Source organism: Cherax quadricarinatus, chromosome 44 (genome assembly GCF_038502225.1).
Source record: "Cherax quadricarinatus isolate ZL_2023a chromosome 44, ASM3850222v1, whole genome shotgun sequence".
Lineage (NCBI taxonomy): Eukaryota > Metazoa > Arthropoda > Malacostraca > Decapoda > Parastacidae > Cherax > Cherax quadricarinatus.
The window spans coordinates 16,464,846-16,536,934 of record NC_091335.1 but is presented as its reverse complement, the minus strand read 5'-3'; the positions used below and the strand labels follow the sequence as shown (position 1 = coordinate 16,536,934).

At 41.2% G+C, this 72,089-nt stretch overlaps 1 protein-coding gene across 2 annotated transcripts; it reads right to left on the bottom strand.

Annotated features, from left to right (window-relative positions):
• Positions 1–23,357: 23,357 nt before the first annotated feature.
• Positions 23,358–61,797, bottom strand: LOC128697440 (trichoplein keratin filament-binding protein). 2 transcript variants are annotated; one of them, XM_053789103.2, is made up of 12 exons: positions 61,736–61,797; positions 59,176–59,416; positions 56,503–56,677; positions 51,981–52,100; positions 50,040–50,266; positions 36,340–36,468; positions 35,337–35,469; positions 32,661–32,761; positions 32,175–32,280; positions 30,262–30,426; positions 29,087–29,230; positions 23,358–23,699 (listed from the first exon to the last, which is right to left on the bottom strand). In XM_053789103.2, exons 1-12 carry the CDS (start codon positions 61,770–61,772, stop codon positions 23,670–23,672), a joined length of 1,608 nt encoding a protein of 535 aa, XP_053645078.1. In that variant the 5' UTR covers positions 61,773–61,797; the 3' UTR covers positions 23,358–23,669. The 2 variants fall into 2 exon arrangements, with proteins under 2 accessions (XP_053645078.1, XP_053645079.1); XM_053789104.2 differs by having other exon boundaries at positions 61,683–61,755.
• Positions 61,798–72,089: the final 10,292 nt, after the last annotated feature.

The window sequence follows — 72,089 nt, the reverse complement described above, 5'->3', positions numbered from 1 at the left end:
TGGCCCCGCTTCTTCACCGGTTGCTACTGGGTCCTCTCTCTCCCTGCTCCATGAGCTTTATCCAACCTCGTCTTAAAACTATGTATAGTTCCCGCCTCCACTACGTCACTTTCTAGGCTATTCCACTGCCTGACAACTCTATGACTGAAGAAATACTTCCTAACATCCCTTTGACTCATCTGAGTCTTCAACTTCCAATTGTGACCTCTTGTTTCTGTGTCCCATCTCTGGAACATCCCGTCTTTGTCCACCTTGTCTATTCTGCGCAGTATTTTATATGTCGTTATCATGTCTCCCCTGACCCTCCTGTCCTCCTGTGTCGTCAGGCCGATTTCCCTTAACCTTTCTTCATAGGACATTCCCCTTAGTTCTGGAACTAACCTTGTCGCAAACCTTTGCACTTTCTCTAATTTCTTGACGTGCTTGATCAAGTGCCGGTTCCAAACAGGTGTTGCATACTCCAGTATGGGCCTGACGTACACGATGTACAGTGTCTTGAACTATTCCTTGGTAAGGTATCGGAACGCTGTTCTCAGGTTTGCCAGGCGCCCATATGCTGCAGCAATTATTTGGTTGATGTGTGCTTCCGGAGACATGCTCGGTGTTATACTCACCCCAAGATCTTTCTCCTTGAGCGAGGTTTGCAGTCTTTGGCCACCTAGCCTATACTCCGTCTGCGGTCTTTTGTGCCCTTCCCCGATCTTCATGACTTTGCATTTGGCGGGGTTAAATTCGAGAAACCAGTTGCTGGACCAGGTGTCCAGCCTGTCCAGATCTCTTTGAAGTCCTGCCTGATCCTCATCTGATTTAATTTTCCTCATTAACTTCACATCATCTGTCAACAGGGACACTTCGTGTGTGTGTGTGTGTGTGTGTGTACTCACCTAATTGTACTCACCTAATTGTGGTTGCAGGGGTCGAGACTCAGCTCCTGGCCCCGCCTCTTCACTGATCGCTACTGGATCCTCTCTCTCTCTGCTTCCTGAGCTTTGTCATACCTCTTCTTAAAACTATGTATGGTTCCTGCCTCCACTACTTCACTTGCTAGGCTATTCCACTTGCTGACAACTTTATGACTGAAGAAATACTTCCTAACGTCCCTGTGACTCGTCTGAGTCTTCAGCTTCCAGTTGTGACCCCTTGTCCCTGTGTCCCCTCTCTGGAACATCCTATCTCTGTCCACCTTGTCTATTCCCCGCAGTATCTTGTATGTCGTTATCATGTCTACCCTGACCCTTCTGTCCTCCAGTGTCGTCAGTCCGTGTGTACTCACCTATTTGTACTCACCTATTTGTGGTTGCAGGGGTCGAGTCATAGCTCCTGGCCCCGCCTCTTCACTGATTGCTACTAGGTCCTCTCTCTCCCTGCTCCATGAGCTTTATCATACCTCGCCTTAAAACTATGTATGGTTCCCGCCTCCACTACTTCACTTTCTAGACTATTCCACGACTTGACTACTCTATGACTGAAGAAATACTTCCTAACATCCCTTTGATTCATCTGAGTCTTCAACTTCCAATTGTGACCTCTTGTGTATGTGTCCCATCTCTGGAACATCCTGTCTTTGTCCACCGTGTCTATTCTGTGCAGTATTTTATATGTCGTTATCATGTCTCCCCTGACCCTCCTGGCCTCCAGTGTCGTCAGGCCGATTTCCCTCAACCTTTCTTCGTACGACAATCCCCGTAGCTCTGGGACTAGTCTTGTTGCAAACCTTTGCACTTTCTCTAATTTCTTGACGTGCTTGACTAGGTGTGGATTCCAAACTGGTGCTGCATACTCCAGTATGGGCCTGACGTAAATGGTATACAGTGTCTTGAACGACTCCTTATTGAGGTATCGGAACGCTATCCGTAGGTTTGCCAGGCGCCCGTATGCTGCAGCAGTTATCTGATTTATGTGCGCCTCAGGAGATATGCTCGGTGTTATACTCACCCCCAGATCTTTTTCCTTGAGTGAGGTTTGCAGTCTTTGGCCATCTAAACTATATTGTGTCTGCGGTCTTCTTTGCCCTTCCCCAATCTTCATGACTTTGCATTTGGCAGGGTTAAACTCAAGGAGCCAGTTTCTGGACCAGGCTTGTAGCCTGTCCAGGTCTCTTTGTAGTCCTGCCTGATCCTCATCCGATTTGATTCTTCTCATTAACTTCACATCATCTGCAAACAAGGACACTTCTGAGTCTATCCCTTCCGTTATGTCGTTCACATATACCAAGAACAGCACAGGTCCTAGGACTGACCCCTGTGGAACCCCGCTTGTCACAAGCGCCCACTCTGACACCTCGTCACGTACCATGACTCGTTGTTGCCTCCCTGTCAGGTATTCTCTGATCCATTGCAGTGCCTTTCCTGTTATGTGTGCCTGATCTTCTAGCTTTTTCAGTAACCTCTTGTGAGGAACTGTGTCGAAGGCCTTTTTGCAGTCCAAAAAAATGCAGTCGATCCACCCCTCTCTCTCTTGTCTTACTTCTGTCACCTTGTCATAAAACTCTAGTAGGTTTGTGACACAGAATTTTCCTTCCCTGAAACCATGCTGGTTGTCAATTATACACTTGTTTTTTTCCAGGTGCTCCACCACTCTCCTCCTGATGATCTTCTCCATGACCTTGCATACTATACACGTTAGTGATACAGGTCTGTAGTTTAGTGCCTCATGTCTGTCTCCCTTTTTAAAAATTGGGACTACATTTGCCATCTTCCATACCTCAGGGAGTTGCCCAGTTTCAAATGATGTGTTGAAGATCTTTGTTAATGGCACACACAATATCTCTGCTCCCTCTTTAAGGACCCACGGAGAGATGTTGTCTGGTCCCACCGCCTTTGAGGTGTCAAGTTCGCATAGCAGCTTCTTCACTTCCTCCTTGGTTATATGTACCTCATCCAGCACTTGCTGGTGTACCCCCCTGTTCTGATTTCCTGGAGTCCTACTGGTTTCCACTGTAAATACTTCTTTAAATCTCGTGTTGAGCTCCTGACATACCTCTCGGTCGTTTCTTGTGAATTCCCCATCACCCTTCCTCAGTCTGATTACCTGGTCCTTGACTGTTGTTTTCCTCCTGATGTGGCTGTACAACAGCTTCGGGTCAGTCTTGACTTTCGATGCTATGTCATTTTCATATTGTCGCTGAGCCTCCCTTCTTATCTGTGCATATTCATTTCTGGCTCTTCGGCTAATCTCTTTATTTTCCTGAGTTCTCTGTCTTCTGTACCTTTTCCATTCTCTAGTACACCTAGTTTTTGCCTCCCTACACCTTTGGGTGAACCAAGGACTCGTTCTGTTCTTCCCATTATTTCTGTTTCCCTTGGGAACAAACCTCTCCTCTGCCTCCTTGCATTTTGTTGCCACATAGTCCATCATTTCTTGTACTGGTTTTCCTGTCAGTTCCCTCTCCCACTGAATGTTTTGAAGGAAGTTCCTCATGCCTGAGTAGTTCCCCCTTTTGTAGTTTGGTGTGTGTGTGTGTGTGTGTGTGTGCGCGCTCACCTACTTTTGGTTACAGGGGTCAATTCTCAGAGCCTGACCTTGCCTTTTAACTTGTTATCCTGCAAATTCACTCTTAGCCTAGTGGGCCCTATCGTACTTGCTCTTAAAACTATGTAGGGAACCTACATAGATCATTCCACCACGATCCCTGTGGCTCATCTGTGATTTTAATTTCCAGTGGTGTCCACTAGTTCAGTATCTTCTCTCTCAAACAACCTATTCTCTCCTATCTTATTAATTCTCTTGAGTATTTTGCATGTTGTTATCATGTCTTCCCTGGTTCTTCTGCCCTCCAATGTCGTTAGGTCCAATTCTATTAGTCTCTCCTCGTAGCTCGTTATTATTACTATCATTACAATCAAATCTATAGCGCTAGACCCACAAGGGTCATACAGCTCGTAGTTTATGCCTCTTAACTCAGGAACAAGCCTTAATGCATGCTTCTGCACTTTCTCATTTCTGGACATGCTTTTTCAGGTGTGGGTTCTATACTGGTGCTGCGTACCCCAAGATGGGCCTAACGAATGTTGTATGAAGGACCTGGAATGATTCCTTGTTGAGAGTCCTGAAGACTACTCTTAGATTTCCCAGACGACCATTGGCTGCAGAGGATATTCGGCTCATGTGAACCTCTGTGGAGTTATACTGGGCACTAAGCTATAATAATAATAATCTTTATTTCTACAAGTACACGTACAAAGTATACAAAACTAGCTGACATCAGTGACATACTTCTATATAGAAAGCCCCTTGTTATTCAGAATATTTCGGGCAAAGCCAATTAGATCAGTTTTGTTCCTAGGATACGTCCCTTACCAGCTGACTAACACTCGGGTACCTATCTACTGCTAGGTGAACAGGGACAGCAGGTGTCTTAAGGAAACACGCCCTGTTTCTACTCGTATGGGAGATCGAACCATAGACCTCAATGTGTGAGCTGAGTGAGCTACCAACCGAGCTACGGGACACCTATGCTCACCTCAAGGTTCTTCCTCTGAGTAAGGCGAGTACATTTATCTCTTGTATGGTAGCAGGGTTTAAGTCTTCGCTGCTGGCCCCGCCTCTCAACTTTCCGCTTACTCATAATCACTCCCGCCTAACCTCGTTGACCCTATTTTGCCTCCTCTTAAAACCTATGTATAGAGCCTGCTTGCACCTTGCCGAGGTCATTCTACTTCCTGACCACCCTGAGGCTGAAGAAATGCTTCCTCACATTTGTGTGTGTATGTTTGAAAGGCTGTGACAATATTCGTGACAAACATTAGTCAGAATGACCTGTGTCTATGAGTCAACAATAAGAATTAACAAACAGATCAATTTATGACGCTCTTTGAAGACTGTAGACTGTCGCATTATTAATATTATTATTATTAAATACTATTATCGTTACTACTAGTAGTAGTACTACCTTTGTTGAAGCTGATTGGATATGTGAAGCGCCTTTAAACTGACTGGACGAAATCTAACCCACCCCGAAGATAACTGGACGACATGTAAAGAACCTTGAAGCTGACTGGACGACATCTGAAGCACTCTGAAGCTGACTTGACAAGCTTGATCATCGTTGTAGTCGTACCATCAAAGTCTTCTGCAATGGATTCATCACTAACCACTCGTGTGATAATTCAGATTCTTCACGTTACAATGTTCATGTATAATGGAATTGTGGCGTTTTGTTTTTGTGTGCCAACGTTGTATATTGAAGAATTCTGGTTGTCTTGCCTTGTAGTGCGTATTGTAGAATTGTGGTTGTCTGATTTTGTGTGCCAACGTTACATATTGTAGAAATTGTTCTTGTACTGTTTTGAGCTAACGTTGCATATTGTAGAACGGTTCTTGTATTGTGTTGTGTGCTAACGCTGCCCACTGTAGGAATTGTGGTTATTTTGTGTTGTGTCAACGCTGCGTACTGTAAAATTATGATTGTTTTGTTTTGTATGCCAACAGTACGTATTGTAGAATTGTGCAGTTCATGTTTGGTGTGTCAACACTGCGTATTGTAGAAATGTGGTTGGAAGTTCTGTGCCTCCATAGTGTGCATAGTGTCGTAGCTCAAGGAATGTCCTGCCAAATGACTGCCAAGCATGACATATATTTTCCATTACTGTGTCCGCTATATTTATCGAGTTACCCATGACCTGCTCACGTTATTATCATGGGGGGGGATGTAAGCCCGTAGGGGGTGATACCACAGCCTGGGGAATGAGAGGCAATCAAGTTTGATTAGAGGAAAGCAAAGGGTAGATCAGATTCTTCAAGATCCCTCCAAAAAAAAATATCAAGGCTCTGCTCTCCCTGTTTTTGAATTTTTCCTGAATTCGTGCTGTATTTTTAGAGAGGGATCCATGTTGGATTCTTCAGGATTGTTCTGATTTCACCTGGAGTTTACCTGGAGAGAGTTCCGGGGGTCAACGCCCCCGCGGCCCGGTCTGTGACCAGGCCTCCTGGTGGATCAGAGCCTGATCAACCAGGCTGTTGCTGCTGGCTGCACGCAAACCAACGTACGAGCCACAGCCCGGCTGATCAGGAACTGACTTTAGGTGCTTGTCCAGTGCCAGCTTGAAGACTGCCAGGGGTCTGTTGGTAATCCCCCTTATGTGTGCTGGGAGGCAGTTGAACAGTCTCGGGCCCCTGACACTTATTGTATGGTCTCTTAACGTGCTTGTGACACCCCTGCTTTTCATTGGGGGGATGGTGCATCGTCTGCCAAGTCTTTTGCTTTCGTAGTGAGTGATTTTCGTGTGCAAGTTCGGTACTAGTCCCTCTAGGATTTTCCAGGTGTATATAATCATGTATCTCTCCCTCCTGCGTTCCAGGGAATACAGGTTTAGGAACCTCAAGCGCTCCCAGTAATTGAGGTGTTTTATCTCCGTTATGCGCGCCGTGAAAGTTCTCTGTACATTTTCTAGGTCGGCAATTTCACCTGCCTTGAAAGGTGCTGTTAGTGTGCAGCAATATTCCAGCCTAGATAGAACAAGTGACCTGAAGAGTGTCATCATGGGCTTGGCCTCCCTAGTTTTGAAGGTTCTCATTATCCATCCTGTCATTTTTCTAGCAGATGCGATTGATACAATGTTATGGCCCTTAAGGTGAGATCCTCCGACATAATCACTCCCAGGTCTTTGACGTTGGTGTTTCGCTCTATTTTGTGGCCAGAATTTGTTTTGTACTCTGATGAAGATTTAATTTCCTCATGTTTACCATATCTGAGTAATTGAAATTTCTCATCGTTGAACTTCATATTGTTTTCTGCAGCCCACTGAAAGATTTGGTTGATGTCCGCCTGGAGCCTTGCAGTGTCTGCAATGGAAGACACTGTCATGCAGATTCGGGTGTCATCTGCAAAGGAAGACACGGTGCTGTGGCTGACATCCTTGTCTATGTCGGATATGAGGATGAGGAACAAGATGGGAGCGAGTACTGTGCCTTGTGGAACAGAGCTTTTCACCGTAGCTGCCTCGGACTTTACTCTGTTGACGACTACTCTCTGTGTTCTGTTAGTGAGGAAATTATAGATCCATCGACCGACTTTTCCTGTTATTCCTTTAGCACGCATTTTGTGCGCTATTACGCCATGGTCACACTTGTCGAAGGCTTTTGCAAAGTCTGTATATATTACATCTGCATTCTTTTTGTCTTCTAGTGCATTTAGGACCTTGTCGTAGTGATCCAATAGTTGAGACAGACAGGAGCGACCTGTTCTAAACCCATGTTGCCCTGGGTTGTGTAACTGATGGGTTTCTAGATGGGTGGTGATCTTGCTTCTTAGGACCCTTTCAAAGATTTTTATGATATGGGATGTTAGTGCTATTGGTCTGTAGTTCTTTGCTGTTGCTTTACTGCCCCCTTTGTGGAGTGGGGCTATGTCTGTTGTTTTTAGTAACTGTGGGACGACCCCCGTGTCCATGCTCCCTCTCCATAGGATGGAAAAGGCTCAGGTTGGATTCGTTCTGAATTCTTCAGGATTATTCTGAATTCATGTTAAATTCGCTCAGATTTTTTTAGGTTTTTGGATTACCTTGAATTCATGCTGGATTCGTTTTTAGTTTTCTAGGATTCTTTAGGATGATTCTGAATTCATATCGAATTCATTCTGAATCCTTTAGGATTCGTCTGGATTCTTGTGAATCCATTTTGGATTTGTTTTGAATTCTTCTGGATTCAATGAATATTGTATTTAGTTTAGGAGCTGGTGTTAGTCTAGCCTAAGTTTATAATTTAAAGTTGAAAAAAAGTTGAAAAAAAAAGGCCACTTGTTTTAAATATTGTTTTAAATATTGCAGGCAACTAATGCCACTAAACGTAAGCTAACTTAACCTAACCTAAACTAACCCAATTTATATATATACAATGTCAAAGATTGTAATAACACTCTAGGTAACTAACGTAGCTCAATAATTATTCGATATTATAAGTTAATTTAAAAAGGTTGCCCAAAATACTCTGCAAAACCGGGAGCTTTCTATAAAATATAAAAGTCATGTCAATTAATCATAAATAAACTGTTTATTGTACTTTGCGGTCCCTGGACCCACTATATGACTGTAATATTTTGATTACCACCCACAGGATGGGGTATCTGGAGTTTATCTGGAGAGAGTTCCGGGGGTCAACGCCCCCGCGGCCCGGTCTGTGACCAGGCCTCCTTAGGTCAGTGTCCCAGGATGCGACCCACACCAGTCGACTAACACTCAGGTACCCATTTTACTGATGGGGAACATAGACAACAGGTGGAAAGAAACACGTCCAATGTTTCTACTCTGGCTGGGAATCGAACCCAGGCCCTCACCGTGTGAAGCGAGAGCGTTAACCACCAGGCCACCAGAGCCCAACACACTCAACATACTCATACTCAACTAATTACTGTACTTGACAGGAACAAAGTCTGTTGTTAACAGAGGTATTCACATTTAAATAAAATGGTGCGAGTTCACTCTCATCTTGTCCACTACACTATATACAGGTTCCTTATACAGGCGAAGGCATAGAATAACAGAGCGGCTGCAAGAGGCCAATGTTTCTACAATACGTAGGGAGACACTGGTCAGAGAAATAGCAAACATTGAACTAAAGCTATAGGAATATTACAGGAGTAAAGAAACGCGAGAAAAATTAAAAGCCAATAATGAAATTTAAAGAAACCCAAATTATTTCTTTTCTTATGCCAAATCAAAATCTAGAGCAACATCCGATATTGGGCAGCTACTTAAACAAGATGGGTCCTACACAGATAACAAGGAAATGAGTGAGCTACTAAAGTCCCAGTGTGACTCGGTTTTTGCGAGCCACTAACCAGACTGAGAGTCGAAGACCTAAATGAATTTTTTATTAGAGAGAGACAGAATTTGGTAGACACACACTTATCTGACATTATCCTGACGCCAAATGACTTCGAAAAGGCGATAAATGACATGCCCATTCACTCTGCCCCAGGCCCAGACTCATGGAACTCCGTGTTCATCAAGAGCTGCAAGAAGCCCCTATCACGAGCTTTTAACATCCTGTGGAGAGGGAGCATGGACACGGGGGTCGTCCCACAGTTAATAAAAACAACAGACATAGCCCCACTCCACCAAGGGGGGGGCGGCAGTAAAGCAATAGCAAAGAACTACAGACCAATAGCGCTACGTCCCATATCATAAAAATCTTTGAAAGGGTCCTAAGAAGCAAGATCGCCATCCATCTCGATACCCATCAATTACACAACCCAGGGCAACATGGGTTTAGAGCAGGTCGCTCCTGTCTGTCCCAACAGCTGGATCACTACGACAAGGTCCTGGATGCTCTAGAAGACAAAGAGAATGCAGATGTAATATACGCAGACTTTGCAAAAGCCTTTGACAAGTATGACCATGGTGTAATAGTGCTCAAAATGCGTGATAAAGGAATAACAGGAAAAGTCGGTAGATGGATCTATAATTCCCTAATAAATAGAACACAAAGAGTAGTAGTCAACAGAGTAAAGTCTGAGGCGGCTACAGTGAAAAGATCTGTTCCACAAGGCACAGTACTCGCTCCCATCCTGTCCCTCATCCTCATATCTGACATAGACAAGGATGTCAGCCACAACACCGTGTCTTCCTTTGCAGATGACACCCGAATTTGCATGACAGTGTCCTCCATTGAAGACACTGCAAGACTCCAGGCGGACATCAACCAAATGTTTAAATGGGCCTCAGAAAACAATATGAAGTTCAATGATGAGAAATTTCAATTACTCCGATATGGAAAACGTGAGGAAATTAAAACTTCATCGGAGTATAAAACAAATTCCAACCACACAATAGAGCGAAAAACTAATGTCAAAGACCTGGGAGTGATCATGTCAGAGTATCTCACCTTCAAAGACCATAACATGGTATCAATTGCATCTGCTAGAAAAATGACAGGATGGATAATGAGAACCTTCAAAACTAGGGATGCCAAGCCCATGATGACACTCTTCAGGTCGCTTGTTCTATCTAGGCTGGAATATTGCTGCACACTAACAGCACCTTTCAAGGCAGGTGAAATTGCTGACCTAGAAAATGTACAGAGAACCTTCACGGTACACATAACTACGATAAACCACCTCAGTTATTGGGAACGCTTGAAGTTCTTCAACCTGTACTCCCTAGAAGGCAGGCGGGAGAGATACATGATTATATACACCTGGAAATCCTAGAGGGACTAGTAGCAAACTTGCACACGAAAATCACTCCCTATGAAAGCAAAAGTCTCGGTAGACTGTGCAACATCCTCCCAATGAAAAGCAGGGGTGCCACTAGCACGATAAGAGACAACACAATAAGTGTCAGGGGCCCAAGACTGTTCAACTGCCTCCCAGCATACATCAGGGGGATTACCAATAAACCCTGGCTGTCTTCAAGCAGGCGCTAGACAGGCACCTAAAGTCAGTACCTGACCAGCCGGGTTGTGGTTCTTACATTGGATTACATGCGGCCAGCAGTAACAGCTTGGTTGATCAAGCCCTGATCCACCATGAGGCCTGGTCACAGACCGGGCCGCTGGGGCGTTGACCCCCGGAACTCTCTCCAGGTATACACTTGTGATGTGATGTATAGGTGAGGTCGTCGTCGTCTTCAAGATACTTGCAGTTTTAACTCTTAAGGTTATAATCATGACTGATTCCTACTGTAACTTACTACTAATTTTAAGTAATAAAATATTACAAGGACCCTAATGGAAATGTCACTTTTTTTTTGGGTGGGGGTGTCCTAGGTAATTTGCACATATGATAAACAATGAGATAATTGTACTTACGTGTACCTGCACCGAAAGAAACTTACTAAAGTCACATGAATTACCGTGGGGGAGGGAAGGAAATATGTACCTCCATGACTATCTTAGTAAAACATTGGCACCCCTGCAACCACAATTAGGTGAGTACACTGAATACTGGCTGCTGATTGGTCAGACGCGAATTTCAACCCTTACATCCTTCCTCTTATATAAGTAATAAAATGACTAATAACTCCCAAATAAACAATTTGCACAAGGAATGCTTATTTTTCCCGGGGTATGGGTAGCTTGTTTATGTTTTACAATATAAAATAAAGGCGAGTTTAGACCGATTCCTAAACAAAATATTAGCTCCAGATTCTTCAGATACAGTAACCACCTTATAATCCCTTTCTTTGGCTTAGGTCTGGCGAGCTAGACCGATATTCATAAGAGGATCAAAATGAGTGAAATAATGTTTCAAACTGCCGACCAAGACCGTTATTCTCCGACAAATCAGTAATGGTGAGATTGTGTGGTCCCAGACCAGCTGCTGTATTGATGCAGTGTGGGTCATCTGTCTTAATTTGTTGGTCCCGCTGCACCCTGGTGAAGGTGAGTCATTTTGAGGTGGTGAGGGTAACCCCTTTGTGAAGTGAAGGTGACCCCCATGTGAAGTGAAGGTGACCCCTTGTGAAGTGAAGGTGACCCCTTGTGAGGTGAAGCTGACCCCCTTGTGAAGTGAAGGTGATCCCCTTGTGAAGCGAAAGTAACCCCTTGTGAAGTGAAGGTGACCCCTTGTGAAGTGAAGGTGACCCCTTGTGAAGTGAGCGTGACCCCCTTGTGAAGCGAAAGTAACCCCTTGTGAAGTGAAGGTGACCCCTTGTGAAGTGAAGGTGACCCCCTTGTGAAGCGAAAGTAACCCCTTGTGAAGTGAAGGTGACCCATTGTGAAGTGAAGGTGATCCCCTTGTGAAGCGAAAGTAATCCCTTGTGAAGTGAAGGTGACCCCTTGTGAAGTGAAGGTGACCCCTTGTGAAGTGAAGGTGACCCCTTGTGAAGTGAGCGTGACCCCCTTGTGAAGCGAAAGTAACCCCTTGTGAAGTGAAGGTGACCCCTTGTGAAGTGAAGGTGACCCCTTGTGAAGTGAAGGTGACCCCTTGTGAAGTGAGGTGGCCCCTTGTGAAGCGAAAGTGACCCCTTGTGAAGTGAAGGTGACCCCCTTGTGAAGCGAAAGTGACCCATTGTGAAGTGAAGGTGACCCCCTATGATGTAAAGGTGACACTCTTGTGAAGATAACCTCTTGTGAAATGAAAGTGACTCCTTGTGAAGTGAAGGTGACTCCTTATGAAGTGAAAGTGACCCCTTGTGAAATGAAGGTGAACCCTTCTGAAGGTGACTCCTTGTGAAGTGAAGGTACTCCTTGTGAAGTAAAGATGACCCTTGTGACGTGAAGATGAACCCCCTGTGAAGTGAAGATGACTCCTTTTGAAGTGAAAGTGACTCCCCTTTGTGAACTTAATTAACCTGTGTGCATTTTTTAGGCTGTTATTATTGGGAAGCTCTAAACCCGTAGGAATAACACAGCTCCTTGGATTGAGAGGTGATCAGATTTGATCCTAGGAAAGGATGGGCAGTTCAAATACCTTAAATCAAGAGCCCTGACCGTCATCAAGGACCTTCCTTCAAGATCAACTAGAATGATATAACAGGCAATCTTCACTATCAAACATTTATCACATTTCTTTTTCTCATGTGTTATTTCCTTCCATTAATTTTAAGATTCACAGAAATTACTCAAGAAGGTTTTCTGGGTAAAAATTCATATATTATGGGTCTTAATTTCCAATTTTATGTTATTTATCAAACTTGTATTACACGAAGAAGAAGCTAATTACATTCTATTGAAATGTGGGAGATAAAATAAAGAGAAATGGTATATTATAGTCACAGGAAGTGCAAAATGAAAAATAAATAAAGGTATATTAACAATAAGTTGCAGGAGCCGCGTGTTACCTTACCGTATGTGGGAAGGTAATTATAAGAATGTGTTGCTGCAACCAGTGTCTGGGCTCCCCAGTAATACACAAATATTATTGTTAGAATCAGAGGCAGCACTAATTATTATAATCAAAAGTAAGCGCTAGACCCACCAGGGTCATACAGTGCTGCAGGGTAGGGTGTATGAACTATGTAACTTGCTTGATCTGAAACTAGCATGGGTGAAAGAGTGTAACAGAGGTAGAGTTTGTAAGGGCAGTGAGGAGTGCTGTCAAAAAGTAAAAGACGGATCCAATGGGCCCTTTAGGTGACCAGCAAGTTATAAAGGACTTGACAAGGCATGAGTGTCTGGCCCACCTCCTTCAATAGGAATCATCACTGAGGCAGTTCTCTGTTAATTGAAAACTGAGCACACACACACAACTCTCCAGTACTATCCTTATAATCAGGGGAAACTACTATACCCATAGGGGTTACGCAGTGTACTGAGGAATGAGAAGTTATCAGGCTCAATCAAGGAAAGGAAGGATACGTTCGATTCCCTGGATCAAAAACCCCTCACTGACATCAAATCACTTCCCTTGAAGAGCTACTAGCCAACTACTAGAGTCATCCCTGAATAATAATGACTATATTCTTATAGAATGTTAAACTTGTATAGGTCATTCAGTGCTGTTTTTGTATCACAAGATCAAGAAAAACAGCATATTATCCTACTCCACCAGCTGTTGATGCACCCAGCAGTGGCATCTAGTGTGACTGCAAATGATTAAGGTACAGCAGTGATTGTAAGTCCAAAAAGCAGTGAAACCTTGGGCCATACAGACTTCCCAAAGTGAGAGAAAGAAGTGACGAAAAAATAAAAAAACACTAAGCACATTTCTAGGCGACAGCACCAGTAATCATTTTCAAAAGGTCTAGAAATGATTTTCAAAAGTACCAGTAATCATTTTCAAAATGAATAATTTTTAGTATGCTTATGCATTTCCTGGGATGTGAATGTCTGTCAGCAAGCTTAGAATCAGATTTCTCAAACTGGTGTGACATTGTAGTGATACTGGTCCTGTGGGGAGCAGCAGCAGGATAATACTGCACCACCTCTAGGGGCCCTTAACAACAACAACAGTTTGGTGTATGTCATGGGCGCAAACACATGGTGTTTGATTCTCTCCTACTATATCCATTTATCAGTGATGCAGATTACATGGTGAGTTTAAATATGTGGCCTGTAGTTATAACTTTTCTCTTGACATATGCAAGACATCACCATCCCTGTAGAAGCCATTATTAGATGTACTAGTCATTATATTTTGTTGTTGCAGAAGTACTATGAAGATTCTATGTTCAATAAAGCCTAGAGATAAGGCCTGTGTTTCTATCACAACAGACATAAACCTGACATAAACAGTCCTCGATGACGCACTGACTTTCTTGGGTTATCCTGGGTGGCTAACCCTCCGGGGTGAAAAATCCGAACGAAATCTTATCCTATCTCTTATCTTATCTTAAAGCCAATTGGGGGTAGTGTTAAACCTATAAGGGTCAAACAGCACCTGGAAAAAGGTAAGGCAATCAGGTTAGATCCAAGAGAGAATTGGTCCAATTCCTTAGATCAAGAGCTTCTGAATGCAGTCAAAGGAGAGTTCGATGATCCTTCCCCCACAAAAGATGAGTAAGGGCTTGCAGGAGGTTCAGCCGGCTATGGCAAGTTGCTCTGAGGGAGGTAATGTGAGGTTTCCAGGACAACCGGCAATCAAACAGAAGGCTGAAAAATCTGACCATATCACATTCAGGGAAACAGGAGCCATACAAGTACAATGAAATATCAGAGACAATGGAACGTCTGGTGAGAGTAATTTGGTGTATTTTTTAACACCAGAAAATTGAAACCCATGAGTAATGGCCCAATGGGAAAAACGGTTGACAGCATTCTGGAGTGAGGCTCCCCTCAAGGAAGGTTCCTTGATGTTGGTGAGGGGCTCTTGATTTAGGGAATTGGATCTGTGCTCCAGTTCCCCGAATTAAGCCTGAATGCCTTCCACATCCCCCCCAGGCGCTGTATAATCCTCCGGGTTTAGCGCTTCCCCTTGATTATAATAATAATAATAATAATGGAGTGAGGCTGCTACTAGGCGGCAGTCAAGACTGTTCAACTGCCTCCCAGCATACATAAGGGGGATTACCAACAGACCCCTGGGAGTCTTCAAGCTGGCACTGGACAAGCACCTAAAGTCGGTTCCTGATCAGCCGGGCTGTGGCTCGTACGTTGGTTTGCGTGCAGCCAGCAATAACAGCCTGGTTGATCAGGCTCTGATCCACCAGGAGGCCTGGTCACAGACCGGGCCGCGGGGGCGTTGACCCCCGGAACTCTCTCCAGGTAAACTCCAGGTCAACGCCTGCACAAGCTATAGCAAAGTCATCAACATTAAGTAATGACAAAATATTAGATGGGGAACAGAGGCCAGATCATTTATAACTAGTAGAAAAAGAGTGGTGCTAAGTACACATCCCTGAAAGACACCTTCACCTTGGACAGAGTCCGGGGAAAGCATATTATTAACTTGAACGTGGAAATGTCTCTCAGATAAGAAATTTTTAAGGAAAAGTGGCAGAGTACCCTGGAAGCCTAAGGAATGAGCTTGGGCCAATGTAATATCTCCAAGCAGTTACACATGCCTTTTTGAGATCAAAAAAGATTGCGATAACTGAGTGGTTACTAGCAGAGGTATTATGAACATAGGTATCTCTGCGGAGTAAGAGATTAATAGTTAAGTGACCCTTACGAAAGCCAGACTGACTAGTGGAAAGACTATTGTGCGTCTCTATTACCACACCAGACATCTATTTAATAGACGTTCCATCAACTTGTAAACTGCTCTGGTAAGGGCAATGGGACGATAGTGCAAGGCATCATGGCTTGAAGTACCTGGTTTACGAAAAGGCAGAGCAACAGCAGTTTTCCACAGCTGGGGAACTTCTTGCAACCAATTAAGATTTAAAAGACGTAGGAGGACTTCAAGGGCTGATGGATGTAAATGCTAAAGCATACGAATATGAATGTGGCTGTAGCAACAGGATCAGATTTAAGGAATGGCAAGAAAGACAAATGCCCTGGGTCTCCTACAAAAGAGGTAATGTATTACCTGGAGTTTACCTGGAGAGAGTTCCGGGGGTCAACGCCCCCGCGGCCCGGTCTGTGACCAGGCCTCCTGGTGGATCAGAGCCTGATCAACCAGGCTGTTACTGCTGGCTGCACGCAAACCAATGTACAAGCCACAGCCCGGCTGATCAGGAACCGACTTTAGGTGCTTGTCCAGTGCCTGTATACTAGGAATATTTTGAGGAACTTTTATATGTTGACGAGGAAAGGGAGGCAGTAATTTCATGCGATGGCCAGGGAGGTATACCATCTTTTAGGAGTGAGGAAAAGTAGGATGTAAGTGTTGGGGAGGTGCGTGAGGCATTACGTAGAATGAAAGGGGGTAAAACAGTTTGGACATGACGGGAACATGACAGAAATATTAAAAGCAGGCGGGGATAGTGTTAGAGTGGTTGATATTTTTGTTTAATAAATATATGAAAGAGAGGAAGGTACCTAGGGATTGGCAGAGAGCATGTATAGTCCCTTTATATAAAGGGAAGGGGGACAAAAAATATTGTAAAAATTATAGAGGAATTAGTTTACTGAGTATACCAGGAAAAGTGTACGGTAGGGTTGTACGTAATTGAAAGAATTAGAAGTAAGACAATATTATTATTATAATCAAAAAGAAGCGCTAAGCCACAAGGGCTATACAGCTAGAAGTAAGACAGAATGTAGGATTGCAGATGAGCAAGGAGGTCTCAGAGTGGGTAGGGGATGTGTAGATCAAGTGTTTACATTGAGGCATATATGTGAACAGTATTTAGATAAAGGTAGGGAAGTTTTTATTGCATTTATGGATTTAGAAAAGGCATATGATAGAGTGGATAGGGGAGCAACGTGTCAGATTCGGATTGTGGAAATTAGGAGGTGTGCAGTTAACAAAAGTATTAGAGGGCTGAAGAGGGGTTGAGGTTGTTTGGTCATTTAGAAAGAATGGATCGAAGTAGACCGACATGGAGAGTGTATAAATCTGTAGGGGAAGGAAGACAGGGTAGGGGTCGTCCTCGAAAAGGTTGGAGGGAGGGGGTAAAGGAGGTCCTGTGGGCGAGGGGCTTGGAATTCCAGCAAGCGTGCGTGAGTGTGTTAGGAGTGAATGGAGACGACGAATGGTATTTGGGACCTGACGAGCAGCTGTTGGAGTGTGAGCAGGGTGATATTTAGTGAAGGGATTCAGGGAAACCAGTTATTTTATATAGCCGGACTTGAGCCCTGGAAATGGGAAGTACAGTGGACCCCCGCTTTACGATGCGATCAATTATGTAAGTGTATTTATGTAAGTGCATTTGTACGTGTATGTTTGGGGGTCTGAAATGGACTAATCTAATTCACAATATTCCTTATGGGAACAAATTCGTTCAGTACTGGCACCTGAACATACTTCTGGAATGAAATAATATCGTAAACCGGGGGTCCACTGTACAATGCCTGCAATTTAAATGAGGGGTTTGGGATATTGACAGTTTGGAGGGACATGTTGTGTATCTTTATACGTATATGCTTCTAAACTGTTGTATTCTGAGCACCTCTGCAAAAACAGTGATTATGTGTGAGTGAGGTGAAGGTGTTGAATGATGATGAAAGTATTTTCTTTTTGGGGATTTTCTTTCTTTTTGGGTCATCCTGCCTCGGTGGGAGACGGCCAACTTGTTAAAAAAAAAAAGAAAAAGTAAAAACAAGTCTCGTAAACATGAAAGATTTCAGGTACGTCTTACTACTTCTACTTACACTTAGGTCACACTACACATGCATGTACAAGCATATGTATATACACCCCTCTGGATTTTCTTCTATTTTCTTACTAGTTTTTGTTTATTTTTTATCTCCTTGGGGAAGTGGAGCAGAGTGCTTCCTCCATAAGCCATGCATGTTGTAAGAGGCGACTAAAATGCCAGGAGCAAGGGGCTAGTAACCCCTTCTCCTGTATATATTACTAAATGTAAAAGGAGAAACTTTTGTTTTTCCTTTTGGGCCACCCTGCCTCGGTGGGATACGGCCGGTGCATTGAAAAAAAAAGTAAAAACATAATTTTATTTTTTTATTATCACACTGGCCGATTCCCACCAAGGCAGGGTGGCCCGAAAAAGAAAAACTTTCACCATCATTCACTCCATCACTGTCTTGCCAGAAGGGTGCTTTACACTACAGTTTTTAAACTGCAACATTAACACCCCTCCTTCAGAGTGCAGGCACTGTACTTCCCATCTCCAGGACTCAAGTCCGGCCTGCCGGTTTCCCTGAACCCCTTCATAAATGTTACTTTGCTCACACTCCAACAGCACGTCAAGTATTAAAAACCATTTGTCTCCATTTGCTCCTATCAAACACGCTCACGCATGCCTGCTGGAAGTCCAAGCCCCTTGCACACAAAACCTCCTTTACCCCCTCTCTCCAACCTTTCCTAGGCCGACCCCTACCCCGCCTTCCTTCCACTACAGACTGATACACTCTTGAAGTCATTCTGTTTCGCTCCATTCTCTCTACATGTCCGAACCACCTCAACAACCCTTCCTCAGCCCTCTGGACAACAGTTTTGGTAATCCCGCACCTCCTCCTAACTTCCAAACTACGAATTCTCTGCATTATATTCACACCACACATTGCCCTCAGACATGACATCTCCACTGCCTCCAGCCTTCTCCTCGCTGCAACATTCATCACCCATGCTTCACACCCGTATAAGAGCATTGGTAAAACTATACTCTCATACATTCCCCTCTTTGCCTCCAAGGACAAAGTTCTTTGTCTCCACAGACTCCTAAGTGCACCACTCACTCTTTTCCCCTCATCAATTCTATGATTCACCTCATCTTTCATAGACCCATCCGCTGACACGTCCACTCCCAAATATCTGAATACATTCACCTCCTCCATACTCTCTCCCTCCAATCTGATATTCAATCTTTCATCACCTAATCTTTTTGTTATCCTCATAACCTTACTCTTTCCTGTATTCACCTTTAATTTTCTTCTTTTGCACACCCTACCAAATTCATCCACCAATCTCTGCAACTTCTCTTCAGAATCTCCCAAGAGCACAGTGTCATCAGCAAAAAGAAGCTGTGACAACTCCCACTTTGTGTGTGATTCTTTATCTTTTAACTCCACACCTCTTGCCAAGACCCTCGCATTTACTTCTCTTACAACCCCATCTATAAATATATTAAACAACCACGGTGACATCACACATCCTTGTCTAAGGCCTACTTTTACTGGGAAAAAATTTCCCTCTTTCCTACATACTCTAACTTGAGCCTCACTATCCTCGTAAAAACTCTTCACTGCTTTCAGTAACCTACCTCCTACACCATACACTTGCAACAGTCCTCGATGACGCACTGACTTTCTTGGGTTATCCTGGGTGGCTAACCCTCCGGGGTTAAAAATCCGAACGAAATCCTATCTTATCTTATCTTATCTGCCACATTGCCCCCCTATCCACCCTGTCATACGCCTTTTCCAAATCCATAAATGCCACAAAGACCTCTTTAGCCTTATCTAAATACTGTTCACTTATATGTTTCACTGTAAACACCTGGTCCACACACCCCCTACCTTTCCTAAAGCCTCCTTGTTCATCTGCTATCCTATTCTCCGTCTTACTTTTAATTCTTTCAATAATAACTCTACCATACACTTTACCAGGTATACTCAGCAGACTTATCCCCCTATAATTTTTGCACTCTCTTTTATCCCCTTTGCCTTTATACAAAGGAACTATGCATGCTCTCTGCCAATCCCTAGGTACCTCACCCTCTTCCATACATTTATTAAATAATTGCACCAACCACTCCATTATTATTATTATAATCAAGGGGGAAGCGCTAAATCCGGAGGATTATACAGCGCCTGGGGGGGGGATGTGGAAGGCATTCAGGCTTAATTCGGGGAACTGGAGCACAGATCCAATTCCCTAAATCAAGAGCCCCTTACCAACATCAAGGAACCTTCCTTGAGGGGACCAACCACTCCAAAACTATATCCCCACCTGCTTTTAACATTTCTATCTTTATCCCATCAATCCCGGCTGCCTTACCCCCTTTCATTTTACCTACTGCCTCACGAACTTCCCCCACACTCACTACTGGCTCTTCCTCACTCCTACAAGATGTTATTCCTCCTTGTCCTATACACGAAATCACAGCTTCCCTATCTTCATCAACATTTAACAATTCCTCAAAATATTCCCTCCATCTTCCCAATACCTCTAACTCTCCATTTAATAACTCTCCTCTCCTATTTTTAACTGACAAATCCATTTGTTCTCTAGGCTTTCTTAACTTGTTAATCTCACTCCAAAACTTTTTCTTATTTTCAACGAAATTAGTTGATAACATCTCACCCACTCTCTCATTTGCTCTCTTTTTACATTGCTTCACCACTCTCTTAACCTCTCTCTTTTTCTCCATATACTCTTCCTTCCTTGCATCACTTCTACTTTGTAAAAACTTCTCATATGCTAACTTTTTCTCCCTTACTACTCTCTTTACACAATCATTCCACCAATCGCTCCTCTTCCCTCCTGCACCCACTTTCCTGTAACCACAAACTTCTGCTGAACACTCTAACACTACATTTTTAAACCTACCCCATACCTCTTCGACCCCATTGCCTATGCTCTCATTAGCCCATCTATCCTCCAATAGCTGTTTATATCTTACCCTAACTGCCTCCTCTTTTAGTTTATAAACCTTCACCTCTCTCTTCCCTGATACTTCTATTCTCCTTGTATCCCATCTACCTTTTACTCTCAGTGTAGCTACAACTAGAAAGTGATCTGATATATCTGTGGCCCCTCTATAAACATGTACATCCTGAAGACTACTCAACAGTCTTTTATCTACCAATACATAATCCAACAAACTACTGTCATTTCGCCCTACATCATATCTTGTATACTTATTTATCCTCTTTTTCTTAAAATATGTATTACCTATAACTAAACCCCTTTCTATACAAAGTTCAATCAAAGGGCTCCCATTATCATTTACACCTGGCACCCCAAACTTACCTACCACACCCTCTCTAAAAGTTTCTCCTACTTTAGCATTCAGATCCCCTACCACAATTACTCTCTCACTTGGTTCAAAGGCTCCTATACATTCACTTAACATCTCCCAAAATCTCTCTCTCTCCTCTGCATTCCTCTCTTCTCCAGGTGCATACACGCTTATTATGACCCACTTCTCGCATCCAACCTTTACTTTAATCCACATAATTCTTGAATTTACACATTCATATTCTCTTTTCTCCTTCCATAACTGATCATTCAACATTACTGCTACCCCTTCCTTTGCTCTAACTCTCTCAGATACTCCAGATTTAATCCCATAATATACAGTGTTATTATTTCTTCCAGTCAGAACTATTGTACTGTAATTATTTGACTGAATCAAACATCAAAGCATTTTTTAAAACACCAAATTTATTAGTAACCAAGGAATATGAAAGCTTATATTTCCTTCATGTTAATCAACTTAAAAAGATCTAGAATTTACCTTTATTTCCAGTAAAGTTCATTGACACTATTGCCTCATTAATTGTGGTTGAAATAAGCATAACAAAAAGTAAATAAAAGGGTATTAAAAATAACATCTTTTCTTTGAGAGTATTTATTTTATTGATTATTAAATTGTTTGTATCAAATAAATTTGCTGCACAGCTACAAATATGTAAAAAAATATGTAAGGCATAAAATGGTTTTAGGTAAAAAATCACAGTACATTTTGTCAAAACAAATAAAAGCTTTTTTCTTTATAAATACCTCCCAGATACTTTAACAAATGTTTCAGATGAAAATGAATAATCTATTCACCATTAAGTGTTGGATATTCAACATCAACCATGAAATCTTTGCTGACTTTTACACGTCAGTATGTGTGACATAAATGCAATATTTTCGACTTACACTTAGGCACTGTAGTATAAGAGGAAATAAACGTAAGATTCAAGTTATGTCAGAAGCTATCTTTAGGAGAGTTTTTTTTTTTTACTTGATGGCAGTCTCCCACCAAGGCAGGGTGACCCAAAGAAGAAAACACATTAAGTGTTATTCATTCAATCTCCATCTTTCAGAAGTATGCTGACATCACAATCAGACAACACTCCAAGCATTATATAGAGGAAACCAAGAGAAGACAGAGGCATTAGGATATAAAAAATGTAAAATACAGTGGTACCTCAGGATACGAACAGCTCAAAACTCAAATAATTATGTAAGTATTTAAGTAAGTGTATTTTTGAGGGTCTGAAATGAATTAATCTACTTTACATTATTCCTTATGGGAACAAATTCATTCGGTATCGGCACTCGAACAGCCATCTGGAATGAATTAAGTTCGTATCCCTAGGTATCACTGTATAGGGACCCTTGGAACATAAGTACTTTAAACAGATGTTATAATGTCAGGTGCTACAAAGTGATTGTAACCAGAGAGAAATATATTACTGACAGAGAGCAGTCCCATTATTTTCTAAATTAAGGGCTTCCACAGGAAAATGCGAACAACCAATTCTTTAACCTTCTTAATGATGTATTTGCTTGAAGGAAATAAAATTAACATAAGAGATGAACACAGTCATCATGTCCAAATGCAGATCTACCAAACTGCAACATCCCTACTCCACTATCAAAGAACAGCCACTGCACTTCTCAGCCTCTAAAACTAAAATCCAGCAAAGCTGGTTTCCCAGTTTTGCTGGAGGTCATATAATACAGTACAAGACATAATGATGCTAAAATTGGTCCCACAGTTATCCATATACAGTGGTACCCAAAGTTTCGGCCGCCTCCCAACTCAAACAATTATGTAAGTGTATTATTGTAAGTGCTTTTGTAAGTGTATTTTTTGGGGTCTGAAATGGACTAATCTAATTTACATTATTCCTTATGGGAACAAATTTGTTCGGTAACGGCACTCAAACAGCCTTCTGGAACGAATTATGGCCGAAACTTGGGGTTCCACTGTACATATACAGTACTGTAATATCAGTATGCAACATAACTTTAAACAGGTACATATGCAAAAACCAAAGGTTGTATTCTATTATCATGCTTATGTTATAGTTTATTCACATGTAAGCTATAAAAAGCATATGAATATAATGAACCAAGTACTGTACTGTATTATTTAGCTTAAGTATTGCCTCCACTAATAAGATGCTGAACCAAGGTTTAACAATCTACAATGGTGGGAGATGGCCGACTTGTTGAAAAAAAAAAAAAATTTGAATATAACTCAAGGAGGTCAGCATTTTTATATTTAAATAATTTTTTTAATATAATCCTGTAATATCCAGAATACAAATTACATATAATAAATATATCTAAACTCCATGGGGAAGTGGAACAGAATTCTTCCTCCGTAAGCCATGCGTGTTGTAAGAGGCAACTAATATGCCGGGAGCAAGGGGCTAGTAACCCCTTCTCCTGTATATATTACTAAATGTAAAAGGAGAAACTTTCGTTTTTCCTTTTGGGCCACCCCGCCTCGGTGGGATACGGCCGGTGTGTTGAAAGAAAGAAAGAAATATATCTAAAACACTAATAAAACATTCTGAACATCTATCTGACTACATCTGACAGTACACAAACAAAAATAGTACATATACTAAAGGAATTAATAAGAGCATATGTAATCATAAAAAAGTGCTGGGCAACCAAAAGAAGCCATATTATTCAATACAACATTACTTTTCTGTATTCAAATACTTATTAATAATGAACACATTCATATATACCCATCAACTGGATAGTAAGGAACCTTCTAGGTAATAGACATGATTCAGGGAGATATCCACAAGTCTGTAAAGCATTAATATGTTCACCATGCAAACTTCTTGCGACCGTAGCGCTGAAAAAACAAAAAAATACTTAAGTCAGATATTTTGACTTTCAGGTTACATATCTGAAGTCATATTAGGTATATATATACATAGAAAAGATAGGCTAGCACACCCTCATTAGTACCACTCAAGTGTTTCAAGTAATGAGAAGGCTCTTGCTATGAAAGAATGGAAAAGTATTTAAAGAGAAGTGTGTGTAAAGATCTTCGGTGACCATATTTACTAATAAGATCCAATACTCATCACACCTACTGCCTGATTTTGGATGAGGCCTCCTAAATTAGGATTAAATGTTACAGGAATAAGAACTATTAAGAAAAAGAAAATTGAAGCTAAATGTATACTGAATGAGACAGAACATAAGGACTAGCAATTCTGTTAGAGTGCAGAACATTTAACAAGCTCCTATTTCACACTTTTGTAACAGGACCTTTGGCAATTCTGTACTTTCCACTCACAGTAACATCATAAAAAAGCAGCACCACCAAACTAGCAAAACATCTACAGCAACATCCCAACCATTTCGTCTACTAAGTGCTGTACAGTACTTCACTTGAGCTCTTCCAATAATAAAGTGTCAATGATTCAGCTTCTGAGATTTCTATTGATTTTTTTTTATTAAATATGTGTGGGATTCAATGTATGCTACATTTTCTCTCACCCCCCCCCCCCACGCATTACGTAGAATGAAAGGGGGTAAAGCAGCTGGAACTGACGGGATCATGACAGAAATGTTAAAAGCAGGGGGGGATATAGTGTTGGAGTGGTTGGTACTTTTGTTTAATAAATGTATGAAAGAGGGGAAGGTACCTAGGGATTGGCAGAGAGCATGTATAGTCCCTTTATATAAAGGGAAAGGGGACAAAAGAGATTGTAAAAATTATAGAGGAATAAGTTTACTGAGTATACCAGGAAAAGTATACGGTAGGGTTATACTTGAAAGAATTAGAGGTAAGACAGAATGTAGAATTGCGGACGAGCAAGGAGGCTTCAGAGTGGGTAGGGGATGTGTAGATCAAGTGTTTACATTGAAGCATATATGTAAACAGTATTTAGATAAAGGTAGGGAAGTTTTTATTGCATTTATGGATTTAGAAAAGGCATATGATAGAGTGGATAGAGGAGCAATGTGGCAGATGTTGCAAGTATATGGAATAGGTGGTAAGTTACTAAATGCTGTAAAGAGCTTTTATGAGGATAGTGAGGCTCAGGTTAGGGTGTGTAGAAGAGAGGGAGAATACTTCCCGGTAAAAGTAGGTCTTAGACAGGGATGTGTAATGTCACCATGGTTGTTTAATATATTTATAGATGGGGTTGTAAAAGAAGTAAATGCTAGGGTGTTCGGGAGAGGGGTGGGATTAAATTATGGGGAATCAAATTCAAAATGGGAATTGACACAGTTACTTTTTGCTGATGATACTGTGCTTATGGGAGATTCTAAAGAAAAATTGCAAAGGTTAGTGGATGAGTTTGAGAATGTGTGTAAAGGTAGAAAGTTGAAAGTGAACATAGAAAAGAGTAAGGTGATGAGGGTATCAAATGATTTAGATAAAGAAAAATTGGATATCAAATTGGGGAGGAGGAGTATGGAAGAAGTGAATGTTTTCAGATACTTGGGAGTTGACGTGTCGGCGGATGGATTTATGAAGGATGAGGTTAATCATAGAATTGATGAGGGAAAAAAGGTGAGTGGTGCGTTGAGGTATATGTGGAGTCAAAAAACGTTATCTATGGAGGCAAAGAAGGGAATGTATGAAAGTATAGTAGTACCAACACTCTTATATGGATGTGAAGCTTGGGTGGTAAATGCAGCAGCGAGGAGACGGTTGGAGGCAGTGGAGATGTCCTGTCTAAGGGCAATGTGTGGTGTAAATATTATGCAGAAAATTCGGAGTGTGGAAATTAGGAGAAGGTGTGGAGTTAATAAAAGCATTAGTCAGAGGGCAGAAGAGGGGTTGTTGAGGTGGTTTGGTCATTTAGAGGGAATGGATCAAAGTAGAATGACATGGGGGAAGGAAAGAGGGGTAGGGGTCGTCCTCGAAAGGGTTGGAAAGAGGGGGTAAAGGAGGTTTTGTGGGTGAGGGGCTTGGACTTCCAGCAAGCGTGCATGAGCGTGTTAGATAGGAGTGAATGGAGACGAATGATACTTGGGACCTGACGATCTGTTGGAGTGTGAGCAGGGTAATATTTAGTGAAGGGATTCAGGGAAACCGGTTATTTTCATATAGTCGGACTTGAGTCCTGGAAATGGGAAGTACAATGCCTGCACTTTAAAGGAGGGGTTTGGGATATTGGCAGTTTGGAGGGGTATGTTGTGTATCTCTATACGTATATGCTTCTAAACTGTTGTATTCTGAGCACCTCTGCAAAAGCAGTGATAATGTGTGTGTGTGGTGAAAGTGTTGAATGATGATGAAAGTATTTTCTTTTTGGGGATTTTCTTTCTTTTTTTTGGGTCACCCTGCCTCGGTGGGAGACGACCGACTTGTTGAAAAAAAAAAAAAAAAAAAAATGTATGAAAGAGGGGAAAGTACCTAGGGATTGGCAGAGAGCATTTATATATACCCCTTTATATAAAGGGAAAGGGGGACAAAAGAGATTGTGAAAATTATAGAGGAATAAGTTTACTGAGTATACCAGGAAAATTGTACAGTAGGGTTATTATTGAAAGAATTAGAGGTAAGACAGAATGTAGAATTGTGGATGAGCAAAGAGGTTTTATAGTGGGTAGGGGATGTGTAGATCAAGTGTTTACATTGAAGCATATATGTGAGCAGTATTTAGATAAAGGTAGGGAAGTTTTTATTGCATTTATGGATTTAGAAAAGGCATATGATAGAGTGGATAGGGAAGCAATGTGGCAGATGTTGCAAGTATATGGAATAGGTGGAAAGTTACTAAATGCTGTAAAGAGTTTTTATGACGATAGTGAGGCTCAGGTTAGGGTGTGTAGAAGAGAGGGAGACTATTTCTTGGTAAAAATAGGTCTTAGACAGGGATGTGCAATGTCACCATGGTTGTTTAATATATTTATAGATGGGGTTGTAAAAGAAGTAAATGCTAGGGTGTTCGGGAGAAGGGTGGGATTAAATCATGGGGAATTAAATACAAAATGATGATATTGTGCTTATGGGAGATTCTAAAGAAAAATTGCAAAGGTTAGTGGACGAATTTGGGAGTGTGTGCAAAGGTAGAAAGTTGAAAGTGAATATAGAAAAGAGTAAGGTTTTAAGAGTATCAAATGATTTAGATAAAGAAAAATTGGATATCAAATTGGGGAGGAGTAGTATGGAAGAAGTGAATGTTTTCAGATATTTGGGAGTTGACGTGTCAGCGGATGGATTTATGAAGGATGAGGTTAATCATAGAATTGATGAAGGAAAAAAGGTGAGTGGTGCATTAAGGAATATGTGGAGGCAAAAAATGTTATCTATGGAGGCAAAGAAGGGAATGTATGAAAGTATAGTAGTACCAACACTCTTATATGGGTGTGAAGCTTGGGTTGTAAATGCTGCAGCGAGGAGGCAGTTGGAGGCAGTGGAGATGTCCTGTCTAAGGGCAATGTGTGGTGTAAATATTATGCAGAAAATTCGGAGTGTGGAAATTAGGAGAAGGTGTGGAGTTAATAAAAGTATTATTCAGAGGGCTGAAGAGAGTTTGTTGAGGTGGTTTGGTCATTTAGAGAGAATGGATCAAAGTTGAATGGCATGGAGAGTGTATAAATCTGTAGGGAATGGAAGGCGGAGTAGGGGTCGTCCTCGAAAAGGTTGGAGGGAGGGGGTAAAGGAGGTGTTGTGGGCGAGGGGTTTGGACTTCCAGCAAGGGTGCGTGAGCGTGTTAGATAGGAGTGAATGGAGACGAATGGTATTTGGGACCTGACGAGCTGTTGGAGTGTGAGCAGGGTAATATTTAGTGAAGGGATTCAGGGAAACCGGTTACTTTATATAACTGGACTTGAGTCTTGCAAATGGGAAGTACAATGCCTGCACTCTAAAGGAGGGGTTTGAGATATTGGCAGTTTGGAGGGATATACTTGTATTGTGTATTTTTATATGTGTACTTCTAAACTGTTGTATTCTGTGTGAGGGAGGTGAAAGTGTTGAATGATGTTGAAAGTATTTTCTTTTTGGGGATTTTCTTTCTTTTTGGGTCACCCTGCCTCGGTGGGAGACGGCCGACTTGTTGAAAAAAAAAAAAAATATCGGTTTCTTTCTTTAATTAAAAAAAAAAAAAAAAGTGTCATTTCCAACCAAAACAGGATGACCCAAAGAAGAAAACACATTCACTCAATCACCATCTTTCCAAGTCAGACCGAAACATCGTTGTAAGCTCCTCTCTCTCCTGTGTATGGGTTATTTGTGCATTGTTCCAGTCATGGTACTGTGCCTTTTTGTTCCTTAATCAGATTACTCCTCTGACTGCAACATCTCCATCCCTCCTTCAGAGTTCAGGTGCTGCTTTTCCCACCTCCAGGACTGAAGTCAAGCTAACCAATCCCTTCATCAAAGCTACCTTCCTCATGCTCCAACAGAATGTCTTTAATAAAATACATGTACAAATTCAGTGTGTAATGTGATGAGCATAGAAATGTACATATACCCATCCTCACTTTCTGCCCTAAAATTCAATGAAATGTGCTGTACATACTCTCTTTGTACATACTCTAATTTGTTGAGCACAATCATACTGCTATAGAAAAATAATCAGAGAAAACAGAAAGTTACAAGGAAAAATAGGTAAGGAATGAGAGAAAATATCATTAACTTAATATTTTTAAGGTATGTGTACTATATTACAGACCACAACTGTTGCTGCAATGTAAGTATAGCAGGAAAAAAATATGAAGCTACATAGGAGCTTGTCACATGAAACCATTTGTAATAATCTTAAATATATTTAACCCAAAAGACTTAAAAAATGATTCTGTAATAGATACAAGTACTGTATTACAATTCCTTAGTAAATGTCTGATTAAATTAAAGAAAAAACTCTTGTAGCAAGTCAAATGAAGAGAACAATGAAAACTTTAGTTTCTTTTATCCTGTTTAATGATATACTATACATCACCAAATAGAAGGACCCACCTTCACTAAGTACAGTACCAAAAAAAAAAAAAAAAAAAAAATTGAGCTTGAATTATGATAAAAGTTATTTTAAGCTTTAAAAAACTAATAACAATTATGATATGATGGCTGGAACCACTCACAACTAACCACAACATTGGAAATAAAAAGTGGATGAGATTTCAGTTTATCTTGAACCATTATGAATCCCATGCTGGAATGAAATATTGTCCAGCTTTTATGTCTAATTTTTAAGCACCATTTCTTAGAAGCTATTAAAAACCCCCATCTTCTCAGGGCAAATGATTTCAAGCATCATTTTTCTTGCTTACCGGTGGAGCATATTGAGGACCCCAAAGTTGTTGCATTTGCTGCTCTAAGCGCCGAATTTCTTGACGATGTTCCTGTAATTTTCGCTCTTCATCTTCCTGACTTCTTCTAAGATTAGCTGCCTCCTGCATTATCCTAGTTGAAGGCTGAAAGCATACAAGGAAATATGACAGAACTAAAATTTTCTTAAGAACAGTGAATGATGTGTGAAAGTTTAATATCTTAAACATTTACAAGTGAACCCACAAATTCATAGACATCCTAATTCATGTAGTGCTACAATTTTCCAATGCTTTCACTGATGGACAATCCACAGATAAATCTGATTAGTTGCAGGCTTTTTCCCAGTCCTTATATATGGAGGATTGGTGCATGACTCAAATTGAAAACTAATTACAGGCAGGCTGTAAAGTGAAACATAGCCTTTTTTCCCCTTTCAAATGTGTATAAAAGCCTGATAATATGTTTACACTATCATATATTAAATGATCAGTAGAGCAAGGCCTAAAAAATGCATATATGTACAATACATGCATTACTTACCTTAAAATATTGTTGTCCTCAGCTTAGAGTGAGTGGTGTATATACATTTATTGTAGGAAGTCAGAATAAACTAAAAATTAGTATAATTGAAAACTGCTGTATTAGTGCTTCACTTTACAGCACTGCACTAATGCAGCACTTTTCAATTAGTGGACCCCCGGTTTTCGTCCGGTCCGGATATCATACAAATCGGATTTCAACCACTTTTTTCGGTGAATTTTTACCCTGGGTTCCAAAACGTTGCCACAATAAAATGTCACATTAGTTACACTTGTGTCCTTTTACTTTATAAATACAGTGGACCCCCGCTTAACGATCACCTCCCAATGCGACCAATTATGTAAGTGTATTTATGTAAGTGCGTTTGTACGTGTATGTTTGGGGGCCTGAAATGGACTAATCTACTTCACAATATTCCTTATGGGAACAAATTCGGTCAGTACTGGCATTTGAACATACTTCTGGAATGAAAAAATATCTTTAACCGGGGGTCCACTGTACTACATGATCAAAAAACTGTACATACTTGGATTATAAAGCAATTGTATATAAAATTATTAATTTATAATCTCCATCAACACTAAATTTGCACTCTCTCTTATCACCCTAATATTGCACATTATTAACAGCTTACTTGGGACTCAGCAGCAGCTATGTTCTGTTTCCGTCTTCTTTCGGCCTCTTGTTCCTCAAGCTGCTGCATTTTTTCTCGTGTTTCAATAATCGAGTACTGAATTTCATTTTTTTCGGCATCCAGCAATGCACGCTCACGAACATTTTTTGAATATTTGTCTTGCACCTAATATATGAAAAAAATAATTATTCATTAGGATACTACAGCAAGAGGAAATAAAAATTCATTTGACATGACTGCTCTCTGTTTTTTCCATAGTACAACATGTATGTAACTGACAAAGGAGTTATACAAGCTTAAAACATCTTAATCTTCAAAAATACATTGCTCAACTGCAACTGCTCCATATAAAAGATTATGGTGTTTAGTATACCATCAGTCTTTACTTACCAACAGAAACAAATTTGCTGCTATTTATATAGCAGCAAATATAGTTATGTTCTGATGAACCTATCACAAGTTGAAAATATTGCAAGCCAAGTATGAATATACATAAATAAGTAAATAAGTGACTACTGTCACTGAATAAGTAAATAAACAAATAATTACTGTAACTAACTAAATACTAATATTGAAAAGTAAATAAATGAATACATACTAGGTAATTATCTTAAGTTTCTTCTCCACAGTAATTCCTTTTGCACCATTGTAAAGGCAAACCATTGTAAGTCAAGGCAGCATAGAGCATCATGGCCGACGCGGCAGGTTGTGTAGCAGGCTAGCTGCGGGATTTTCAAAGATAGCTCCTGGTCAAAGAGGCTGACCAGGTCCCTACTTAACAGAACTCAGTGTGAATGCTTTGAGAAGATACCAGAGCAGCGAATGGACATCCCAGTGCATTGTTTCAGCGTAAATAGTTGAAGTGTTGTGCAGTTTTAAAGGGTTTGGTGTTGTTGAGTCAGGACCAGTCAGCGCCTCCCCCCCCTCTCCGCTGGGGGGGAGGGGGAGGGCGTGTGTAGTAAACAGTGACCCTCTCATAACGCCTCACCCCTGCCTCACCCACCCAACTCCCAGCGCCACCCCATCTATAGAGGGTACTTCTCCCCTAACCCACGATGTCAGCGATGGCACTGCAGGGAGTGCCGGGCTCACAGGAACTTCTACTACAGGGACAGCATCGTGGAGTTCGACCGCGAGGCAGCTGTCAGGTGTGCCACAGGCAGTGTGTACTCAGTTTCTCAAGCTTCAACATCCGTGCACACGAAGGCCTGGGATCTCCAATCAACTTGGCGTCCACCAGGACGCTGACATGTCCCTAGGGCAGCTCTCCATCGGGCTGCTAACGGAGTCACTGGCTTCTTGGACCTCTTGGGGAGGGTCGATGGTGCTCGTGCAAGCAGCAGATCCCGGGGCAACTTGCTGCTGTTTGCAATGGCTGTCTGCCGAGGAGAGACAGGCACCTAGCAACATCTGTTATTGGGGCATTGGATGAATTCCCTACTATGTTTGTTAACTGCTCATTACTCTGTAATTTGTCTATGATTGTAATCATGTGATAACGTGTTTATCATTCATTACCTTTGAAACTTGTCATGATTGTGACCAGCTCTACCTGGAGCTCATTACCTTTGTAAATTCTCATGATTAATGTGTTTGATTCATTACCTTTGCAATTATTCATTAGTGTGACCAGCTCTACCTGGAGCTCATTACCTTTGTAACTTGGTCATGATTATGACCAGATCTAGTTAATTACCTTTGTAACTTGTTCAGCTATCAAAACTTTGGAGTCCAGTCCCTGGACCAATTATGTACCTCTGTAATCTTTTGACTACTGCCCACAGGATGGGTATGGGGTCCATAATAAACATATTAAACTAACTGTAAGTCAAGGGGCACCTGCATTAATTAATACAAAAAAAGAAAACCCATTAATTTTTACAGGTGAATAATTAGGTTTGCAGAATACTTACCTGCTGCTGCAGTCCCCTAATGACATCAGACATCAGTTTATCACGTGCTCTTTGCTCTTTTTCCCACTCAGCTTGTCTCTTCTTCCACAACCTCTCTGCTTCTTCACTGCAAGAAAGCATACATAACTATGGCTGTCCTGCCTCGGTGGGATAAGGCTGGTTTGTAGAAAGAACAAAAACAACTATGGCGGTGACAAAAAGTGTAATGAACACTTGTCAATGAGAGGCAGAAGCCCACATGGAGTCAGGAATATAAAATAAAAATTTGTGCGAGTCTTTTTTTTCTCCGTGTTCCTTTATCTATGTGGGTTCCTGCCTCTCAAAAATACAGTATAGCCATGTGCAAAACTAGTGAGGATTGTTCTTGAATCAAAGTCTTACTGCATATACTTTCTTTAAACTAACATGAGTTATCTCAATGGCTACATATCAAATGCTCTTAGTTTTAATTAATTTTCCAAGAGTTGTTGCAGTCATTTTACATACCTGAACAACAACTCATACTCCTTTTCACGCATTATTTCCAAGCGATGCTGTTCCCTCAGAACTGTTTTCATCCATTCTGCTTCTGGTCTTCTCTTTTTCATCTGACAAAATTTTGTTAAAGGAGACATTCTTTTTAATTTGCATATTCACTAAATTTACTTCTGAGTATGTTAACACTCTCCTTAAACCCAACAAAAAATTATACAATAACTAAAAAATATTAATGCAGGAACACATTACATACTTATTTTAAGTGTTTCAAGGTTTATTAACCCTTTCAGGGTCCGTCCCGTAGATCTACGGCTTTACGTTCAGGGTCCAAACCGTAGATCTACGTCATGAGCTCAGCTCACTCTTGATAAACTGTGAGTGGTACATTTGGGCCTAGATATGAGAGAATACATCTATGTGGTATGTGTGCACCACATAAAACAGATCCTGCAGCACACTGTGTATAATGAGAGAAAAAAAAACTGAAATCATGATTTTTCGATTAAAACAGAGACTTTGCAGTGTTTTTTCATATGTTTTTTATAGTTGTATTTGCGATTTCTTGGTCTCATTTGATAGAATGGAAGACATATTACAGAAATAGAGATGATTTTGATTGGTTTTAGCACTGGAAATGGCTTGAAACTGAGCTCAAAGTAGCGGAAATGTTAAATTTTTGCCGATATTCAAGAGTAAACAAACGACCTCACACATCTAATACACGTCAGCTGGTGGGTCTAATATACATTCACAAATATGGTGATGATATTTATACACTTATTACAGTATTGCATAACAGTAAATCTTCTATTTTTTGGTGTGAATAAAAATTCATTATGTGAATAAAAAATCAAAATGGAATTTATTTGTAAAGCCTCAAAACGTAACTAATGAACAGAGGAAACGTTAGTTTAGTTCCTACATTGTTTATTCTGGACCCCATTTTGAAATTGGAATATTTTGAACTTTGTGTTAAATTGGCCAAATTAACAATTTCTGATCACTTTATTTTGTAGTTGAAACAGTTGACTTGGCGATTTCTTGTGCTCAATCGATAGAATAGAAGTAATACTAGTGAAATAGCTAAGAATTTGGTTGACTGGAATAATGTAATTGGCCTAAACTGGGAGTCGAAGTCGGCAAAATCGCAGATTCGTAAATATCGCTGACACATCAAAATTCGCGAGAGCATAATTTCGTAAATTTTCCATCAAATTTCGTACTTTTTGTTTTATTACCTTCACAAAAAGATTCTCTACCATTTCATAAGAAAAAATAGCAAATTTTTTTTTTTAAATTCTTGGACACTGGGGCACCACTTCAGATTTGGGCCTTGGACCCTGAAGGGGTTAAATAATCTCAAATTTATTTTTTTAAATACAATGGCCATCTCCCATCAACGTATGGTGATCCAAAGAAAAGAATATGTATTCAATATCACTCATTCAATGGCTGTCTTGCCTAAAATGTGCAGACATCACAATTCAGAATGTAGACATTGTACCTCCCTCATCCAGGACTCAAGTTCAGTTAACTAAACTTTAGTGCTACCATGCTCATATCCCACAACAGCATATCAAGCCATACAAACCATTCTTCTCCACTCAATTCATTGTAACACACACAAGCTTGCTTGATGTAGGCTTGTGTGAGCCTGCATCTAACCTGTACCCTTCATCCTCTCCACTTCAATCCCTCTTGGGATGACCACTACACCTCCCTTCTTCCATTCCAAATTTATATACATGTACTCTTGGTAATCCTATTCTGCTCAGTTCTCTTTAGGTGCCCAAACCACCTCAACAACCCCTCCTCAGCCCTCTGAATTATACTTCTGGAACTCCCACGCTGTCTCATGATTTCTAGGAGTGTTAGTGCCACTATAATCTCGTACATTTTCCTTTTTGACTCCACAGATCATTTTTTAACAGATGGCTCAACACACTACCTACCTATTTTTCCCTCATTCTATGGTTCACTTCATCTTTCATAGATCCATCTGCCAGTATGTCCACTTCCAAATATCATTCACTTCTTCCATACTCCCACACTTAACTATTATGTAAAAAAAAAAATGTTTATTTTTCTGGTACCTGAGTAAAAACTGCAGTTACAAGAGTAATGTTTTTTTTTTTTTTAACATACTGGCTGTCTCCCACTGAGGCAGGGTGAAATGATAAAGAAGAAACAAAAGGTTTTCTTTTTACATTTAGTAATTTATACAGGAGGAAGGGTTACTAGCCCCTTGCTTCTGACATTTTAGTCGCCTCTTACGACACACGTGGCTTATGAAGGAAGGATTCGTCTCCACTTCCCCATGGAGGTCCACTGATAAAGTAATTAAATGTACAACTACTTGAATGACCAAACAGTATTTTCATGAAGAAAATAATTCTAATATTATTTCGTGTAGTTAATATTTGATTATTTCTACAAGAATAAAACTGTCTCTTGACCAGTAAACCAAGAATGAAGAAATGTATTGGGAAATTAATAATAACCAAGTACAGTACATTACATGGTATTGTAATAGCTAGAAAAGGCAGGATGTACTGCACTACATTCTAAAATTTACAACTCATGAGTATTTCTTTTCTCACCTTTAAAGCAATATTTCTCAGGCAGAACATTAAAACCATTTTAACTACTACCTACTATATTAAAGATCACACTGACGACCAATACCTGTTCATCTGAGTCTTCATCGGAGAACCCTCTCAGCAAGTCCTCTACAATTCCCTCATCCTCCAATAGTTCTTGTTGAATGTCTGCAGCCCTTTTTTTTAATTTCAGTTGATACTGACGTGCCCAAAATAGCCTGAAAATAGAAATTATTATAAAACTCTCTATCTACTTGGAGGTTGTTCGAAGGGTCAATGCCCCCTGCAGCCCTGTGTTTGACCAGGCCTCCCTCTGCTCATGCAAAATGGTAAATTATTCTAAAGTCACTGTAAAAAATACAATAACAGGCATCCCTCACTTTATGCTATGAAGATGTTCCAGGCCTATGGGTTGCAAAGCAAAACTGCATAAAGTAAACTCAATTACTGTTTATGCCTCTGCCTATATGACTACTGCCTATAGTATGGGGAAGGGGGGTTATAATAATGAATGACTAACTAAACCAAAGTAAAACTGGGCATCAATCAAACCAAAGGCTGTGATCATTCAAAGCCTGCACTTAACCCTTGTGTAACCATGGTGCCTACAAAAAATACCCAACCGGAGTTGCTCTCTTCTACTTTAACCACCAGAGTACAATGGTAGAGCACAGGCTTCCCACATGTACAGCCTTAGGTTCAATTCCCATCCAGTCATTTGTGAGTTTAGTTACAGTCATTTATTATAATTTTTCAGAATACAGCACATACTGCCTTGGTATTTTGCCTCTGAACATAATATTCCTTTACAGACCTATTTACATCCTTTTATTATGCCCAGATACTACATTGCTATTTCTGCTTACCAATTTTTTTTGTTATTTGCAAGAGTGCTTACATCACATTAGTACATGTAAATTTCAACTGCATAATTTTTCCAATAGATATACAAGGAATATATTTATGTGATATAGACTATACTATAAAGACTGACTGTAATATTAAGCCACTATCAGTGCTGATGGTTAATTAGTGACAAATTATCTTGAGTATAATTTACCAAAAAGAAAGAAAGAAAAAAAACTTACTCTAATTCTTTACGCTGTCGTAAGTCCTTCATTCGCTCCCGTCTCTGATTTATTTCATGAAGCCATAATTTCTCCCGTTCTAGTGACAACTCCTCGGCTCTTAGGATGTTATCACGTCTTTCTCGTTCCCTGGGAAAATGCAGCTGTTTTAAGCTTTCATGTTAATTTGAATGACGGATTCACACTGACATAAGATATTAGATGCATATAGCCAAGAATAAATATTAAAGATTCTGTACAGGACTGTATAGCAATATACAGTGGACCCCCGGTTAACGATATTTTTTCATTCCAAAAGTATGTTCAGGTGCCAGTACTGACCGAATTTGTTCCCATAAGGAATATCGTGAAGTAGATTAGTCCATTTCAGACCCCCAAACATACACGTACAAACGCACTTACATAAATACACTTACATAATTGGTCGCATTGGGAGGTGATCGTTAAGCGGGGGTCCACTGTATATCTTACTGACAACTCTTCTATGCTGTATTCAGAATTCCTTAAAAAACTGAAACTGTTTCACAGAACAAGCAGTTTTCCTGAGAGTAAACAAGATGTTTTAATCTTGGAACTGTATCAAATCCATAAATAAGCAAACTTAAGTCAGTCACGTATATTTCAAAGAAATACTGTAAAGTACGTATAGCAGAACCTCAGTTTTCGTATTTTTATTTATTTATTTATTTATTTATTTATTTATTAATTTGAACATGATACAGAGAAGTACAAAGGAATACAGTTATTAAAGTGCAACATGCCAAAGCTCCTTGTATGCAGAGCATTATGGGCAGGCTTAAAATTAACTTAAGATTAACTAAGCAATGATATATTCAGTGGTAAAAACATTATTGTAAACAGATAACAATTTAGCATAAATGAGTATTACAAAGACAGGTCATATGGTCATTTACTGTGTTGCTGAGCATTCAGTAGAATGGAGTATTCTGTTAGGTAATGTAATTAAAAAATAACAAAGTTTGATTGGGTCACAGGTTAGACATTTATGAGATACTATAATGAGAAACATTTATGAGATACAATTTATGAGATACAATTACATATTCAGTATTTATTTAGTTGTGGGTGAGTAAGTGATTTTTGAGAAGAGACTTGAATTTATAAACAGACAGTGTTTCTTTTATATTCTCAGGTAATGAATTCCAGATTTTAGGGCCTTTTATGTGCATTGAGTTTTTGCATAGCGTGAGATGGACACGAGGAACATCAAAGAGTGATCTGTGCCTTGTGTTATGGTCATGTGTTCTGTTGAGGTTGGTAAGGAGATGTTTGAGGGGAGGGTTTATATCGGAGTTAAGTGGTCTATGTATGTAGTAGGTGCAGTAATAAGTATGGATGTTTTGTATGGTGAGTAGGTGTTATGGGGCTATAGTACCCAACATGTATTTATAAGTAACAGTTACTATAATAATACCTAATTATATTGAATTGATGGGGACTTTGCTCTAAATGTCAGAAGGACTGATCAACCTTATGACTGAGAGGCAGCTGGGTCAAACCTATTTTTCTCAATATAATAGGTTATACTATAGACACATAAACACACAATTTAAATAAGTAGTTTATAAAGTTGTACAGTGGACCCCCGCTTAACGATCACCTCCAAATGCGACCAATTATGTAAGTGTATTTATGTAAGTGCGTTTGTACGTGTATGTTTGGGGGTCTGAAATGGACTAATCTACTTCACAATATTCCTTATGGGAAAAAATTCGGTCAGTACTGGCACCTGAACATACTACTGGAATGAAAATAGTTCGTTAACCGGGGGTCGACTGTATTTCTTTTTGTAAAAGTAAAATTAAGAGGTGGTAGAATTGTGGTAACTGGAGAATTGTGCTTGGCAACAGTCTTTTGTTTTGGTGGGAGGAGCTTAGGTAGGCTTCTCTCTCTCTCCCTCTCACTGACTCTCTCTCTCTGTGGCTGACCTTCAACCTGGCAGGATCTCTGGGTCCTTCTCCTATCTTTTGGGGCATCATGTGTGCTCCAGGGGTGAGTTTTTATAATTTAAGTTTTGGCCACCATACCCAGGGTGACTAAAGTGTGTCAAAACACTGGTTAGCCCAGAGTTATGTCAGGAAGAGTGAAGGACAAGAGTTGTTGCAACACACCATGTGGAGCACAGGCATGGAGTGTGTAGATTTTGTTTTGAAAATGGAGGCTGTGATTGTATATTCTGTACATATCTATTGAGAATACAGTTATATTTTTATAGTAGTAGTTTACATAACCTGTGAAGAGGGCTGGTGAAAGGGTATCAGAGACACTCAAGATGATCAGCCATGATGTAAGTATTACCCCTAGACAAATAAGGCCATTAAGTAAAAGCTACCCCACACTAGAACATGTAGTGAGAACCTTACCATCCAAGAAATAAGGGAAACCAACGTAACATGGGAGCTTGACCGGGAGAGTTATTTGACTGCTAAAATAACTCAAAACATTCTTTGAACTATATGTGCTGGTATGGGGTAATAACAGTTGCATGTTTCTGGTAGAAGATTTACCAAGGTGGTGTCAGTGGAAGTGTTGTTTTCATATATTAGTTTACAGGTTGTTTTTCTCCTAAGGTGGGGGAAAGGGAGTAACACATTTTTGTTGTGGTTATGGTAAGTGCTATGTGCATAGTTTACATTCAATTTGTGTTATTTTATGTGCCTGTGGGAAAACTTTGTCCACTGATACTGTAAGAGGGAAGCAAGTGTTTAAAGATAAAACTATGTCAGAAGATGAGTCTTCAGATTTTTTAGGCTTCAGGGAAGAAGGTAATAATTCATCAGTAAACATGCCTGTTAACAGTGAACATGAGGGATCACCTACTCCAGGTGATATGGAAATGGAGAGAATGAGACTGAAATTAGCTGTACTAGAGGCTGAAATGAAATTAATGAAAGCTAAGGAGGAAGAACGTCAGAGGTTAGGAGGTTCAGAACAAGAGCCTGAGCAGTACTTTAACATAACTAAAGCTGCAAATTTTGTCCCTAAGTTTACAGAGAGTGACCCAGATAGATATTTTTCTTTTTTTGAGAAGACTGCTTTGGAGCAAGGATGGCCCAAACAGAAGTGGGCTACCCTAGTTCGCACACAACTTGTGGGTAAAGGATTCCAGAGAGTAGAGACTCTGGAGGGGCAAGATTTTTCTGATTATGATAAGATTAAAGAGGAAGTATTGCTTGCATACCAAATGATACCTGAGAAATATAGACAAAAGTTCAGGAATCAAAAATTTCAGGATGGGCAGACCTTAACTGAGTTTGGGAATGAGAAACTGTTCCTTTTTAAGAAATGGGTTTGTTCCAAAGGAGTTAATAAAGACTATAACAAATTAGTAGATCTGATGGTTCATGAGGAATTGTACAATACAATCCCTGTTGACCTCAGAGAATATTTGGAGGACAAAAACCCAGAAAATCTTTCAGAAGCACTGGATCTAGGTGACCGATTCTTGGCTCGCAGGGAATTGGTAAGTAAAAACAGTCATGCTGCTTCTGAAAATTTCCCCACTCGTTCTAAACCTTATTCCAAGTCCTATGGTCATAAAGGTAAGTGGGACAAGAATTTTCAGGAACAAATTAAGGCTGAGGTGCCCTATAAAATAGAAGGAAAAGGTAAGTCAGCTGGAGTTCAAAGTTTACCTAGACAATCAGATAATGTTTCAGGTCCTCGAGTAAACAGTACCAGTCCTACACCAAATGGTAAAAATACCTTTAAGAGTTTTATCTGTTATTACTGTAACAAAACTGGACACACTCAAAAGTTTTGCTGGTCAAGGCAGCGAGATCAGGAAAGGGAGGAACCACCCCAGAGGACTCTAACTGCAGAGATACATCCAGTTGCCTGCATTAGGTCTTCAAGGCAAGGTGAGGAGGAACCTTTGGATCTAGACCCCAGGATGCAGGTATTTTCTAGTAAGTCCACAGTTGCTTTGCATAAGGATGTGGGTAGGGTTGAGAATATAGTGTCCTTGAGAGATAGATGTAGCACCTACTCCTTGCTACGTGCTGGAGTGTTGCCAATGCCTAAGGATACCTATACTGGAGTAGATGTATTATTGAAGGGTATTACGGGTTCAACCATAAGGACACCAGTACACAAATTATGGGTAGAATCTGCATACCAAGTTGGCTATCTCCCTGTAGGTATCTCAGATGAAATTCCCTTCGAAGGGGTCGACCTCTTATTAGGGAATAATGTGATGGGCTTGTTAGACAGTGAAGAACCACTAGTATGGGGGCAACCAGGCCCCAAAGTTTGGGAGAAGAAGGCTAGGGAGACCCTGCCAGACCTTTTCCCTGTTGGTGCCATCACAAGAAGTATGTCTCGTGACCAGGATACCAAGGGTAATCCTTATATTTCTCATGAGGATGGTGAGGACTTAGGTTTGGAAACTCTATTTTCTGAGGTTGAACTGCAATCAACTAAAGAAAAGGATACCACAACCCGAGTTGAGCCTAATCAGTGCAGAGATCAAGGAAGTAATGTGAGGGAGATTGGGCCTACTATGATGCAGTTAATTGCTGCACAGGGGTGTGATGACACACTTAAGTCGATCAGAGCCTCAGCTGTGACTGAGGAGGAATCTTTACGTTTAAATAAATGCTTCTATTTCAGGAAAGGTATACTCATGAAGAAGGCACCTTCGGTTGCAGTACCAGTAGAAGGAGAGCCAAGTTTTTGTCACCAGGTCGTGGTGCCTGAGCCTTATAGAAACCATGTTCTTAGCTTAGTGCATGACACACCTCTAGGTGGACACCTAGGTATTGCTAAAACAGTATCCAGGGTTTCCAGGCACTTCTTCTGGCCTCGGCTGTGGGAGACGGTGGGAGATTATATAAAGACCTGTCATACCTGCCAAATTATAGGGAAACCTAATCAAAGCATTAAACCTGTCCCCCTTCAGCCAATTTCAGCACCAGGTGAACCCTTCAGCAAGCTGGTAGTGGATGTCGTTGGCCCACTCCCAAGGACCAGAATAGGAAATAATTATTTACTAACAATAATTTGCTCCACTACCAGGTACCCAGAAGCAATCCCTCTACGCAAGATAACAGCTCGAGTGGTCTTAAGGGCTTTGATGAAGTTCTTTTCCCATGTTGGCTTTCCTCGGGAGGTACAAACAGATCAAGGGTCTAACTTTACCTCGAAATTATTTAGGAATGTGTTAAAGGGGTTAGATGTACAGCCCAAATTTTCAACTGCCTATCACCCTCAGTCTCAGGGAGTGGTAGAGAGATTTCATCAAACTCTTAAGACAATGATGCGAGCTTATTGTATGAATAACACTAGTGATTGGGATGAGGGTATCCCTTTTCTCTTGTTTGCCGTGCGGGAAAGCACCCAAGAATCTCTCAGTTTCAGCCCTTTCGAGCTTGTCTATGGTCATCCAGTGAGGGGACCACTGACTATTCTCAAGGAGCATTGGCTGGGTGGTGAAAATGAGGCTTCCCCGCCGGAAGATGTTCTCTTTTTCAGGAAACGATTGGACCAGGCGAGACAGATGGCAGCAGACAACCTCAAAGCTAGTCAGAGGGCCATGAAGCAGCGGTACGACCAAAGGGCAGCCCCTCGCTCCTTCAGTGTTGGAGAGGAAGTGTTAGCTTTGGAGCCGGTTCCGGGACATGCCTTGGCTGCACGATTTGATGGACCCTTTGTCATCACAGGCAGGTCTGGCCCCAATTATGTAATTAAGATGCCTGGCCGTCGCAAATCAGAAAGGACTGTGCACATTAACAGGTTGAAGAAATACCATTCTAGGGCAGGAGTTGCCGCTATTCAAGTTGAGTGTGACGATACTGAAAAACTTCCTGTAACAACAGAAGTAAGGCTGTGCAATTCAGCCATCTTGCAAAATCCCTTGGCACACATGAAGGGACTCAGTGTACAGGGAGCCTGTGACTTGGTTCAGTTACTCCAAAAATTTACAGATTTGTTTGGGGATGTACCCAAAGTAAGTAAATTGCCTCCCCATGATGTGGATGTCGGGGAAGCTGTTCCAATAAAGCAGGCTCCTTACCGCATGAACCCAACAAAACAACTTCACATGGAGGAAGAAGTGAAATTCCTCCTTCAAAACCAGTTTGTAGTGCCTAGCGAGAGTCAGTGGGCATCTCCATGCCTGATGGTTCCCAAACCTGATGGATCTATGCGTATGTGCACTGACTATCGCAGAGTAAATGAAGTAACGAAGGCTGACGGTTACCCTTTGCCACGTATGGATGATGTGATTGATGCTGTGGGAGGGGCAAAGTTTGTGAGCAAACTGGACTTACTTAAAGGGTATTATCAGATACCCCTCACCCAGCGAGCCAAGGAAATTTCAGCCTTCGTCACTCCAGATGGGTTATTTCAATATAATGTTCTTCCTTTTGGGTTAAAAAATGCTCCTGCCACCTTCCAGCGTCGTATAAATACTGTCATAAGGGGGTTGGATGGTGTGCGGGCCTATCTAGATGATATTGTGGTATTCAGTAACCAGTGGGAAACTCACTTGGTAAGATTGCAAAAGTTGTTTGAATGTCTATCCCAAGCCAATCTAACCATCAATTTGAGCAAAAGTGAGTTTGGCCAAGCCAGTGTACAATTCTTAGGATATGTAGTTGGTCAGGGAAAAGTTGCCCCAATTCATGCTAAGGTGGAGGCCATTATAAATTTTCCTAGACCACAGAATCGGAAGGCAGTGATTGATGAGGTTCCTGGGCATGGTGGGTTATTACAGACGATTCTGCCCCAACCTCTCCCAGGTAACGTCACCACTGACAACTTTGACCAGTCCCAAAGTTCAATTCAACTGGGACAGCAAGTGTGACAGGGCTTTTGAAAATGTGAAAATGTTATTAGGGAATGCTCCTATCTTGAAAAGTCCTGAGTTTGAATGCCCCTTCTCTCTACAAGTGGATGCTAGTGATGTAGGGGTAGGTGCAGTGTTGTTGCAGGGTGATGAGAGAGATAGCCTTCAGCCAGTTTGTTACCATTCAGCCAAATTAAAAAAGCATCAACGTGGTTATGCAACTGTAGAGAAAGAGGCTTTGGCTTTGGTGTTGGCTGTGCAGAAATTTGAAGTTTATATCAGTGCATCCCCACATCCTGTAATAGTGTATAGTGACCATAACCCTCTGAGGTTTTTGCAAAGAATGAGAAACCACAATCAAAGACTCTTAAGATGGGCTTGGTTCCTACAGCCTTTTAATTTGGAAGTCAAATATATAAAAGGCTCAGAGAATGTGGTTGCTGATGCTCTCTCTAGATGTTTCATGTAGATGCATGGTGCGTACTTTGTACATAGTGTTTGTCTTGTGCTGACCTTGTTGTTTTTGCAGTGGTGAACTCTCAGCGAGCCTGAGTACTCTCTACCAGCCATCTGACTGTGAAGGAGTCGAGTCAGAGCCAAAAGTGTGACGAGGGTCAGGGTGTACTTAAATGTGAGTTGAGGCAGTGGTTGACAACCTTCGGTAACATGAGACGTTCAGGAAGGTATGTGATGTTGTGTCTTGGTGTGCTCTATATACAAAACGGCCCGACGGTTTGCCTTTGTGGTCCCCTGGACCCCTCCATATTCTATGTCAGCCTCCTCTTCATAAGTTTGGAGGATCTGTGTGGAGTGGGACCTCGGAAGATGGGCTTGAGTGCCTGACCATGTTAAGGATCGTGAGTGTTGACTGGAAGTCTCACTGTTTGGTTCGGCCACCAAGTGAGAGACACCTTGACATGTTTTGTGAAGTTTCCTGCCTGGTGTACACCTGACTGCTCTGGGTTTGGCTCTACTCTCGTCTCCTGATCAGGAAGATGCCACCCTGGAGTACCAGTTGCTTGCTGGATTACCGTAGCAGAGGCACAGGCCTGTTGGTGCGGGCTTTCACAGTGGGCATTGTGTGCAAAATTTTGCATTGTAATGTGTATTGTTTAAAAGCCACTAAAATTGTAAATAGTTACACCCTTGAGTATATGGGTATGGTTAAAATGCTTTTCTAAAAAATTCTGCAATCTGTTGTAAATAACAGTAAAGTGAAGAGTAGTTATGGTGCTAGGAAATATGTAGCATTTCTAGTAGTCTTGTTACCGCCTTCAGACTTAAGCAATATACTTTTTACTAGCCGTATCCTGAGGGACACTGCTAGCTTTTGTGAGACTTCGTCTGGAGGTGGGGGTGTTATGGGGCTATAGGACCCAACATGTATTTATAAGTAACAGTTACTATAATAATACCTAATTATATTGAATTGATGGGGACTTTGCTCTAAATGTCAGAAGGACTGATCAACCTTATGACTGAGAGGCAGCTGGGTCAAACCTATTTTTCTCAATATAATAGGTTATACTATAGACACATAAACACACAATTTAAATAAGTAGTTTATAAAGTTGTATTTCTTTTTGTAAAAGTAAAATTAAGAGGTGGTAGAATTGTGGTAACTGGAGAATTGTGCTTGGCAACAGTCTTTTGTTTTGGTGGGAGGAGCTTAGGTAGGCTTCTCCCTCTCACTGACTCTCTCTCTCTGTGGCTGACCTTCAACCTGGCAGGATCTCTGGGTCCTTCTCCTATCTTTTGGGGCATCATGTGTGCTCCAGGGGTGAGTTTTTATAATTTAAGTTTTGGCCACCATACCCAGGGTGACTAAAGTGTGTCAAAACACTGGTTAGCCCAGAGTTATGTCAGGAAGAGTGAAGGACAAGAGTTGTTGCAACACACCATGTGGAGCACAGGCATGGAGTGTGTAGATTTTGTTTTGAAAATGGAGGCTGTGATTGTATATTCTGTACATATCTATTGAGAATACAGTTATATTTTTATAGTAGTAGTTTACATAACCTGTGAAGAGGGCTGGTGAAAGGGTATCAGAGACACTCAAGATGATCAGCCATGATGTAAGTATTACCCCTAGACAAATAAGGCCATTAAGTAAAAGCTACCCCACACTAGAACATGTAGTGAGAACCTTACCATCCAAGAAATAAGGGAAACCAACGTAACAGTAGGTTTAGAGTTTTGAATATTGGTGGAGTATGCTGCCTGTTGTGGGAATTTGTTATCATTCTGACTGCAGCCTTTTGTTGGGTAATTAGTGGTCTGAGATGGTTTATTGTTGTTGAGCCCCATGCACAAATTCCATAGGTGAGATAGGGGTAAATAAGTGAGTGATATAGGGCCAGGAGGGCTGACTGTGGAACATAGTACCGTATCTTCGATAGTATGCCTACAATCTTGGAATTTTTTTGGGAAATTTGTTGTATATGTGTTTGAAATTTGAGTCTACAGTGGACCCCTGCATAACGATATTAATCCGTTCCTGAGAGCTCATTGTTATGCAAAATTATCGTTATGCGAATGAATTTTCCCCATAAGAAATAATGGAAATCAAATTAATCCGTGCAAGACACCCCAAAGTATGGAAAAAAAAAATTTTACCACATGAAATATTAATTTTAATACACACAAACTGAAAAAGACATGCACAGTTACATGACACTTACCTTTATTGAAGATCTGGTGATGATTGATGGGATGGGAGGAGGAGAGAGTCTTAGTGTTTAGAAGGGGAATCCCCTTCCATTAAGACTTGAGGTGTCAAGTCCTTTTCCGGGGTTACTTCCCTTCTTCTTTTAATGCCACTAGGACCAGCTTCAGAGTCACTGGACTTCTGTCGCACAACATATCTGTCCATAGAGGCCTGTACCTCCCATTCCTTTATGACTTTCCTAAAGTGGTTCACAACATTGTCAGTGTAATAGTCACCAGCACGGCTTGCAATAGCTGTGTTAGGGTGATTGTCATCAAAAAAGGTTTGCACTTTAAGCCACATTCCACACATATCCTTAATCTTTGAAGTAGGCAACTTCTTCAATTTCTCTCTCCCCTCCTCCGAAGCAGTTTCCTCAGGTCTGGCCTCATGCTGATGAAGATGATCTAACAGCTCATCAGTGGTTAGTTCTTCATTGTCCTCCTTCACCAACTCTTCCACATCATCCCCACTAACCTCCAACCCCAAGGACTTTCCCAATGCCACAGTGGATTCCTCAACTGGCATAGGATTCCCAGGGTTAGCCTCAAACCCTTCAAAATCCCTTTTGTCTACACATTCTGGCCACAGTTTCTTCCAACAGAGTTCAAGGTCCTCTTAGTCACTCCCTCCCAAGCCTTACCTATGAGGTTTACACAATTGAGGATATTAAAGTGCTCTCTCCAAAACTCTCTTAGAGTCAATTGAGTTTCTGAGGTCACTACAAAGCACCTTTCAAACAGAGCTTTTGTGTACAGTTTTTTGAAGTTTGTAATAACCTGCTGGTCCATGGGCTGCAGGAGAGGAGTGGTATTAGGAGGCAAAAACTTCACCTTAATGAAGCTCATGTCCCCATAAAGTCGCTCTGCCACGTCTGTAGGATGACCAGGGGCATTGTCTAACACCAGGAGGCACTTAAGGTCTAATTTCTTTTCAGTTAGGTAATTTTTCACATTGGGGGCAAATGCTTGGTGTAACCAGTCATAGAAAAAGTCCCTAGTGACCAATGCCTTACTGTTTGCTCTCCACAGCACACACAAATTAGCCTTGAGGATATTCTTTTGCCTGAACGCTCTGGGAGTTTCTGAGTGATACACTAATAAAGGCTTCACTCTGCAATCACCACTAGCATTGGAACACATCAACAGAGTAAGCCTGTCTTTCATAGGCTTATGTCCTGGGAGTGCCTTTTCCTCCTGAGTAATGTAGGTCCTGCTTGGCATTTTCTTCCAAAACAGGCCTGTTTCATCACAATTAAACACTTGTTCAGGTTTCAGTCCTTCACTGTCTGTGTACTCCTTGAATTCCTGCACATATTTTTCAGCTGCTTTGTGGTCCGAACTGGCAGCCTCACCATGCCTTATCACACTATGTATGCCACTACGCTTCTTAAATCTCTCAAACCAACCTTTGCTGGCCTTAAATTCACTCACATCATCACTAGTTGCAGGCATTTTTTTAATTAAATCCTCATGCAACTTCCTAGCCTTTTCACTTATGATCACTTGAGAGATGCTATCTCCTGCTAACTGCTTTTCATTTATCCACACCAATAAGAGTCTCTCAACATCTTCCATCACTTGCGATCTCTGTTTCGAAAACACAGTTGAACCTTTGGCAAGAACAGCTTCCTTGATTGCCGTTTTCTTGGACACAATAGTAGCGATGGTTGATTGGGGTTTACTATACAACCTGGCCAGCTCGGAGACACGCACTCCACTTTCATACTTAGCAATGATCTCTTTCTTCATCTCTATAGTAATTCTCACCCTTATTCCTGTAGGGTTGGCACTAGAAGCTTTCTTGGGGCCCATGGTTACTTATTTTGCAGATAAAATCACCAAAAACACTGTAATAATACGAAATGTTCCGATTGTATGCTTGGATGTTACCGCGGAGGCTGGCTGGTAAACAATGCCACTGGCGGAACATGTGAGGCTGGCTCATGCCGCACATTAGACGCGTCTCGGACGAATAGCGTTGAGCGGGTTTTTTAGCGGTATGCGAGGCAAAATCTTAGCGATAAAATGTATCGGTATGCGGATTTAACGTTATGTGATGCCAACGGTATGCGGGGGTCCACTGTATTATCAAGGTGGATTCCTAAGAATTTTCCCTCTGTGAGTTTTGTGATAGGTGATCCATTTATCATTATGTTAAGAGGGACATCTGTAGCTCTGTTACCAAACTGAATGAAGTAGGTTTTGTCAATGTTTAGAGAGATTTGTTAGTCCTCATTCAGGTAGATATTTTCTGTAATTCGGTATTTACAGTATTGGCTAGTGTGACTGGGCTCGGGTGAGAGAAGTTGGATATCATAAGTTGGATAATCTGTTCTCATAATACAATTTTTTAGCCCTTCTTATCAGGCTGGTTAGGATTGACGAGTAACGTTTTGTTTGGTCTCTGGTTATGTGACCCATTCTGTACTGTTTTTCGTACAGGTGCTTTGTATTTATGGATTTGAGGATGCTGGGTGTTAGCCAGGGACTGTTCAGTCTCTTAGCTGTCATTTGTTTAGTTTTTTTAGGGCAGTGCTTGTTATAGAGATATTGGGTCTTTTTTAGAAAATTATTAATACACTCATCAATATCTGTATATATTTCTAGCTCAGTGTGCCAGTCATTGTTTGTCACTGCTGCTGTGAAGTTATTAATGGCTGCCTCATTGTGAAGTCTGAAAGTGACTTTAGTAGTGTCTTGCCCTAAGCTGTATGTAAAACTATAGTTATTCTTTATAAAATGTATTTTTTGTTACTATTTCCCATAAGAAATAATGTAAATCCAATTAATCCATTCCATACACCCAAAAATATTAACAAAAACTACATTTTATAGAGAATAACTACAGTTTTACATACAGACCAGAGCATACGAAACAGAGGTTCCACTGTATTTGAATTTTCTTTGATTTGATTTTGAACATTCAAAGCACTGTATTTGAGAAGACACTTAAACTACAGGTCTGTCTCAGTGACAGGCTGTATTGTTAAAATGAAAATATCCAGCACAGAGGAAACTTACTATGAAACAGTATAGCTTCTAATGAGAAAAATACTGTGACAGCCACAGAAATTATGCAAAAAATGGATGGACTGATTATATTTAAATTTCCAAGAAGCTTTTGAAAAAAGGTCTCTCTAAAAGACTAACATGAAAACTACAAAATAGAAAAAAAATGCAAATTATTATAATGAAAGATTTTCTGAAGGAAAGGAAAATATTAACAGCAATAGGAGGAAAAATAACCTCATTGGGAATTGTCACCATTGGGATCCCACTAGAATCAGTACTTGCCATGATATTTCTAATTTATGCAAATGGTCTGCCAGTAAATGATGTGAAAATAAACAGCTAAATAAACAATAAAAATTACTAAATCTAAAAGAAAACTTTTATTAAGTAAACAATGGAATGAGATGGATGACAGAATTTTGTGCCTGACAGGACTGATGAAGTATTACCCAAGTTTATGATGTATAAAAAGAGAATAAGTGAAGGTTTGTAAGTAACTGAAACCCAAGAAATGAATAGTTAGCAAATCAGAAATATTTAGGAATATGATTAATATTAAGCATGCAAGCCAAGTGGAAAGCTTTGATTTAGTGCATCTCTCAATTTGCAGTTTCTTGTATAATTTAGTGCCATATTTCTTAAGTGATTACATATTATAGTTTTATCATAATCTCGTCATAACTAGTTCTGTACATACTGATTTTTATCATAATCTCGTCATAACTAGTTCTGTACATACTGATTTTTATCATAATCTCGCCATAACTAGTTCTGTACATGTACTGATTTTTATCATAATCTCGCCATAACTAGTTCTGTACATGTACTGATTTTTATCATAATCTCGCCATAACTAGTTCTGTACATGTACTGATTTTTATCATAATCTCGCCATAACTAGTTCTGTACATACTGATTTTTATCATAATCTTGTCATAACTAGTACTGTGCATACTGATTTGTTATAAATAAATGCACCATTAATATTATAAGTAATAGAAATGTCATAAATTTCAGAAAGGAACAACAAATTAGTTTGATTCCTCATACCCCTTACACAATTCATTACATTCACAGTATGCCTATATTCTCATTTCTTTTTTATATATTGAAGGTACGGATACAGAATTAGCTAAAGAAACTTTTAACCCTGATGAATACGTTTTCTTACTTTATTTGTTCTACTTGAGCTTCTAACTCAACTTTCCATTCTGCCTGCTTCTTCAGCTTCTCCTCTTCTGCTTTTCTGTCCTCTTCCTCCAGTCGCTGCCTAATAGCTGCTGCTTCAATGTCTTTCTTATGATCTTCTTCAAGTCTCCGCTGCCTTTCATCCTCCTTCCACTGGCGTTGGTTGACCCAGGCTTCTTGAACAAAATGATTGAACCTGTCTGATTCCATCTGATGTAAAATATGGAATTTGTTAAATAAAAAAAAAATTAATAAATTACTGTTCTATCTAATACAGCAGCTGTTGCAAATTATTTCTATTCATTTCCTTTGGATTAAAAATAATTCTCAATTCCCCTCATGTCCAAACCATGTTAGAGTAAACACAAGAAATATTCACTGGGAATTTATTATAGTACAATGGAAAAATGCCTTGTAAGAAGATAAGAAATGAATGGGATTTGTAGCTGGGTTATTTAGGCCTAGAAATACTATACATCAAATTAGCAACAAATGACTATGTACAGGATATCCACAAAAACACTCCCTGATTTCAAAGAGGTATAACATGTAACTTTATTGTAATAATCTTTCACAGTTAGTAGCTTCAGATGCAGGATTTCATTCAATTTCATGTGGTATAGGGTAGCATTAAAGGCACTCAAATGTGTCCCCCTCTGGTTGCTTGGCAAACATCGATGTGATAGTCCAGTTTGGTCCAGGCGCTCTGCAGCATATCTGGTGTTTTCATGTGAACTGCTTCAGTGATCAAAATTTTCAGCTCCTCCAGGGATGCAGGTAGTGGTGGTATGTAAACTGTGCTCTTTACGTTCCCCCAAAGAAAGAAGTCACAAATAGTTAGGTCCGGTGATCTTGCAGGCCACCCTGTTTTGGTGGGATATGGCTAGTTCGTTGAAAGAAGAAGAAGAAGAAGAAGAAGAAGAAATATGATAAATACCTCTCAAGCTAAAATGATCTCAAGATCAATTAGGTAATTTTGAAATCTGAGGAGCACTTTGACTGTAATTCAGGCAGTGCTCTTGTCAGTAAAACTAAATACAACACACATAAGAATACAAACAAAATTAACAAATGATAAAAAACTATTAGAATAAAAACTCAACACAAATAGTATCACACCAGTTTGTGGAGACAGGCTAACCACTCCTGGATCTTTTGGACTACAGGGCGAACCAAATCATACTGGGCCAGGGCAAACAAGGTTCACTGAGAATCAGAGCAGACAATGAACCGAGTGCCATTTAGGCCAGCTATCAGAATGAGAGTGGCAAGGATTATGTGGAGCTCTGCAATGAACACTGAGGACTAGTTTGGTAATTGTGGACAGTATAAGTCCTCACAATTGATCTCTGCGAAGTCAACACCACCCTTACTCAATGACTCATCAATAAAGACCTCAATCCATGAAGCATGAACAAAATCATGTTCCAAGAAATTTACCAAAGTCATCAATGAAGACCAGCAATATGAAGTTCCCATCCACTGCCTGTAAAGATATACTGCAGGCACAGTCCAAGGAGAACAGAAAGAACCCAACCTTCATGACTGCTGACACACTGAGGCCACAACATAAGAGCAGCTTACTTTTAACAAACAGCACAGGAAACCCTACATGATGAGCAAAGGGCCCCTTTCTTCCTCTACTATGAAGACTGCAGAATAACTGGGTTCCCAGGTGAATCCTGAACCTAAAACACAAACCCAGCTCCTCACACCAGAGATCCAATGTAAGCTCACTAATCTCATCATAAGAAGCTCTCATGAGGAAAGATATGGAATATACTCATGAAAAGCTATACAGTAATTCTAGGTGATGGAGAGGATTTAGCAAGTGCAGCAAGGAAGAGCTGGCTGAGGAATAGATCTAGCAGCCATACTCAGTAACAGAAAGGACACTCATCCCATTATTTGTATGTAGCCTTACCTGCCTTGCTTGTGGACAGTTTTTCCTCCACACTTCATATGACAATGCCTCAGTCATTTTCCTTCTTTCTTCTTGGTTCTTTTTTTTCAGGTCATCCAAGCGATATTTCAGCATCTCCACCTATTGAATGAGAGAATCTACATGTAAATATTATTTAACAAACACACACACACACACACAGGTATTGCAACGTATTTCAAGAAGTGCTAAACCCAATAAAGCTGTTGGTATTATTAAATAAATGGTTTAGAAAACTGCCATGCTGCTGAATGAGACACTTGTGCAGTATTTGGATATGATGGTGTGTTCTGCCTGAACACATCTCCAGGATGAGGGACTGACTGCTTCAAACTCCTTCTCATCTTCCACCATTCTTCTCTGTACTGGACTGACAAAGCCACTGGCTGGTGAAACATTTCCACAATAAAGATACACAAATGTTGCACAAGTGTCTCAATCATCAAGGTTGCTGATGTTTTATTATAAATATGTAAATTTTTGAGTCCTAGACAGTAGGTTGATAGACAGCAACTGCCCAGGGGGGTACTACTGTCCTGCCAAGCGAGTGTAAACGGAAGCCTGTAATTGTTTTACATGATGGTAGGATTGTTGGTGTCTTTTTCCTGTCTCATAAGCATGCAAGATTTCAGGTACGTCTTGCTGCTACTACTACTTACACTTAGGTCACACTACACATGCATGTACAAAGCATATATATACACAGCCCTCTGGATTTTCTGCTATTTAATTACTAGTTCTTGTTCTTGTTAATTTCCTCTTATCTCCACTGGGAAGTGGAACGGAATTCTTCCTCCGTAAGCCATGTGTGTCGTAAGAGGCGCCTAAAATGCCAGGAGCAAGGGGCTAGTAACCCCTTCTCCTATATACATTACTAAATGTAAAAGGAGGAACTTTCGTTTTTCCTTTTGGGCCACCCCACCTCAGTGGAATACGATCGGTGTGTTGAAAGAAAGAAACATGCAGGATTTCAGGTACATCTTGTTACTTCTATTTACACTTAGGTGACACTACACATGCATTTACGAGCATATATATATACACAGTCCTCTGGGTTTTCTTCTATTTTTTTACTAGTTCTTGTTTTTGTTTATTTCCTCTTATCTCAATGGGGAAGTGGAACAGAATTCTTCCTCTGTGAGCCATGCTTGTCGTAAGAGGAGACTAATATGCCGGGAGCATGGGGTTAGTAACCCCTTCTCCTGTATGCATTACTAAAGTTAAAAAAGAGAAAGTTTTGTTATTCTTTTTGGGCCACCCTGCCACGGTGGGATATGGCCGGTTTGTTGAAAGAAGAAGAATGAAAATTTTTGAGTCCTAGACAGTAGGTTGATAGACAGTAACTGCCCAGGAAGGTACTGCCGTCCTGCTAAGTGAGTGTAAAACGGAAGCCTGTAATTGTTTTACAGGATGGTAGGATTGATGATGTCTTTTTTTCTGTCTCATAAACATGCAAGATTTCAGGTACAACTTGCTACTTCTACTTACACCTAGGTCACACTACACATGCATTACAAGCATATATATAAACACCCCTCTGGGTTTTCTTCTATTTTCTTACTAGTTCTTGTTCTTGTTTATTTCCTCTTATCTCCATGGGAAAGTGGAACAGAATTCTTCCTTTGTAAGCTATACATTACTAAAGTAAAAAAGAGAAACTTTTGTTTTTCTTTTTGGGTCACCCTGCCCTGGTGGGATACAGCCGGTTTGTTGAAAGAAGAAAAAGAAACACACAAGATTTCAGGTACATCTTGCTACTTCTACTCACACTTAGGTTACACTACATTTACAAGCATGCATGCATATATATATATATATATATATATATATATATATATATATATATATATATATATATATATACATACATATATATATATATATATATATACATATACATATATACATAAATACATATATATACAGATATATATACATACAGATATATATATATATATATATATATATATATATATATATATACATATACATATATACATATATACATATATACATATATATATATATATATATATATATATATATATATATACATATATACATATATACATATATATATATATATATACACACACACACACACACACTCCTCTGGGTTTTCTTCTATTTTCTTACTAGTTCTTGTTCTTGTTTATTTCCTTTTTTCAAAAGCCTGAACTTACCAAATAGAGGAGACATGCACTCATATTACTGTGCCGACTATATGTATACAGAACATTAAACTCCAACATAAACCCTCCACTTAAACTTCTTGATAGCTACAACAGAACACGCAGTCACAATACAAGGCACAAGGCACTCTTCGACATCCCTCATGTCAGTCTAACACTATCCAAAAATGCAATGCATATAAAGGGCCCTAAGATCTGGAATTCACTATCTGAACCAGTAAAGGATCTCCTGACTACATATAAATTTAGGACTATGCTTAAAAATCATCACATCTTTCAATACTAACCAAACCAATCAAAACAACTTCTAATCAGTGTGAAGCAACTCTCCCAAATATTATATGATCTCTAGTCTATTAAACATCTGCCAGTCCATGAAATATTACTGTCTGAACCATTAATTGTAATACTGCTTTTATGTGCAACTTCAAGATTATTATTATTATAAACCTCCCTTGACTACCTCGCATTAGTATTTAGATTAAATAAAGATTTACATATTAAAAAGTTAACCACTCTTATCTTGTCTAGATTTAAGTAGTTATTATGTATTAGGATTAATCTGCCCGAAATGCCCCGGCATGATAGTGGCTTTCTTTGTACGTACTTAAACCAAAATTGTAATTACACATTGTAACCTTTACAAAGAAATACAATCTTTATTCTTTATTTTTTTATTCTTTATCTCCATGGCAAAGTGGAAGAGAATTCTTCCTCTGTAAGCTATGTGTGTTGTAAGAGGTGACTAATATGCTGGGAGCAAGGGGATAGTAATCCCCTTATCCTGTATACATTACTATAGTTTAAAAGAGAAACTTTTGTTTTTCTTTTTTGGCCACCCTGCTTCAGTGGGATACAGCCAGTTTGTTGAAAGAAGAAACTTTTGAGCTGATTTTGCCTTAACCCTTTCAGGGTCCAAGGCCCAAATCTGGAGTCACGCACCAGTGTCCAAGAATTTTCAAAAAAAAAATTTGTTATTTTTTCTTATGAAATCGTAGAGAATCTTTTTGTGAAGGTAATAAAACAAAAAGTACGAAATTTGGTGGAAAATTGACGAAATTATGCTCTCGCGAATTTTGATGTGTCAGCGACATTTACGAATCGGCGATTTTGCCGACTTTGACTCCCATTTTAGGCCAATTACATTATTCCAATCAACCAAATTCTTAGCTATTTTACTAGTACTACTTCTATTCTATCGATTGAGCACAAGAAATCGCCAAGTCAACTGTTTCAACTACAAAATAAAGTGATCGGAAATTGTTAATTTGGCCAATTTAACACAAAGTTCAAAATATTCCAATTTCAAAATAGGGTCCAGAATAAACAATGTAGGCATTCCTGGCACTAAACTAACGTTTCCTCTGTTCATTAGTTATGTTTTGAGGCTTTACAAATAAATTCCATTTTGATTTTTTATTCACATAATGAATTTTTATTCACACCAAAAAATAGAAGATTTACTGTTATGCAATACTGTAATAATTGTATAAATATCATCACCATATTTGTGAATGTATATTAGACCCACCAGCTGACATGTATTAGACGTGTGAGGTCGTTTGTTTACTCTTGAATATCTGCAAAAATTTCACATTTCCGCTACTTTGAGCTCAGTTTCAAGCCATTTCCAGTGCTAAAACCAATCAAAATCATCTCTATTTCTGTAATATGTCTTCCATTCTATCAAATGAGACCAAGAAATCGCAAATACAACTATAAAAAACATACGAAAAAACACTGCAAAGTTGCTGTTTTAATCGAAAAATCATGATTTAAGTTTTTTTCTCTCATTATACACAGTGTGCTGCAGGATCTGTTTTATGTGGTGCACACATACCACATAGATGTATTCTCTCATATCTAGGCCCAAATGTACCACTCTCAGTTTATCAGAGTGAGCTGAGCTCATGGCGTAGATCTACGGTTTGGACCCTGAACGTAAAGCCGTAGATCTACGGGACGGACCCTGAAAGGGTTAAGTAATAATGCATTTTCCATTGCTGTCATGATACAGTGGAACTCTGAGTTTCAGCCATAATGTGTTGCTGAAGGCTGTTACAGTGCCGTTACTGAACGAATTTGTTCCCATAAGGAATAATGTAAACTAGATTAGTCCATTTCAGACCCCCAAAAATACACTTGCAAAAGCACTTACAATAATATATTTACATAACTGTTCGAGTTGGAAGGCGGCCGAAACTCGGGGTACCACTGTAATTCATCGTTTCATTTATTTTTACATTATACACAGTTTTAAAAACTAGCATTACCAGCTACTGTACAGTAATATACGTAATGTTAAATCTGACCTCAGGGTAGACAAAATGATGATGGATTGTCCTTCCTCTTGATTCTTTATATTTTTGTTCTCTTTCTTCCTGATATTTTTTCTCATCATCTTGGAGTAATTTTCTAAGTCTAGCTCTTCGATCTGCTAATTTACGTTCCTTTTCTTCTTTCCGTCTCCATTCCTCTTCATCTGAACTACAAAAAAAACCATGGTAGTACTAATGAAGATAAATACATTTTTTAAGATATATATTTTAAAACATACACAAGCTTGGACAATAACCAAAAGACAAGTAGTGCTAATGAAATCCTTCCAAAATCTCTGGAAGGATTATTAAATTATTGACCATAAATAACAAAAAAGGCACAATACCGTGACTGGAACGATACACAAATAACCCGCACATAAAAGAGAAGCTTACGACGACGTTTCGGTCCGACTTGGACCAGTGTGACTTTGTCAATGGTCCAAGTCGGACTGAAACGTCGTCGTAAGCTTCTCTCTTTTATGTGCGGGTTATTTGTGTAAATTATTGACCCTTTGCCCCTGAAGCCCTATGAAAGCAAAAGATTCGGCAGAAGATGCAGCATTCTCCCAATGAAGAGCAGGAGTGCCACAAGCACACTAAGAGACTAAGCAAGTAAGTTTATTCAGGGGTACACAAATACAGTTACATAGAGTATCATACATAGCAGCATATGTGTAGAGAACCTAGGATAACCCAAAAAAGTCAGACAGTGATAGGGGCTCAAGCCTGTTCAACTGCCTCCCAGCATACATAAGGGGGATTACCAAAAGACCCCTGGCTGCCCTCAAGAAGGCACTGGACAGGCACCTAAAGTCAGTACCTGACCAGCAAGGCTTTGGTTCTACGTCAGTTTGCATGCGGCCTCAGTAACAGCTTGGTTGATCACACCCTGATCCACCACGAGGCCTGGTTACAGACCGGGCCAAGGGAACATTGACCTCCAAAACCCTCTCCAGGTATACTCCAGGCAGCTTTCCAAAGACTTAAACTGACATTTTTCACAGCCTCATTTATACTTCAGGCCTAGTGTCTAATTGACATGTGCCTAGGACAAAATGGTAACTAACTAACTTGTTAGTTCCCCGGGAAAACTTGCAGGTATATGCTAATGTGTTACTCTTGTTTTTATTCCTCCTCCTGAAATTCACCCACTTTAAGCTTTAGATCCATACAGCAGGAATGAAATGATTATTTCGTAAGCTTTATCACATTCACCAAGACTTTTAAGGCAACTATGGCTCTGTTTCTATGCACTACTCTATTGAAATGCGCTTCCTACAGTTATCTGTGTATTTAACAGAGGTGAGGAACTCCTGCCTCTTTTAGGGAAAGCAAGGAAATTTCCCTTCAAGTTACAAAAATAACTTACATATTTAGAATTAAATGTTCATTAATACCTTATTAGAATATTACAGACAATAATTAGTGAAAATATAAAACAGTATGCATGTCATGGGTTGCTGAATAAAGTTACACTTAATTACAAACACAGTACAGTGGACCCCCGGTTAACGAACTTTTTTCATTCCAGTAGTATGTTCAGGTGCCAGTATTGACCGAATTTTTTCCCATAAGGAATATTGTGAAGTAGATTAGTCCATTTCAGACCCCCAAACATACACGTACAAAATCACTTACATAAATACACTTACATAATTGGTCGCATTTGGAGGTGATCGTTAAGTGGGGGTCCACTGTATATTAAAATACAGTGGTCCCTCGCTTTTCGTAGTTCTCAGCAATTGTAAATTTTGCCAATCATAGGGGTATTTTCGTATAAACATGGACTCGCTTTTCATAGGTTGACTCGCGAATAGTAGTTCATCCAGGACGCTTACGCACGGTGTGAGCCAAGGCGGCCTCCCTACCCAGCCAGTCTGGCATTGTTTACCAGTGAGTGAAGGTCCCCACAAGTGCTCCTACGAAATATTTCATAATATTCCACTCATTTTAGTGCTTGCAAGTACTAAATAATCTACCATGGCTCCAAAGAAAGCTCCTAGTGCCAAGCCTGTGGTAAAGAAGGTGAGAAATATGTACAGTGACAAAGTCTTGGGCCATTTTAGGGAAGTGTTAAAGAGACGCCAGAAACAGAGCTCTCTCCACAGTTACTTTGCGAGACAGGACTAGAGTGACTCTCAAGGTGGTCCTAGTGGCATTAAGAAACAGAGAAGAGAAGCAACCCCAGAGAAGCAATTGGTACCTGAGGTGTTGCTGGAAGGGGATTCCCCTTTCAAACTGTAAACAATCCAATCTCTCTCCTCCTCCAGTCTCCCATACACTAAGAATCTCCAATAAAGGTAAGTGTTATGCTGTTAATGTTTCATTCATCATTTCCCATTGTATTGTTTATGTACTACATGTATATTTCATGTAAAAAATTTTTTTGTTTTAATACTTCTGAGCGTCAGAAACGGATTAATTGTATTTACATTATTTCTTATGGGGAAAATTGATTCGCAAATCGTAAATTTCGTTTATAGTAGCTCCTCCAGGAACAGATTAATTACAAAAAATGAGGGACCACTGTATATATAAATAGTTATCAGATTACAGTATACTTACAGACTAAGAAAATAATTGGCTGAAGTTTAAATATTCTTGAATGTTATAGTAAAACATGTAATATACAGTTTTGCATTCATCAGTGCATCTATTACTTACATTTTCTGCCGTGGCTGAGCTATGACATTGTAAAATTGAGCTTGCCATTCCCTCTTTTTATAAAGATTCACTGTATTTTTCCATTCCTCCATCCTCCATGCTTCTTCATTTCTTCGTTGATTATACGCTTCAAACCATTCACGTGCAGAGCCTGGACGACTGCCAGGTCGAACCTTGAGAGCTCCGACAACAGAAGTTGAACGGACTGACCCAGCTGTCAAAGGTCGACGGCGAGACATGACTGAGGAACATTAAAAAATCATCAGTTTCATGGTAATCACCCTTCAACATAATTTCCTTGGCAGAAAATATTAATTATGAATTTTACTAACAGGAAAACTAGATCAACAAAAATTATATAAAAGTTAATTGTGTCTACATTTTATTACTAAAAAACTGTATGATCTCCCAGTTCATGCTAATAACACCATTCTCCAATTTTCATTGGTGTACAAATGAGACAGTTCTACTGAGAAAAAAATTCCAGGTACCTTTTGGAACATCAGTCTAAATTAAAGCCCAAGTATGTACTCTGCTGCCTAGTACAAATCTAGAGAGAACAAGCTTCCCCAATGTATTAAAAAAATTAATTAATATAAAAATGAATGAACTGTCATGCTATCACCCCAAGAAATTTAGGTAACTTGATTCCTGATTCTTACCTATGAATCTATGATTACAGTTATCAAACCTATAAAGGTTATTCATTGCTGACCTATTCATTGCTCACTTCTCTTGACTATGAAAAATTCAAAGGAAATCAGTCTTTCCTTCATACTGTAAAAATAACCAAGACTGCTGTTATTATGCAAAACATTAACTATATTTCACTAAGGAATAAAGTATGTTTATATCACACACATAAGACATAAGCACTGTATATATTGCAGTGGAAGAACGTGAAGACTTTCATTAAATTTTTAACCCCAGAGGGTTATTAACCCAGGATAACCCAAAAAAGCCAAGGAGTGCAGCTCATTTTCATTGAGGCTCTTTAGTCCTCTTCCACTGTATGTGACCCACAAAAGTAATCTAGGTGGATCCAAATGGCTAAGAGAAAACACTTGCCAGAAGTGCTTCCACAAAGAACAATGTTTGGATGTGTTCAAACACCACTTCAACATAGTAGTTGTGTGTATATCCTGCAGTACTTTACACACAATTCATCACACTTCAGTGATGTCATTCACCAAACTGTTTCCTCTTCTACCTGTATATATACTGTACTATGCATGTAGTTTGTATCCTCTCTGTGATGTTATAAGGAAATTAACACCTCAAATTGTTCCAGGCTATCTTGCCCTCAATGAAAATAAGTCACTTTCTCTGACGTTTTGGGTTATCTTGGGTAATTTATATATACGTATTTTACTTTGTATGATAATTTGTGTAATTGTATTTATATGCACCGGTACCTAAATAAACTTAGCGAGAATCCTTGACACAAGTGAGAGGCTCTTCATCTAAGTAGGACAAATCCTCCCCTTCCTTGGAGCAAACCTAATTTCCTCCCATTCCCTTGGTGCTGTATGACCCCTCTAGGTTTAACCCTTTTCCCTTAAATTCAATAATAATCCTGGGTTACTAACTCCTGCTGGGTTAATAATCCAAGCAAAAATCTACCCAGGAATTCCTCCTATTTTCGTGTATATGCAAACAATTATTACTTTCATGGGGAGCACTAAACCCATAGGGGATTCATACAGCTCTGGGGGGGAAAGGGATACATTCAAGTTCATAAGTCAAGTTATTTAAAAAAAATTTCAACCACTCCAGATTATTATAATCAAGGGGGAAGCGCTAAACCCATAGGATTATACAGCGCCTGTGGGGGGGATAGAAGGTATTCAGCGTTAATTCAAGGAACTGGAGCACAAATCCAGTTCCCTAGATCAAGAGCCACTCACCAGCATCAAGGAACTTTCCTTGAGGGGAACCATTCCAGAAAAAATACTGAAAATTTATCCATGATTAAATAAGTAAATTTATTTAGGTACAGGTACACATAATTACAATTATCATACAAAGTGTAAATTATCAAGGATAACCCTCCAAAACAAAGTCAAGTGACTTATTTCCAGTGGGGTCTTTGAATCAACTTAGTAAGTTTATTCAGGTACAGGTACACATAAATACAGTTACATAAATTACCATACATAGCAGCATATGTGTATAATACCCAGGTTTAGTTAGTTAGTTTAATATGTTTATTATGCACCCCATACCCATCCTGTGGGCGGTAGTCAAAAGATTACAGAGGTACATAATTGGTCCAGGGACTGGACTCCAAAGTTTTGATAGCTGAGCAAGTTACAGAGGTAATGAATTCACAATTCACAATATACCCAGGAAATCCAAAAAAGTCAAAGTGACTCATTACTATTGGGTCCCTGAAGTTAGCTGATCATGAAGCGAGTCAACCTTCTGACAGCCATGTAAAACATTATATTTGGCAGTAATACTTGCAGAGACCAGCTTCACATAGACTTCATTCATGTGAGACTCACGGGTAGTTAATGTGACCTCCCTCAGGCTGGAAAATATATTACAAGGTTTGTACCTGTCAACTGATTGTTGATATTAAGGTTGACCAACATGTGAGTCGTGGTCAGCCTCACCTCCTGCTACTCCAGCTTAAAATACTTCAAAATGTTACTCAAGTTTAAAAAAAATAATAAAAGGCAAAAACTATTATTACTATTAATACGATAAAAAAAACTCTAAACCCACAAGGCTCATACAGAGCAAGAAGCACATAGTGGCACAAGTTTGAAGCAAGAAGCTAAAAAAACCTCACTACTATTTGCTTTAATGCTATTTAAAGGCTTTTGATCATAGGAATCACATCAAATTTGACTGCTTTTCATTTTCCAGGTACAGTATAACCCTCCGAGTTTAGCGCTCTCCTATGTTGATAATAATGTAAGGTTGATGACCGGCTTACCCACAAAGCAGTAGGTAATGAACTTAATTAAACTGAAGTTTGTATTGACAACTATAACAATGTTACTGTTATTATGAACAATGAAAGATTATTATTGTTATTATTATTATTATAAGCAAGGGAAACCGCTAAACCCGCAGGATTATACAGCGCCTGGGGGGGATGTGGAAGGCATTCAGGCTTAATTTGGGGAACTGGAGCACAGATCCAATTCCCTAAATCAAGAGCCCCTCACCAACATCAAGGAACCTTCCCTGAGGGGACGAACAATGAAAGAAGCTTGTTATAAACAGTGTGTGTGTCCTCCCCACCACTGTTATAATATAACAGTGGTGGGGAGGACACACACACTCATAACGACATAACGGAAGGGATAGACTCAGAAGTGTCCTTGTTTGCAGATGATGTGAAGTTAATGAGAAGAATCAAATCGGACGAGGATCAGGCAGGACTACAAAGAGACCTGGACAGGCTACAAGCCTGGTCCAGCAACTGGCTCCTTGAATTTAACCCTGCCAAATGCAAAGTCATGAAGATTGGGGAAGGGCAAAGAAGACCGCAGACACAATATAATTTAGATGGCCAAAGACTGCAAACCTCACTCAAGGAAAAACATCTGGGGGTGAGTATAATACCGAGCATATCTCCTGAGGCGCACATCAATCAGATAACTGCTGCAGCATACGGGCGCCTGGCAAACCTACGGATAGCGTTCCGATACCTCAGTAAGGATTCGTTTAAGACTCTGTATACCATTTACGTCAGGCCCATACTGGAGTATGCAGCACCAGTTTGGAATCCACACCTAGTCAAGCACGTCAAGAAATTAGAGAAAGTGCAAAGGTTTGCAACAAGACTAGTCCCAGAGCTAAGGGGATTGTCCTACGAAGAAAGGTTGAGGGAAATCGGCCTGACGACACTGGAGGACAGGAGGGTCAGGGGAGGCATGATAACGACATATAAAATACTGCGTGGAATAGACAAGGTGGACAAAGACGGGATGTTCCAGAGAAGGGACACAGACACAAGAGGTCACAATTGGAAGTTGAAGACTCAGATGAATCAAAGGGATGTTAGGAAGTATTTCTTCAGTCATAGAGTAGTCAAGCCGTGGAATAGCCTAGAAAGTGACGTAGTGGAGGCGGGAACCATACATAGTTTTAAGGCGAGGTATGATAAAGCTCATAGGGCAGGGAGAGAGAGGACCTAGTAGCAATCAGCGAAGAGGCGGGGCCGGGAGCTATGAATCGACCCCTGCAACCACAAATAGGTGAGTACACACACACACACACACACACACACAGAAACAAGGGGAACACAATTGGAAACTGAAAATCCAGATGAGTCATAGGGATGTTAGGAAGTATTTCTTTAGTCTTAGAGTTGTCAGGAACTGGAATAATCTGGAGAGTGAAGTAGTGGAAGCAAGTTCCATAAATAGCTTTAAGAAGAGGTATGACAAATATCATGGAGCAGGGAGAGAGTGAATTAGTATCGACCAGTGAAGAGGCGGGGCCAGGAGCTATGGATCGACCCCTGCAACCACATATAGGTGAGCACACACACACACACACACACACACACACACACACACACACACACACACACACACACACACACCATCAAGGTGCACACATGAATACCAGAATTTATTATTATAATCAAGGGGGAAGCGCTAAACCCAGAGGATTATACAGCGCCTGGGGGGGGGATGTGGAAGGCATTCAGGCTTAATTTGGGAAACTGGAGCACAGATCCAATTCCCTAAATCAAGAGCCCCTCACCAACATCAAGGAACCTTCCTTGAGGGGATGAATACCAGAAGACTCATGGGGATTTAAAACTGGTAACCATGACAACCAGGTTTATTAACAACTCTATCACTTGTTAAATGAGATTATAAAAATATATTATCACACTCACATACACCACATTAATATGTAACATATTATCCCCTCTGGGGGTAATATTTTACTTAAGTCAACTGGGAAATATAATTATTGTAGAATATAGAGAGAACTTTGACGGCATATATAAGTATGATAACACTCCTAAATTACTGGGAACGGTTGAAGTCCTTTGATTTGTACTCCCTGGAACACAGGCGAGAAAGATACATGATAATTTACACTTGGAAAATCTTAAATGGACTAGTCCCAGATTTGTACACAAAAATCACTCCCTACGAAAATAGAAGACTTGGCAGGAGATGTAACATCCCCCCTAAGGAAAAGCAGGAGTGCCACTAGTAGGCTAAGAGACAACACAATAAGTGTCAGGGGCCCAAGACTGTTCAACTGCCTCCCAGCATATAAGGGGGATTACCAGTAAACCGCTGGCTGTTGTCAAGAAGGTACTGGAAAGGCATGTATAGTCAGTACCTGATCAGGCAGGCTGTGGTTCATATATGTTAGTTTGCATGCATCCAGTAGTAACAGCCTGGTTAATCAAGCCCTGATCCACCAGGAGGCCTGGTCACGGACCGGGCCGTCGGGACGTTGACCCCCGTAACACCCTCCAGGTATAGATAAATGGTTCAGATAACCATTATAATTATCAAATATAAAAAAAACCTCACTGGAACCTCAGTGTTGGAACGTACCGGACCTCACTGGAACCTCAGTGTTGGAACGTACCGGACCTCACTGGAACCTCAGTGTTGGAACGTACCGGACCTCACTGGAACCTCAGTGTTGGAACGTACCGGACCTCACTGGAACCTCAGTGTTGGAACGTACCGGACCTCACTGGAACCTCAGTGTTGGAACGTACCGGACCTCACTGGAACCTCAGTGTTGGAACGTACCGGACCTCACTGGAACCTCAGTGTTGGAACGTACCGGACCTCACTGGAACCTCAGTGTTGGAACGTACCGGACCTCACTGGAACCTCAGTGTTGGAACGTACCGGACCTCACTGGAACCTCAGTGTTGGAACGTACCGGACCTCACTGGAACCTCAGTGCTGGAACGTACCAGACCTCACTGGAACCTCAGTGTTGGAACGTACCGGACCTCACTGGAACCTCAGTGTTGGAACGTACCGGACCTCACTGGAACCTCAGTGTTGGAACGTACCGGACCTCACTGGAACCTCAGTGTTGGAACGTACTGGACCTCACTGGAACCTCAGTGTTGGAACGTACCGGACCTCACTGGAACCTCAGTGTTGGAACGTACCGGACTTCACTGGAACCTCAGTGTTGGAACGTACCGGACCTCACTGGAACCTCAGTGTTGGAACGTACCGGACTTCACTGGAACCTCAGTGTTGGAATGTACCGGACCTCACTGGAACCTCAGTGTTGGAACGTACCGGACCTCACTGGAACCTCAGTGTTGGAACGTACCGGACCTCACTGGAACCTCAGTGTTGGAACGTACCGGACCTCACTGGAACCTCAGTGTTGGAACGTACCGGACCTCACTGGAACCTCAGTGTTGGAACGTACTGGACCTCACTGGAACCTCAGTGTTGGAACGTACCGGACCTCACTGGAACCTCAGTGTTGGAACATACCGGACCTCACTGGAACCTCAGTGTTGGAACGTACCGGACCTCACTGGAACCTCAGTGTTGGAACGTACCAGACCTCACTGGAACCTCAGTGTTGGAACGTACTGGACCTCACTGGAACCTCAGTGTTGGAACGTACCGGACCTCACTGGAACCTCAGTGTTGGAACGTACCGGACTTCACTGGAACCTCAGTGTTGGAACGTACCGGACCTCACTGGAACCTCAGTGTTGGAACGTACCGGACCTCACTGGAACCTCAGTGTTGGAATGTACCGGACCTCACTGGAACCTCAGTGTTGGAACGTACCGGACCTCACTGGAACCTCAGTGTTGGAACGTACCGGACCTCACTGGAACCTCAGTGTTGGAACGTACCGGACCTCACTGGAACCTCAGTGTTGGAACGTACCGGACCTCACTGGAACCTCAGTGTTGGAACGTACTGGACCTCACTGGAACCTCAGTGTTGGAACGTACCGGACCTCACTGGAACCTCAGTGTTGGAACATACCGGACCTCACTGGAACCTCAGTGTTGGAACGTACCAGACCTCACTGGAACCTCAGTGTTGGAATGTACCGGACCTCACTGGAACCTCAGTGTTGGAACGTACCGGACCTCACTGGAACCTCAGTGTTGGAACGTACCGGACCTCACTGGAACCTCAGTGTTGGAACGTACCGGACCTCACTGGAACCTCAGTGTTGGAACGTACCGGACCTCACTGGAACCTCAGTGTTGGAACGTACCGGACCTCACTGGAACCTCAGTGTTGGAATGTACCGGACCTCACTGGAACCTCAGTGTTGGAATGTACCGGACCTCACTGGAACCTCAGTGTTGGAACATACTGGACCTCACTGGAACCTCAGTGTTGGAACGTACCGGACCTCACTGGAACCTCAGTGTTGGAACATACCGGACCTCACTGGAACCTCAGTGTTGGAACGTACCGGACCTCACTGGAACCTCAGTGTTGGAATGTACCGGACCTCACTGGAACCTCAGTGTTGGAACGTACCGGACCTCACTGGAACCTCAGTGTTGGAACGTACTGGACCTCACTGGAACCTCAGTGTTGGAACGTACCGGACCTCACTGGAACCTCAGTGCTGGAACGTACCGGACCTCACTGGAACCTCAGTGTTGGAATGTACCAGACCTCACTGGAACCTCAGTGCTGGAACGTACCGGACCTCACTGGAACCTCAGTGCTGGAACGTACCAGACCTCACTGGAACCTCAGTGTTGGAACGTACCGGACCTCACTGGAACCTCAGTGCTGGAACGTACCGGACCTCACTGGAACCTCAGTGCTGGAACGTACTGGACCTCACTGGAACCTCAGTGCTGGAACGTATCGGACCTCACTGGAACCTCAGTGTTGGAACGTACCGGACCTCACTGGAACCTCAGTGTTGGAACGTACCGGACCTCACTGGAACCTCAGTGTTGGAACGTACCGGACCTCACTGGAACCTCAGTGTTGGAACGTACCGGACCTCACTGGAACCTCAGTGCTGGAACGTACCGGACCTCACTGGAACCTCAGTGCTGGAACGTACCGGACCTCACTGGAACCTCAGTGCTGGAACGTACCGGACCTCACTGGAACCTCAGTGCTGGAACGTACCGGATCTCACTGGAACCTCAGTGCTGGAACGTACCGGACCTCACTGGAACCTCAGTGCTGGAACTTACCGGACCTCACTGGAACCTCAGTGCTGGAACGTACCGGACCTCACTGGAACCTCAGTGCTGGAACGTACCGGACCTCATTGGAACCTCAGTGCTGGAACGTACCGGACCTCACTGGAACCTCAGTGGTGGAACGTACCAGACCTCACTGGAACCTCAGTGCTGGAACGTACCGGACCTCACTGGAACTTCAGTGCTGGAACGTACCGGACCTCCTACAATCCAGAGTCCGAAAAATTGTTTTCAGACCCCAGAAAAAACGTTTTTTGAGAGTTTTTTCTTGAGTCCGAGCGCGCTGGCATACCTGGAGGGTATTCCGGGGGTCAACGCCCCAGCGGCCCAGTCCATGACCAGGCCTCGTGGTGGATCACGGCCTGATCAACTAGGCTGTTACCTCACTATCTCATTCGAGCTAGAACTAATGTGCTCGGACTTCCTACCCATCTCTGCAAAACTGCAAGCCCCTGATGATGGATATTGCAACACGAAAGGCCAAGAACTATCATTCCAATTCCCATGCTATTTTCTTGCGATTTTTAGGTGAGTACACACACACACACACACACACACACACACACACACACACACACACACACACACAAAATACTGAGAGGAATTGACAAGGTGGACAAAGTCAGGATGTTCCAGAGACTGGACACAGTAACAAGGGGACACAGTTGGAAGCTGAAGACACAGATGAATCAAAGGGATGTTAGGAAGTATTTCTTCAGCCACAGAGTAGTCAGGAAGTGGAATAGCTTGGGAAGCGATGTAGAGGAGGCAGGATCCATACATAGCTTTAAGCAGAGGTACGATAAAGCTCATGGTTCAGGGAGAGTGACCTAGTAGAGACCAGTGAAGAGGCGAGGCCAGGAGCTTGGACTCGACCCCTGCAACCTGAACTAGGTGAGTACAACTAGGTGAGTACACACACACATACACATGTATATATATATATATATATATATATATATATATATATATATATATATATATATATATATATATATATATATATATATATATATATATATATATATATATATATATATATATGCAATAAGATCACAGTAAACAGGTGATTTCAAAATATGCAAAACAACCACTCTGAAAGAATAGAGAAATTCCAAGTGCTTTCGTGACTACTCACATTATCAGTTCCTTGATAATGTGAGTAGTCACGAAAGCGCTTGGAATTTCTCTATTCTTTCAGAGTGGTTGTTTTGCATATATATATATATATATATATATATATATATATATATAAATATATATATATATATATATATATATATATATATATATATATATATATATATATATATATATATATATATACACGTATATACACACGTATATACACACACACACACACATGTTTGGTTCAAACCTCTTGTTCGGAGTTTGGTACTTGTGTGGTTCCTTCATCACAATGAGTGTTGAAGGCTCGATACTTCGTCTGGTATCGCGAGGCCAGATACAGTGCTATTACAGACTAGGTTCTTCAGTACCAGGGTTAGCACAGCTGGTACCTGGGTTAGAAACATTGGGCGTGTTTCCTTACACTTACTGTCACTGTTCACCTAGCCGACTGGTGTGGGTCGCATCCAGGGGACAAAATTAACCAAATTTGCCCGAAATGCTGTACATAACCAGGGGCTTTCTATATAGTATGTCATTGATGTCAGCTAGGACTCTATACACTATATCATGTAATTGTTGAAATAAAGATTATTATTATTATTATTATTATTATTATTATTATTATTATTATTATTATTATTATTATTATTATTATTATTATTATTATTAGAGTAGGGCTAGGACGGAGGGAGGTTGGCGCCAGCAGTATCCCTGGTATTGAATAATTGACTCAGGCAGTCAAGTTGATGGTCAAGTCTTGAGGCCGAGGTGTGGTGTGGAGGGCAGGAAGATCCTGGAAACAGGTCAGAGGTATATCAGTGGTGCCTGAGACAACAGTGGCAGAGATGCCAACTAGTTACTTCTCAGTCACAGGGGACAACACGAAGGTCATGTTTTGTGTGCGAAGATCAACTGGGCTTTCACCCGCAGGGGCGCTGTGTCACCTCCACAGTGGGGTTGTATCACCTCCACAGTGGAACTGTATCACCTCCACAGTGGGACTGTATCACCTCCACAGTGGGACTGTATCACCTCCACAGTTAAGCTGTATCACCTCCACAGTGGGGCTGTATCACCTCCACAGGGAAGCTGTATCACCTTCACAGTGGGACTGTATCACCTCCACAGTGGGACTGTATCACCTCCACAGTTAAGCTGTATCACCTCCACAGTGGGACTGTATCACCTCCACAGTTAAGCTGTATCACCTCCACAGTGGGGCTGTATCACCTCCACAGGGAAGCTGTATCACCTTCACAGTGGGGCTGTATCACCTCCACAGTGGGACTGTATCACCTCCACAGTGGGACTGTATCACCTCCACAGTGGGACTGTATCACCTCCACAGTGGGACTGTATCACCTCCACAGTGGGGCTGTATCACCTCCACAGTGGGGCTGTATCACCTCCACAGGGAAGCTGTATCACCTCCACAGTGGGGCTGTATCACCTCCACAGTTAAGCTGTATCACCTCCACAGTGGGGCTGTATCACCTCCACAGGGAAGCTGTATCACCTTCACAGTGGGACTGTATCACCTCCACAGTGGGACTGTATCACCTCCACAGTTAAGCTGTATCACCTCCACAGTGGGACTGTATCACCTCCACAGTTAAGCTGTATCACCTCCACAGTGGGGCTGTATCACCTCCACAGGGAAGCTGTATCACCTTCACAGTGGGGCTGTATCACCTCCACAGTGGGACTGTATCACCTCCACAGTGGGACTGTATCACCTCCACAGTGGGACTGTATCACCTCCACAGTGGGACTGTATCACCTCCACAGTGGGGCTGTATCACCTCCACAGTGGGGCTGTATCACCTCCACAGGGAAGCTGTATCACCTCCACAGTGGGGCTGTATCACCTCCACAGTTAAGCTGTATCACCTCCACAGTGGGGCTGTATCACCTCCACAGTGGGGCTGTATCACCTCCACAGTGGAGCTGTATCATCTCCACAGTTAAGCTGTATCACCTCCACAGTGAAGCTGTATCACCTCCACAGTGAAGCTGTATCACCTCCACAGTGAAGCTGTATCACCTCCACAGGGAAGCTGTATCACCTCCACAGGGAAGCTGTATCACCTCCACAGGGAAGCTGTATCACCTCCACAGGGAAGCTGTATCACCTCCACAGTGAAGCTGTATCACCTCCACAGGGAAGCTGTATCACCTCCACAGTGAAGCTGTATCACCTCCACAGGGAAGCTGTATCACCTCCACTGTGGGACTGTATCACCTCCACAGTGGGGATGTATCACCTCCACAGTGGGGCTGTATCACCTCCACAGTGGAGCTGTATCATCTCCACAGTTAAGCTGTATCATCTCCACAGTGAAGCTGTATCACCTCCACAGGGAAGCTGTATCACCTCCACAGGGAAGCTGTATCACCTCCACAGTGGGGCTGTATCACCTCCACAGTGGGGCTGTATCACCTCCACAGGGAAGCTGTATCACCTCCACTGTGGGACTGTATCACCTCCACAGTGGGGCTGTATCACCTCCACAGTGGGGCTGTATCACCTCCACAGTGGAGCTGTATCATCTCCACAGTTAAGCTGTATCATCTCCACAGTGAAGCTGTATCACCTCCACAGGGAAGCTGTATCACCTCCACAGGGAAGCTGTATCACCTCCACAGTGGGGCTGTATCACCTCCACAGTGGGGCTGTATCACCTCCACAGGGAAGCTGTATCACCTCCACAGTGGGGCTGTATCACCTCCACAGTGGGGCTGTATCACCTCCACAGTGGGGCTGTATCACCTTTACAGTGGGGCTGTATCACCTCCACAGTGGGGCTGTATCACCTCCACAGTGGGGCTGTATCACCTCCACAGTGGGGATGTATCACCTCCACAGTGGAGATGTATCACCTCCACAGTGGGGATGTATCACCTTTACAGTGGGGCTGTATCACCTCCACAGTGGGGCTGTATCACCTCCACCACCAGTGTTGCTGCTGGAGTTACACTTGGAGGATGTTTCGGAGGGTCAACGTCCCCGTGGCCCGGTCAACGAACAAGCCTCGTGTTGGATCAGGACCTGATCAAGCAGGCTGCTACTGCTGGCCGCACGCAACCTGATGTACGAAGCACAGCCCTGTTGGGCAGGTACTGACTTTAGGTGCCTATCCAACACCCTCTTGAAGACAGCCAGGGGTCTATTGGTAATCCCCCTTATGTATGCTGGGAGGCAGTTGAACAGTTTTGGGTCCCTAACACTTTTTGTGTTGTCTTAGTGCACTCATAGCGTCCTTGCTTTTCATTGGGGGAATGTTGCACCGCCTGCCAAGTCTTTTGCTTTCGTAGGGAGTGATTTCCGTGTGCAGATTTAGGACTAGTTCCTCTAGGATTTTCCAGGTATATATTATCGTGTATCTTTCTCGCCTGCGTTCCAAGGAGTACAGGTCAAGGGCCTTCAGTCGTTCCCAGTAATTCTGCTGTCAACTTGTCAACAAAAGGACATTGCAAATTACACTAGTTGACAAGTTGAGAGTATCAACACAGATTGCAGGACTTGTAGTGTGAGGAAGTCGTTCATGACACAACACGTACACATTCCTACCTTACCTGGGGTTGCCTACACACCGCGCTGCCAGACACG

Coding starts and splice junctions, on each gene's coding strand:
- LOC128697440 (XM_053789103.2), bottom strand. CDS start 61,772: ATGTTGGTCAACCTTAATATCAACAATCAGTTGACAG. Junction 52,101..56,502: donor ATCATTTTGTCTACCCTGAG/GTCAGATTTAAC, acceptor CTCATTCAATAG/GTGGAGATGCTGAAATATCG. Junction 36,469..50,039: donor GCTCAAGTAGAACAAATAAA/GTAAGAAAACGT, acceptor GCATTTTCCCAG/GGAACGAGAAAGACGTGATA.